Genomic DNA, 72,089 nt, shown 5'->3' with positions numbered 1-72,089 from the left:
CGAGTAGCTGACCTGTCACTGACCCTACGAACTCTATAGGTGATTGATACAGAGCGCTGCGGAGCACTCTGTCCGTATTTTCCACAAACTCCAAGGGGTGGAAATAGTCTTAAGTGCTGGCGAAGCACTTTGCTGGGAGATTCGAAAACCCAATCGGGGTTACTGGCGGATTCCGTGCAGAGAGGGGGTAACGCAGGCGTTCCATCCGAAGCTGCAGGGGTTGGTCGTGCCCTTTGATGAGCCCAGTCCTGACCCAAAACCTGAGGGGTATCCTGTCCTGACTGTCCTGAGCTGTACCTGCTCGCCTACTGGCATTTCCGAATACTTGAGGGTCCTTGTCCCCGTCTATTCCCAAACTGACCCGTGGCCAGGGTTAGTCCTCATTCTGTCCTAGGTAAATATATATGTGGGTGTCCATCTAAATTGTACTCTTACTTTTCCTTTTCTTAATAAAGCACTCTTGCCAGTGATAATTTCCTATCACCTTTCGACAGTGATTGTTATGAAATTGTGTTATTAGTGATGTTCCACTTTTCCCCCCTCCCTATAGGAGATTATTAAACTGATTGCATACTTAGCTTGTTCCATTTTCCCTTCCCTTTAGTATGGTTGCTGTGAATTTAGTAAAGATAGCATGAGGTTTAGGAATTAGTTTAAAGAGTATTAGTACACACATTAGGCCTGTCTCACGCCCCCTGCCTTAGCTTAAATTCGTACTGAATAACATGTTCTCAAATGCTCATACCCTATAGTATTTTCCTTAGTAATCTATGGTGCTTGCCTTAATCCATAGCTACATTTTTGTTATGATCTTTATCATTGATGTTCTAATTTGTATCTGCCTGTTACTTATGGCATACGCATTCTGAAAACTATCTTCATATATAAACTTTTAAACTCCATCAGGTGTCTGTGGTCATTATACTACATGAGGTATTATTAACTGTAATGAATGTGTAAGGTATTTCTACTCTGATAGGAAACTTGTCACCTGTCCACTGCTAGCTCCTGATCCATCAGGAGTAATGTGCCTGTGGTAAGTCAGGTACATAAATAGTAAGTGGTGAGAGGGAGTCACCCCCTGATTACTCATAGTAGCGTGTGGAAAATCACCCGGTTCACGCAAAACACTGTCAATTGAATGCACGCCAGGGCCCAGTGCGTGGAAATTGGTGAAAAGGTGACCCGGGTGAACTGCGCGCTCTATCAGTAATTTTCTGGTAGCAGAGTTATGGTTAGGTCTAGTTAAGATAGGTAGACAAGATAGTTAAATAAATAAACCGTGAAAATAAAAATGTGCTGCTAAGAATTTTATATTGATTGCATTACTTCAAATATTGCGCAAATGTTTTAAAGTTTTTATATATGTAAATGATTTTGCTTTGCTGCTATAAGTATAATATGTAATATTAACAAGATTGTCCGTGAGCGTTTTTGTGTAGTCCAAAATCCTCGGGGAAGTAAATAGCTAACGGTGAGCAGAATCCAGTTAGCTGATGAGGTCGCTTGTTGTGAGTTATTAGTGCATGGTTAGGAAGAACTGGAAGCGCTAATTAGGATTCTTTTTCTGAACATTGAATAAATGATAGTGACGAGACTGCTAATAGAAACTTTAGTCTGATATCACCTAGAAATGGTCACACTAAAGGAGTAATAGGGTCTCTGAAGCTTGATTGGTAAGCAAGGTAGTCCGCTGGTGAAAGTCTGACTTAGTATATATCCCGAAAAAAAAAAAGTGGATGAGTCAGGGAAGTAGCAGGTTCTATATTGCGCGTGTGGGAGGTTAGACAGAGAAGTCTACTCGAAGTGAATGAAAAGTAGACAGAAGTGGTTTACTTGTAGCGAAAGAAAAACTTTCTCTCTTTTTAGAACACTCAGACACAGCGGCGAACGTTACATGTTGTTGACTAAGTTTAGCACTTGCACTTTAAGGAAAATTCAAAGTTACCGTTACCTTGTGAAGGAGGGAGTCAGTCGGAAGGCTGCTCTGACGTCACTCCGTGCCGCGCTGGTATTGGTCAAAACAGCGGGCGTGTAGTGAAGCTGAAATTGTAAGGGAGGGGTGAGTGCCGGAGCGTGAGACCGCGTCTCGCGAAAGGTCGCGCACCCATTGGACAAGGGTTTTTGCAATCACTGTGTTGATTGGTTGTCGCGAAATAAAAGTCGCGCTAGCATTGGAAGTACAAAGGTAAACAAAATTAATCAAGCCGAGTTAGAAGCGAGTCTGGAAAGGTGTATGTGGTATCCTGAATTCTTGTCAAATCCTCAGAATCTAGGGTTTTATAAGGAGCAGATGCTAAGAGGTAGAACTTACAATATGTACGGAGGAAAGAGAAAATTGTCATTTGCCGAAAAGATTAAAAATTATTTCAAGAAAGACAAGCCCATACGAACCAGGGAGGGTGTGATCATTCCACCTCCAAATACTCCCGCTTCTTTCATGATGTTTGATAAAGGGTACCATACCTGTGTATGGTTGGAGAACTGGGTAAGATACACAGAAGACAATGGAGTCTTGGCATTTCCCATTAATGGTACTTTTAATGGTAGGATCCTGTTTAACTTAAGAACCCGAATGAATGAATTGCATCCCCGACCTAGACTAACTCAATATGAAGCATTAGAGGAGTGAGAAATTGAAGCTCTAGAACGAGACAGACCCCGAATGGATAAGGGAGTGAGTAAGTGTTATCCAAAGGTCCAAAAAGAAACTAAAGAGAAAAAGATGCAACAATGGAGACAGAACATGATGGTTGAGGGACTGTTTCCCATGTTTGGGGTACTCGAAGAGGGGAAAGGGAAGTGTACGGAAAAAAGCCGACACCTAATGGCTATGGGGGACTCAGAAGATGAGCACCTAGAGGATTTATTGATGAAAAACCCGCCTCCCTATGTTGCGGAATCCGAATCTTTTAATTCACAAAACCCGTTTTCTAAATATCCAAGATGTAGGAGGGCCAGTGAGACAGATGTAACGGGTACAGAAAGTAAAGCCAGTGATAGTGATGGGTTTTGCAGACCTAGTTCCGCAGTCCCAAATTATCGTCCTTTTGGAGAAGACCGACCAAGTTTGGTCCTTCCGACTGCCCCAAATATCTACCCCATATTGGTACCCCAAGTGATGCATGACAATTCATCAGAAAGGGTTTTGCGTGAATGAGAAAAGGAAGCCCTGAACCGACAGCGGATTGAGTTAATTCAGACCATAGCCCAGATAAATCCCAGTCCAGATTCATTGACTATCCCGGTAACGATTGGTCCTGCTATACCTCTTTATGGGGATAGACTGACTAGTTAAAGAACTCCTATTATAACTCCAATTGTACCCACTCCTATTATTCCTCCCCCCAGAAAAGAGCCACTCATAGTCGATGATCAAGAAAGTGAATGTGAGTCTGTGATTTCCTTAATGGATCTGCCCATAAGGGAACCGGGAACAAGTGTGCCAAGGGCAAGGAGTCAAGATAGGGCAAAGGAGGTCCTGATTGAAACCACTTCAGGGGTCAGGAGTGCCACTATAGTAACTCCAGAAGAATTGGATAGATGGACCAAAGAGTTAGAAAAAGACACACCCCAACCAAAACCCTTAGAAATCTATAAACTAAGGATAGAAATTGAGGAACTAATGGCCGGTAATATAGGATTGGACAGGTTAAACTCCTTTAATGAAGACGAATTACTGTTTATCAGCAAAAACCTTACCCGGAACACTAGATTGCTCCATGAGAGATTAATGGACACTGCCGCTGACATGAGAATTGATGTTAGTCGCTCCAAAGTTCTTCAGAAACCTTACAGAGCAGACTTTTCTGACAGGGACTTGGAGAACATGAACGTGTCAGGAAAACAAACCCAAATAAAGGAATTACTGAAAATCCTACAGAAATGGGGAGACGTGGAGAAATGGAAAACCCGGTGGGCAAAGAAAAGAGAGGATAATAAGGCTAAAACCCCGACCTCAGAATATGTATTAAAAGAAGTAGGTTCAGCAGAAAAATTGTGTCCCATGAGAGAGGTACCTGGGGGGAAATATGTCCATGTCCCTTGGTCCCGACAAGACATTGTGTCATTCACAAATGACTTTCCAAAACTACGGGAGAAACCAGTCGACTGGTACAGACAGGTCGAGCGTTTCATAAAGGTTCAGAAATGTCTTCTGAAAGACCTGGATGGGTTTTTCGACATTGTGGTACCTGTAGATTTGTGGACCGAATGCAAAATTGAAATTGATTGGCCCAATGACGAATATGCGAGAGACCCCAAAACCGGAGCTCCCTCACCCGAGGTAATGAGAAAGTATGATCAAGTCATACAATACCTGAAGAAAAAGGTGCCCGCAAAGGAAACTGATTGGACCCGGATAGATAGAACTACCCAAGAGCGAGATGAAACCGTCCACTCCTTTTATGAAAGGTTACTGCAGGTGTTCAAAACTTACAGTGGAATCGATAACGTGGACATGAAGGATATGACCCATTTCAGCTACCGATTCGTGTTAGGATTAAGGCCTGAGATATCCCAGTGGATTCGAGATAATAAAATCAGTTGGCAAGGTAAGCCCATAGATGATGTCCTAAAATATGCCAAGTATTGCGAAGATGAGATAGAGAACAAAAAGAAGGCCCTTAAAGAAAAGGTTATGTGGGCACAAGTGAAATTGGCAGAACAGCAAGAAAAACAGTTAAGTAAATTGAACACAAATAATGCACAAAGTCCCACTGCTGGGGGAGGAGGGAAAGGCTATGAAAGAATTTCCCTGTCACGGGTGCGGTCAGATAGGGCATTGGAGAGACGAGTGTCCGCATTTGCTGGCTGGTAATGCCCCCGTAAATGGTTTAAATCCACAGGTGCAGAAAGAGGGGACGCGGAAGAACCAACCACAGGTAAAGCAGCCTCCGTTGCCTCGCGCTCCTAGACAAAATTATAAGAATCAGGCTCAGCAGAATGAAAGGGCCGAGGTTTGGGAAGGAGAGAATGAAAGGAGTGCAGCCGCTTCACAGTTTTTGTTAAACGATTCCTTCCTTTGTGATGATCAATGCTGACGGGGCCTGAGGGGGGAGGACAAGGAGTGCGGACTTGGCGCCTCCTTACCGGTAGACCAGACAGGACCATACATTGAAGGAAAGGTTGAGGGAAAAGATGTCACTTTTCTGTTGGACACTGGTGCTACCCGTTCCACTGTGAGAACTGTGGATGTTCCTAACCTACCCCTCTCGGGAGAAGCCATCCAAGTAGTGGGTGTTTCAAATCAAATAATTAGTACTCCCGTAACTGAACCCATGGAGATTTCCATTGGAAATTTCAAGGAAATGCACAGTTTTGTGGTCTGTGACTCCAGTCCTGTGAATCTACTAGGACGAGATTTGTTGTGCAAAATGAACTGCACCATCTTTTGCACACCAAACGGTGTCGAAATTCAGAACCCAGATGAAGACAGCCTGTACAAATTGATGTTACTAAAACCAGACACAGAAATTAACCTCCTGTCCATTAAAGACTTACCTGAAGAACTACAGCTAAAAGTGGTTCCTGAAGTGTGGGATTTCACTGGGAAAGATGTAGGTTTAATGGCAAATGTAGACCCAGTTAAAATAGCAATAAAAACAAATGCTGTTTATCCCAGAACCAGACAGTACAAAATGAGTGCAGACGTAAAAGCTGGAGTTGCGATTGAAATAAACAGGTTGCTTGAAGCAAACATCATACAGGAAGTAATGAGCAGTCCCTGTAATTCGCCCATAATTGGAATCAAAAAGCCTAGTGGAAAGTACCGGGTAGTGCAGGACCTGCGCAAGGTAAACCAAACTGTTGTACCTTGCTGTCCCATTGTGCCCAACCCCGCAGTGATACTATATCAGATTCCCTGGGATGCGGAATGGTTCACTGTCATTGACTTGTGTCATGCATTCTTTTCCATCCCATTGCATCCCGAAAGCAAGTTCCTTTTTAGTTTTGAATTTGACAGCCATATCTAGGTCTGGAATCGTGTCCCCCAGGGGTACACTGAAAGTCCTTCGATTTTCAACCAGATTCTAAAGAAATGCCTTGAATCTCTAGTACTGCCAAAGGAGTCTGTTTTGGTACAGTACATAGATGACCTTCTGGTGGCGTCCGAAAGTCAAACCGACTGTGCCATTGATACCATTGCCTTATTGAATCACCTAGGCAAGGGTAGACATAAAGTGTCGCCAGACAAATTACAATTCTGTAAAAATTCCGTGAAATATCTGGGGCACCAGATAGAAAAAGGGATCCGGAAGGTTACTACAGAGAGGATCAAAATAATTAGAGCAATGGATCTACCCAGAACCCAGAAAGAAGTAAGAATGTTCCTATGAGTTGTAGGGTACTGCAGGCAATGGATTGTAGGATTCGCAGCTCTAGCCAAACCCTTGATAAAAATGACCAAGAAGGGGGTGGAAGATCCAGTTAGTTGGGATGATGAAAGCATGAACGCCTGGGTAAAATTGCGAAATTGCCTATGCTCCGCCCCTGCCTTGGGAATGCCTGACTATTCCAAAAACTTTGAACTGTTCTGTGATACAAGAGACAATTGTGCACTCTCAGTCCTGACACAGGAGCATGGACTGAATAGGCGTCCAGTGGCCTACTTTTCGGCCACTCTGGATCCAGTGGCTGCTGGATTACCCGGATGCCTGAAAGCAGTAGCTGCTACTTGTGCAAGTCTAGAACAGAGTGAAAACATTGTTATGGGACATCCTGTCACTGTATATGTTCCACATTCTGTTGTGATTTTACTGACCAGAACCAAGACCCAGTATCTCACCCCTAGTCGGCTGACTGAGTATGAGAGAATTCTTATAGGTGCTGAAAATGTAATCATCTCCAGGTGTAATACATTGAACCCCGCAACACTGTTGCCCATCCCCCTAGATATCGAAGAAGATGAAGTTGAGCATAACTGCATGGACCTAACTGAATTTAGCACCAAGCCACGTCCTGATATCAAAGAAATAGCCTTACTTGATGAAGATCTAATGGTGTTTGTAGATGGCTCATGTTTAAGACATGAGGATGGAGGTCTGAGTGCTGCCTATGCTGTAGTTACGTTAGAGACAATCCTGGAAGCATCTTACCTGTGCGATGTAAAGTCTGCCCAAGTAGCCGAATTGATCGCATTAACAAGCGCTTGTAAACTAGGAAAAGGCAAAAGGATAACTGTTTATACTGACAGTCAGTACTGTTATGGGGTTGTTCATGACTTCGGCCAACTATGGTTACAAAGAGAATTCATGACTTCCGCAGGTACCCCTATCAGAAATGGAAAGGTGGTACAGAACTTACTGGAAGCGATCCAATTACCCCAAGAATTGGCTGTGGTCAAGTGTGCTGCTCACAGGTCTGGAAGTGATGATGTGACAGCCGGAAACCGATACGCTGACCAAATTGCCCAATACTGCTCCCGATACAAAATGTCCCTAAAAATCAAATTGTGGGGAGGTGGAAACAGCTGCCAACTTATGATGTTTGAAGGTGTGTCTACCTGGGAAGAATTGAGAGACATACAACAGGCAACAGACCAAAAGGAGAAAGACAGGTGGGAGAAGGATGAATGTACGCCGAGAGATGAGGATGGTGTCATGATTTACAAAACAGGTGTGCCTGTATTACCAGACAGTTTGGTAGCCCCAATGGCTAGGATCATACATGAGGACACACACATTGGGAGAGATGCAATGTGCCGTATGTTTGACAAGGTATTCCGTAACACAAAATTCAGGGGCACTGCGGAAAAGCTTTGCAGAGGTGCTTAGTGTGTCAGCAATTCAACGCAGGAAAGAAGACAGTAGTGGAGCAAAGTACGATTGGGAAGGCAGAAGGTCCCTTTATCAGGATGCAGGCGGACTTTATCCAATTGCCCATGTGCAAAGGGTACAGATACATACTGGTCATAGTTTGCCTATTTTCTAGATGGGTGGAGGCCTACCCAGCAAAGAAAAATGATGCCATAACTGTAGCCAAACTGTTACTTAGAGAATTGATACCTAGATTTGGAATTCCAGAAACGATCGAAACAGACCAAGGTGGGCATTTTTCTAACGATATCCTCAAAGAACTCTGTACAGCATTTAAAATGAAGCAAAGGTTGCACTGTGCATATCATCCAGAGGCTTCTGGAATAGTTGAGCAAGTGAATGGCACCATCAAGTCCAGACTGCGAAAGTGTGTGACTCCACCAAAATGAACTGGATAGAAGCTTTGCCCCTTGTGCTGATGAGTATGAGAAGTGTTCCAAACCGAAAAACTGGCCTAAGTCCCCATGAGGTGCTAATGGGAAGAGTGATGCGACAGGCATGGGTACCTGGACACAAACTGCTAAGTATTTCTGATGATTTAGTACTAGAATACTGCAGGCAGCTGGGTGACCAAGTGCGTTCTATCTCTCACCAGATTGGAGAGACTGCTGTCGAATGGCCTACATCTCCAGCACATAACTTGAGGCCTGGTGATTGGGTGGTGTTAAAGAAACACACCCGGAAGAGTTGCCTTGGACCAAAGTGGGGAAAGCCAAGACAAGTGATCCTTGTCACCACCACTGCTGTGAAGTGTGCGGGTGTGCCGAAGTGGATCCATGCCAGCCATACGAAGCCAGTGACAGGAGAAAACGCGACTGAAGCTGAAGGTAGCGCGGCTGAGGAGACTCCAGAAGAGAGTCCAGATCTCGCTGACATCGAACTACCGAGCTCAAGTCAGGACGTTGAGTGGTTCTCTGCCGACGAACAAGTTCTTGACCCAATAAGAACCCAAAAATATTCTTACCTAGATAGTGAGTGGGATAGTGAAGGTGAGACAGAATTAGAGGACGAAGGTCAGGTCATCGAAACTCACAACAAACTTGATCAGGAAATAGGCCAAGTAGGGACAGACCAAGTCATCGACACTCCTCCTGAAACTTCAGAAACTGGAAAGGGACAGATAGTGGTTAAAGCGGAAGTTCATGCGGAAGAAAATCAAGAGATCGAAGTGCATGAACAGGAACAGATAGAAATAGACGAACGTGTTCAGGAAGCAGAGTCCAGATCACCTGAAACTAAAGATCAAATACAAAGTAGACCTGAACCAGGCCAGTCTAGAGACCAGGCAGAAGAAACTGATGAAAGACCTGGAACTAGTCAGACAGGAAGGGAAATAGACACTGCCAAAACAAGAGTACCACAACGAAGCGAAAACAAGAGAGCCCACGAGGAAGGTCAAGTTTCCTCGACCACTAAAAGCCTCAAGAAAAAGAATGAACCCCGATACATAAAAAGACTGAGACTGAGAATCAAAACAGTTGAAGAAAAACTAGAAGACCGAAAAAGGGCTGCCAGTGAAAGAAAAGAAGCCCGAGTCCAGACTAACCGACGAAGCCCACGAGTAAAGAAACAAAACAAACTGTATCGGAGCCCTGAATGGACTTACTTGGTACTGGAAGAAATTGATGAGCCAAACCACAGTGGCAATAGTGACGAAGAGTCCATTACTGATCGGAGTTCTGACGAAGACCCTCCTTGAGAAAACCTAAGAGAACCATTGGTAAAGAGAAATAAAGAGGGATTGGAAAACCACCTGTAAGCCAAAATGTCTGATTCGAGTGTAAATGGAAGATCCAAATTTAGCTGTTGTAAAACCTGCTGTAAAATCTGTTTTTGTAGCTTAGCCGTACTGATAATAATATGGATAGGACTAACAGTTTTTATACCTTTTATGATAAGTAAGGACCCTAACTTGTACCCCACTAACCCGGAGACTCTAGACACAGAAACTGTACAGACTGAAGAAACACCACGAAGTGTAGAAAGACGTGACAACACTGCTGTACTGACACAAAAACGAACCGACTCAGATGCATCAGGTGAGGGTGGACTACATTTTCACAAAATGAAAAACAGAACTCAGTTAAATGTCTTCGCTAATCTTTTAGTGCACTATGTAGAAGCTATGGAAATAGAAGATTGTTACGTATGTATGAAGCTACCTACTTCTGTAGCTGAAAGCGTGACATATCACCATTTACCCCTGACCTATGGAATCTCCTGTAGTATATTAGCAAGCTTATTCTATAGAAGCACTTTACAGTACTACTACTCAAACACTGACGTAATCTTTTCAGAAATTCCTGTTCGAGGAAATCTAAACATTGTACATATTAGAAGCGAGGTAACCCGGTATATGGGAGAATATTTCCTGACCATAGGTGACATAGACTTAGACGAAGCTAGGGAAAATAATCTGACCTGTTCCCTACAGGAGCAGGAAAAGATGTTTTTGAAAATGGCAGAAAGGAGGAGAGAGAAGTTTCAGAAAAAGGCGACTGACGAGAAGGATAGAATCCCTAGATGGGCAGAGAATATGGAAAGCACCTCAGAAGGCGAAGCTAGTCCTGCATTGTTGCTGGATTTTGAACGGAAAGGGAAACTCTGTCTTCATAGAGAAAAGACTAGTTATTATAACAATGTATTCATCGGTTCCAGCGAGTGTGAACATAATTACAAGGTAATTGGAGGTTGGGGTTTCAAAAATGGGTCAGAACCTGTGTTTCCCGGAATTTATTATATATGTGGAAACAAGGCTTATTTCAAATTGCCGGATCACTGGTATGGAAGCTGCTATTTTGGCATTGTTTTCCCGAAAATATACCATGTGAACAATGCTGCTGGAAGCAATGAAGATACTAATGGCTTAGTGCGTAGTAAGCGTGAAAGTGTAGGAGAAATTATAGGTGATATATTTAGTGCACTGATACCTGGAATGGGGGTAGTTCTGAATACTCACCGTATCTGCAAATTGTCTACAGTAGTGGATCGGTTATCAACTGACACTGCTGCTGGATTCCTGCTGGTCAATACTGAAATGGTTGCGATCAGATCAATGGTTTTACAGAATCGCCTTGCTCTTGACACCCTATTGGCAAAAGAGGGCGGAGTCTGCAGGATGCTGAAGGCGCAACATTGTTGCACTTACATTCCTGATAAAAGCATTGAAATAAAGAAATATGTAAGAAACATAACTAATCTGGAAAAAGAACTCAAACCATTGGAGGTTGATAGTGCCTGGACGAGACTGACTGATGGTCTCTCCTCTGTAGGTAGTTGGTTTTCTAACTTGGGTAAAAACCTTCTATGGAAAATACTGATGCCAATCGCTGGAATAGGTGTGGTTGTACTGATTATCTTTATCTGCTGCAAATGTCAAAAATGCAGAAAGCGATATACAGTGAACAAAAGAGGAGTGAAGAGAAATGTTGATGAGCTAGAATTAGAAGAATTGAAGAACGAAATTTATAAGAGAGCTAAAAACTCTCACCCTAATAAGGATGCAGGGAGAAAGCTCAACAACAGGTTTGTGGAGATAGAGATGAATGATATGCAAGAATGAGGTTGGCATCTGTTTCCATTTGTAGTGATGATAGTAAATATCATCAAAGAGGGGATTGATGGAGCAAGGATTCGCACGTGAAGCGACTTACTCTCATTCATGAACCTCGTCTAACCTTTAATAAGCATTAACCAATCCTGTCCATCTTAATCTTCACTTTTCAGTACACGCGGGTGCCCGGGAGAAGCTCGCATCTATGTTTATTAATTGTAATGATGCTTGCACTACTGAATGGCCGCTTCGCAGAAATCCAGTCTGCGCATGCGTCGGTCATACCCACGTGATGTGACGCACTCGCAATCTGGAGGGATATTGTTGCTCATGCGCATTGTCGCTAAAAATGGCCGCTTGACTTTAACCATGCTCTCTGCTAGCTCATGCCGCTTTTGCATATCTGTCTTTCCGCATTAACCCTAAATGCTATAGATATTACACAGTAAGGGGTGCAGTGAAGCTTATTCATGGTAGACAGTGTATACAATTTTTCTGTGTTTCTAATTTGTTTTCGCTTACTTTTCATGTACCGCGTATTTGGGGCCTGGGAGTGGGGAGCGACGCCATATTTGAATCCACCCACAACCCTGTCACATGATGAGGGAAAAGCCGAATCGCGCAGAAGCAAACCCAAGCCAACTGGCTCCTGAAGATGAGATGCGCCTGAGAACATCTTCCATGCTCTGGGAAGAGAATTCGGCTGTACCAAATTTTGCTACAAATGTATAAGTCTTCTGTGTGTTCTATTGTCTTACACCTTTCTCATACCCTGGGAACTGGAATGCTAGGGGTGGGTACTGAAAATTGAATATTAATTATGGGAACATAGAATTTGGGAGGTGAAAATGACCTAACCACCTCTCTTGACCAATTGAAAGATGGGACCTTGTCGCTTGCAACATTTGTGGGTGGTCTAGGGGTTCCAAAACAGTATAACTAGTCTAGTTTAGCTTAGAGAAATTGTCCGACTTGTCCGAGTAGCTGACCTGTCACTGACCCTACGAACTCTATAGGTGATTGATACAGAGCGCTGCGGAGCACTCTGTCCGTATTTTCCACAAACTCCAAGGGGTGGAAATAGTCTTAAGTGCTGGCGAAGCACTTTGCTGGGAGATTCGAAAACCCAATCGGGGTTACTGGCGGATTGCGTGCAGAGAGGGGGTAACGCAGGCGTTCCATCCGAAGCTGCAGGGGTTGGTCGTGCCCTTTGATGAGCCCAGTCCTGACCCAAAACCTGAGGGGTATCCTGTCCTGACTGTCCTGAGCTGTACCTGCTCGCCTACTGGCATTTCCGAATACTTGAGGGTCCTTGTCCCCGTCTATTCCCAAACTGACCCGTGGCCAGGGTTAGTCCTCATTCTGTCCTAGGTAAATATATATGTGGGTGTCCGTCTAAACTGTACTCTTACTTTTCCTTTTCTTAATAAAGCACTCTTGCCAGTGATAATTTCCTATCACCTTTCGACAGTGATTGTTATGAAATTGTGTTATTAGTGATGTTCCACTTTTCCCCCCTCCCTATAGGAGATTATTAAACTGATTGCATACTTAGCTTGTTCCATTTTCCCTTCCCTTTAGTATGGTTGCTGTGAATTTAGTAAAGATAGCATGAGGTTTAGGAATTAGTTTAAAGAGTATTAGTACACACATTAGGCCTGTCTCACGCCCCCTGCCTTAGCTTAAATTCGTACTGAATAACATGTTCTCAAATGCTCATACCCTATAGTATTTTCCTTAGTAATCTATGGTGCTTGCCTTAATCCATAGCTACATTTTTGTTATGATCTTTATCATTGATGTTCTAATTTTTATCTGCCTGTTACTTATGGCATACGCATTCTGAAAACTATCTTCATATATAAACTTTTAAACTCCATCAGGTGTCTGTGGTCATTATACTACATGAGGTATTATTAACTGTAATGAATGTGTAAGGTATTTCTACTCTGATAGGAAACTTGTCACCTGTCCACTGCTAGCTCCTGATCCATCAGGAGTAATGTGCCTGTGGTAAGTCAGGTACATAAATAGTAAGTGGTGAGAGCAAAACACTGTCAATTGAATGCACGCCAGGGCCCAGTGCGTGGAAATTGGTGAAAAGGTGACCCAGGTGAACTGCGCGCTCTATCACTTCTACTTGTTCTTCACCATTCTCACCTCTTTGCATTGTTTCAGGTTTCTACTGCCTTTAGCGTTTCTTTATGTTCACCTGCTTCTGCTCACAGCGTTGTCTTGTACCTGGCTGTCACAGCTTGCTGCACTTTCTGTACCTGGTTGTCACTGCATTTAGTGTTTCTTGCTGGTAGAAATGTCTCTGCTTTTAGAGCTTTCTCGCACGCAGCTAGCACAGCCTCTAGCACTTCACTGTACCTGGTTGTCTTCCCCCTTTAGCGTTATCATACTTTATGAATGACAATTCAGTGTTGTTTTGTGGCGCAGTACCTCTTGTCTCAAATTTATCATCAACTTTCTCTAAGATCTTCCCTTTTTTCACAGGCCTGGCACTGGCTGCATTGTCGGTTTGACTCCACATTTGCCAACGATTTTCACTTTGACTGAGGCACAGATGGCATGCACAAGCAGTTTGCTGGACCACGGCAAACTCTCCAGGACAGCAATCTTGGTTCTTCGGGTCACCCAGGCCCTTGTCACCAGCCGACTGGACTACGGGAACGCCCTTTACGCAGGAACCACAGCCCAATTTCAGAAACGACTCCAGCGCATACAGAACGCCTCTACACGACTCATCCTCGACATCCCTCACCACAGCCACATATCTGCCCACCTGACAAACCTACACTGGCTCCCCGTCAGCAAGAGGATCACGTTCAGGCTCCTCACCCACACTCACAAAGCACTCTACAACATGGGCCCCAAATACCTCAACAACCGCATCTCGTTCTGCACTCCTGCCCGCCAGCTCCGCTCCGCCAGCCCCACCGTCCCACGGATTTGCAGAACAACCATCGGAGGAAGATCGTTCTCCTACCTGGCCGCCAAGACATGGAACTCCCTCCCTGCACACCTACGACTGACCCAGGACCATCTCACCTTCAGGAAACACCTCAAGATCTGGCTATTCGAGCAGTAGCGACCCCCCCTCCCCTCCCTTCAGCACCTTGAGACCCTCGCGGGCGAGTAGTGCGCTCTATAAATGTATTGATTGATTGATTGACATAATCCACTATCTGGTTGTCAGTTGTAGCATCCATTGATCACATCACACACAGAACTCTGTATTACACATCTTTATTCATAAGCATCTAACTGTGAACTGAACATTCTATATCATGAATTCTGTGACCTACACACACTGTTCTATGGAGTCCATCAGGAACCAAAAGGGACCTGTCATCTCTAACTCACAAGACACTAAATTGTTGAATTAGACAGATTTGCTCCTGTCCACTTATGAAGGCATAGACTCATATGCCTCTATTGCGAACCCATGCATATCCTATTCCTGCCCAATGATTTAATCTCTCAAGCAAACACATATTGTCCTTCCTTTTATTGGAAAGATCATTTGGTTCTGCCTTAGAGGCTTCTTTTTGCTGACATCTGCTGCTTAAACAGCCGCAAATTCACTCAAAAAATCTTAGCTTAGTACCAAGAAGTTTCCCTTTAGAGGAACTGAATCTTTCATGATTTGCCTACAATAATCCTCAATTAATTTGGCTTTGTATTTACTGTTCTGACTTGCTCGCATTATATTGATTTATGCTGTAACTACATGATTACTAATTTATGACTAATTTGACTGATTTGCGGTTTTGATTTTATATTCGTTAATAAATGTTCATGGTTTTCAAATCTTCTTGTCTCTGTCATTCTTCTGGGGCAAAATGTGCTTCACACATACATGCCAACAGACCTGATTAAGGCAGGACACTCATGCTTTTTTAAGCCCAAAAGGGTTTTATTTTAGCTGTTACACCTACAATCTCCTCCTCTTCAATGTAAGTCAATGGGGAAAATAAATTCCCCCAATGTTTTCTTCCAAACCTCCCATGTTCAGCTCTGCCAAATACAGCACATAAGGGGTTAAATAACGCATTTTTGTGTAGGTGTGCGCATCAGTGCGCATCAGCGCTCTAGAATGCATGTTACGCTTTTAAGACACTGTGGGGATAATAAGCTCTTTAAGGAAAGAAGCCTGGGCAAGCTTTGGCACTTGTGTGGTGCTGCCCTGCCTGCCCCACGAAATTGTTAGATTTTTAGCCTGCTGGCCCAGGCCCACTTGTTGCAATGGTGACTGAGACTCTTCTTCAACCTTGATGATAATACATTGTTTCTGGGAGGGAAAAAATGAATCTCTTCTCTGGCAGCCTCTCATCCTAGGAGACAGGTGTAGCTCTGGCAGCATTCAATGAGAGAGGGTGTGGGCTTAACATAAACAACACCAAGTAACGGGCCCCAGCTCATGAGGATCTGTCGCTGTTGGTTGTTTTTCGGGCACTCTTTTGAAAGTCACTGGTCAAGTCTGCCGCTGACTGTGTCAACTGTCGAGCCACCCGCTGCGGTAAGATCATTGGCAAGACACCTTACTCATGCACATTACTCACTGGTCAGAGCGGGCAAAAGGAAATGGTGGGCACGTTGCAGGATGTCTATAGACACCAGGGGGAGCAGTCATTGGCTTTCCTGCTCTTTGCTCTTCTGGCTCCCCAGAATTCCCCAGCCAAATGGAAATTGTTGACGCTTAAACCAACAACATTTACCCGTAACAGCATATATTCTGCCTGGTTGCAGGAGGAAAGAGGTGTTTCACTTTCTTCTCTGGTCTTGCTGGTGCCGGTGTCTGGGTGAGCCAAGCACACAGAATTTACCAAAGAAATTGGAAGACACATTCTCAAGGAAAGTGCGCAGCCTGGCAGACACACTCCTTAGGCACTTCTGGACTGCAAGTCTAGTTGGGTGAATCATACACACACACCCACTCTCCCCCCTGCTGAAGTTCTCTTATCTGATCTCTGTAGAAAGTGTATTAACACTGGCAACCAGAGGCATGTTTTTCCTTTAATTTATATTTCAGATGCACAAAAAGGTTTTCGACAGAGAATTAATGTGTGGTGCACACAGCCAAATTGCCAGGCGCAACTAGAAAGCTCCTGGTTTCATAAATGTAAAAAAAGAAAAAAGAAAAAAAAATCAGAAATGCCTTATGAAAACAGAAACACAATTTAGGGACCAGGTACTGTTTTAGAATGTTGGCATGTAGGTTCACTGTTATAGCTATACTATTGAACTGTTGATGCAGTTAAGCCTAAATCTGAGTAAAACATCCATCCACTTGGGTACAGCTGAGATTTGAAATTTGCACCAACTCTTTGCACGGTGCAAACCCCCCTTTCTTTCCTTCTCTACACATTCATTTTTCAGGCAAGGGGTGAATAAGTGATTGCCACCTCAAGCCACATAGCAGAGACGTTTTAAAGCCATCCATAACTCAGTTATATATTAGGTTTCATCTAATTTACATAAAATGTTGACATAAACAGGCGATCGTTACATAGGCGCATGCGCATAAAATTGTTTGCGCATGCGTAATGGAGGCAGAAGCACCATCTGACTGAAAGGTTATGTATCGGAACAGCGACTCGGAGATCACGCTCAGCCTGTGACCTGCCGTGCGTGTCACGTGACGGTGCGTGGTTGCTAGGGACGCCTAAGAGATACGTTTCTCTAATGGGAATCGAGGGCTATCCTATCCGGTTTACCTCCCCTCGCCTATGTATTGTCAAGGGCTTTTACAGGAGACGTACCGTAAAGTCCAAATTCGGAATATTTCCTTGTGATTCGGGAGTTGGCGGGGGCGATTTGGCATGTAAGGAATAGAGAGAAAAGACTTTCGAGACCCAGTTAATAGAGATAGCCAAGTCTTGAGGTACAGCGAGTTGACCATGGATTTGGCTAAAAGCCGTCGCAGAGGTAAACACGAAAGAAGCGTCTGAGGCTAGGCCAAAGCGAAAAAGGTAGGAACGCTCGAAGTGAAGAGGTATGTGTGACTAATACAAAGAGTGGTTCAGATATGGTTGTACTCAGAGACTGAATTGAAGAGAACGGAGGATGACGTAAAGACGAGGACAATAACGAAGGCGAAGAGGGGCCCGGCGCGGGTAATGAGTGGGCAGGACTAAGTTGAGCAGTGGCTGAGGTAAAGATGAGGGAGATTCTTGCATCGTAGATAATGAGACACTCTGCTCTTCCGCTGCACTCACCTCCATAAGTTGCACAGCTTGATAAAGTGTTTAGCATACATGCCAACATTTCAGGAGAGCAAAGTGGGAGATTTAAAAAAAAATCGGGAGAATGGGGCTTTGAATCTGGCTACTGGCATGCATGTATGGGCTTTGGAAGTGTGCTGCTGTAGGATCGGACATTTGAAACGCAAATGCACGTTTTTTTCTTACCTTTCAGAAGCATTGAGCATAGTGGCAGGCAGAGAGGGTGATGAAAGTGTTGGGCACTGGCCTGGCAGGTCGTTGGCAGTACATGCACCCGCCACCCCCCTGTGGCGGCCCGGGCTGAAACAGACCCCCCCCCCCTACTTCGCAGGTCTTTAAAAGACGATTCCCTTGTTAATGACGCTTTGTTGGTTTTCACCCCTTCGAGAGCCCCTGCATCTCAACTCTTAGCTGGAAGAATTAGCACTTTACACAATACCAAGCCCTGTCAGCTGAAACCCCCGAGGAATCGGGTTATTGCTTGTAGGAATCGGGAGGCGGGAGACTAGCCTTCAAATCGGTAGTCTCACGCCTGAATCGGGAGGGTTGGCTTGTCTGGTTTAGGGAATGGCATCCCTTTTTGTCCATCTCATTTATAGACACACTCCGATTCTGGGTTCACAGCATTTTAGATTGCTTCCACCCTCAGGAACAGTACAGAGCACTCTACGTTTAAATGGCGTCTAACAATAAAGCATGTTCATTTCATTTCAAAGGGTTTTAGGCACGCATTTTAAAGTAATAGTTCAACAGCTTTTTGCCCATACCCCTACGGTAGACCACACTTAGTGCCAGTCTAGATAGCATTTCTGATGCACTTGCTGTGCTCACTGTGCAACTGAAACCAAGCTACTCCTGACGGACGAACCCCTGTGAGGGTGAAACCGGTCTTGGGTTGCTTGTGTTCCACTTCAGGGAGGAACTGGGCTAGCAGTTCGGGTTGGACTGTTCCTATTGAAGCATGTTCAATGCTAATTTTCATATAGCAGGGTCCAAAAGAACAATTGTCTGTGGTTAGACAAATTCTCCCTTTTGTGTGTTTAACGTACTGCTCTAAGTGGCAAAGACTTGTCCAGACTTGGGTCCTGAGCTCGCTGAGCCACTGAAACCAAGCTACAACTGAATGACGAGCACCAATCAAGGTGAAACCAATCTTGGGTTGCTTGTATTCCATGTCAAGGAAGAACTGGACGTAGCAGATCGGGCTAAACTAATCTGTTTGAGCAGAATCACAACTGATTTGCATATGGCTCAAGCAAAACTTAGGTGGCATTGTGGGCAAAAGAATGATGGGTTGGAATGCTAACTGGAGTGTATTGCCAGTGATTAGACATATTGCAAGCAGGAATAAAAATAAACTTGTTTTCAAGGTTGCATGAAATTTTGTCTAGGAATTGGAGCAGTTCTGGTACGTAGTTTTTTCATCTTTTAGGAGTTTCTTAGCTGAGTTGACTGAAGTTGTTTGACACATTTTGTTTATTCTGGCAGTTGATTTTAAACTGCTTTAAACAGTGATCAGTCTAGTCAGTAATATCAGTAGTAAGGTTTATTTTTAATATTGTGATGTAGGTGATGATCAGCTCTGTATATGGCCTTTGGGTGTGATGTTTATGATTTGAGGTAGTGATTTAGGGGCATATTAACAACAGCCAGCAATAATTATCGCTGGCTGTTGTGCCCTGCAAAAGGGCGATAACCTTGCTGATATGACCCACAGGGTCGTATCAACATAATCCACCCCCAATGTTAGGGATGGCTAAGTCAGGATTTTAGCAGACGTTAAGTTTTGGCGAAAACTGCAGTTTTCGTCAAAATCTAATGTGTTCTAAAATCATGTGTGCTGCTTTGTAAATTTTGCGATGTGAACATCAGCGATATTTGCAAGGTAGTCAGTCCATCTTGGGTAAGCCCAATAACTCCCACTTTGCATCTCATTGGAGATGCAAAGTGAGGCGAACATGCGATTATGCATGTTAGCACCCTCTTGTAAATAGTGCACTGGTTTTATCTCTGCTTTTGTAGCTTTATAAGCCAAAAAAGCAGCGATAAAGCCCTTGTAAATATGCCCCTTAATATTCTGAACCTGCTCATATTTTGGCACTGCTCCTGATTAGTATTCGTGTAAGAGTGGTCTTCAGAGTCCTTAACTCTAATCAGAGTTAAGGACTCTGAAGACGCTGTTTGGTGGTGTATACTTTCATTTTATCACTAACATTTTGTTTTATTGCTTAATTAGTGTTTACAGGCTTTGGTTGTAACTTTATTATGCAGGAGGTGGGTGCCTGCTGTGCTTTTAGTCAATGGTTGTAGGCAATGCAGACACCAGTACCTATTTTATTGGGCTTTTTGATGTTTAGAATTGAATGCATTTTCAAGAGAAGCAGATTGATCACTAGTGTAGTAAACAGATTTTTTTTACCATGGTGAGAATATTAACCTTTTGCGTCTTCTGTTTGTAGCTTTTCCTATGCAGTATGCTGTATATCTGACTTTCAGTAGAGTGTTCGCTAGGATTCTGGCTTGTGTTTGGATGTCGGTGATTTAATGGTTTAAGTGAGTGGTGAACCGATGATTAGCTGTGTGTAGCAAAAGCCTCTTGTTGACCATTCCAAAAGCTCACAGTGGGTTACAGCCCACCCATTGCTTACCATTGTTTGGATTTTTTTATCACTCTCATTGGCATGCTTCTTATTCAACAGCTTGCCTTTCTCTTCTTGTGTTTGTCCCTCCCTTGGAGCATATCCTCTTTGCCATACTTTTGATTGGTAACAATATGAATATGTATAGTAGCAAGAAGAACCATTTTGTTCGTCAGCAAAGGTTATTAGTGTAGCACAACAAGAGGAATAATCCATGATTTACAGAATCACAGTAAATCGCCACAAGGTGCCCAAACTTAAACATCCACCATAAACCCATGAAAAGGGACACCATTATTAGTACCTGGGTGAAGACCTACAGATCAATATGAGTATCCCGTCTGCCCCCCCAACATTGTTAACATTGCAGGCAGTACTCTATTTCAGTACAAGTCGTTCAGTTTAACACATGCTGTCTATTGCCATGGCTTGTCTCAGTCCAGCCTTTCCCAAACCTTGACATGGATCTTGGATGTAATGCTGAAGGACATTGACCAGTAGGTAATGTCCTGCACTGTCCCACAGACGGTGAGCTTAGTGAGTTATGCCATTGCTGGTTTCCGTAAGTGTAAATCTACCAGATCTGCAAATTTTAGCACACCTGAATGCACAGATGTCTTGTGATTTGACCTTTGCATATCATTATTGGGCCTCTGATTGCACTCATGATATAATGATCTTAAGAAATAACAAAATACTACCTATCTTGGCAGTTTTACCCATGCAGGACCCGGATCCTAGTTGCTCATGGCACCACAGTGCTGGACAAATATTTAGCCAGAAGCGATATGGCCTTGGTCTGGATAGCCCTCACTTAAAACAATTTGGTCTCATCTCTGATTTATTTAAAGTGTCATTCATGTGTGATGTGTGTGCCTTATCCATTTCAATAAGTGCATTCCTTCTTCAGAGGCCATACATAATGTGTAAGACACTAAAATGAGCAACACAAAGTATTTTTTAGTCAGTCTTGTCTAATATCAATCTTGTTGCATTAAACACCCAGCTTTCCATTTTAATTGATCTCTGTTTACAAATAGAAACCAAAAGTAGCCTTTTTAGGCCGAGCCTAGCGTTGCAGCACACATGCACTGCTCGCTCTTCGAGGCATGCTGTAGTAGGGTATGTTGTCAAAGTGCTGTGGAAGACTTGCCCACTCTCCGCCAATATTTGTAATTGGCTGGTGTCAATGTCCCTGGTAAACTCTGGCTTCCAATACATTATAAAGCTTGTTAGTCCCGCCTTGGTACCGCCCTGTCTCCATTTGTTGCCACCCATAAGGACTGGACCTTTTACTTCGCTCCTAACACATAATGGTTTATCCAGTTGGTGAGCACTATTTACTTTATGGACAATGGAGGCTGTCCTACTCCAGGCACAATGTGCTTTGGTGCCTTCTTTACTCCCACCCCCCTCCCGTTGTTCGTGCCTTCCATCCCCCCTCCAGTTGTCCTTGCGTTCAAATAACCCCCCGCCTTCCCTCCAGTTGTCGTCATGCCTACCGTGCCTTCGCACTCGCGTTGTCCGTGCTACCCCCCCCCCCTCCGCCCCCCCACCCCACTTGTCCGTGATCACTACCATTTTCAAAGCAATAGGTCTCGCGTAAATGCGAGTCCTATTGCTTGGAAAATGCTTGTGACCATGGGGCTTAGACGAAAGGCAGACACAGACTTGGAAACCATCTTTAAGAATGAACCGGGATTCGCCTTTCCTCCAGCAGATCCTAATTAGTTATCTTTCAGCGTGCTGAGCACCTGGCCCCACAGATAACAGGGGAATGGGCAGGTGCCGAGGCCAGTAAAGAGGCTGGAGGTCCGAATTAGTACAAACCTTGCTGTTCCCCAATGCTGTGCTGCAGGTGTACATCGCGGATGGCTACTCATGCGGTCTGATTGCAGCCCCGCTTAATTCAGTCTTCACTGCAGCTCATTACGGGTTCATTAGTGCATGGGCCGGCTGCTGAATTACAAATAGGCCGGATACAAACCTGGCCGCCTAGTATCTTTGCCAATGGGACAATATTGTACACACAATGAATGGCTGACCTTAAGAGCCCATGGGCAGACTTGGGGCACTGCATGGGGTAACCCAGCACCACACACCGCAGTGCTGGCCTCTGATGGCGGCCCTTCAGCAGAGCAGTTTGTTCAGGCACAAGGAAGGACAGAGCTCTCCGTTTAAAAAAAAAAACGGTAACATAAAAAACAAGCATTTGCAATGCAATAGGTCTCGCATTAGGAAAGTTTGAGCTATTGGTCTTGTAAATGACAATTATTTTATTTATGTGTTGGTTTTTAAAATAGCTAAATTGATAGCTTTGTCATTTACCATAGTTATAACGTTTGCGAATGTGACACCTATAGCATTTGTAATGCAACATGTTTTGTATTTACGTGACTTAGATGTATTGATATCACAAATAACAATGGCTTTTAATTTTTTTAAATAATTAGTACTTAAATAAAAGTGATTGTAATTTATAATGGCAATAGCTTAAACTTTTGAAAATAACGTTTGTGTATTTTATTGTGATGAAAATCCAAGAACAGAAGTGATTTTTTTTTTTTATTTCAAGTCGTTTTTATTGAAATAGAAAAACAAAAAGGAAAAACAGTACAATAATTCTTCCAGTACACAAAATGTTCGATTCATCTATTGATAAGCACATACAGAAAATGAAATTAATATAAAATAAATCAGCTCTTGCTTGCATTATCATAAAACACATACCGACATAACTCTCAGTGCGTAGGTGTGGTGGTATAGGCTCTAGTGGATGACAACAAATGTACTCACAGGTGACATAGGCCGTTGTAACAGGTTCGCATGTATTGCATCAAGGCGGATCATAATGAAATGAGGATGCATCTAGTGATTTCCACAGCTTTCTATTGGATGGTTTCCATGAAGCTGCTTGTAACGCTGGATTATTAGCACCTCTCAGAAATGATAACCACTCCTGTCAAATTTTAAAGTTTACCTCTTTCGCACTTTTCCATTTGCATAGAACTACTTTGCACGCCAGTGCCAGCATTAAGTCCAAATGCAGGCGGTCTTGGTCATTTGATAACTGTGGGTCAAGCGCCCCTAGAATTACATATACAAAGTCCTGTACAGGCCGTATCTTGAATACGTGTTGAATGCAGTCAAATATTTTCCCCCAGTATATACGTAGAGAAGGACAATTGAAAAGCATGTGCGCAAGGTCGCCTGAGCCTGACTGGCAGTTCCAGCAGGTAGGCGAATCCCTTAATTTACATTTGAAGAGCTTATCTGGAGTCCAAAATGCCCTGTTTATTTGCATGTACTTTGTTTGAAATAGAATAGGTGAGACTTTATGGGTAAGGGCCGTCTTATGAATCACCTCCCAGTCAAATTCTATGCCTGTTAAATTTGGCTCAGCTTCCCATTTCAATTCGACCTTTCTGTGAGTTTTCCTGGGCAAGGGCAGTAAAAGTTTATACACCTTAGAGACGAAGTGACCTGCATGTACAAGACGTGGAAGATGAGTTACTAACCATGGTGTGTATGGAGAGAAGTTACGTGCCGTTAATATCGCTTTGATTTTCAAGAAGTCATAAAAATCCATCGGAGTGAGATCATGCTTCCGTTGCAGAGTCGAGAATGGGAGTGGATCTTTCACATCGTATAAGTCCCTTGCCATGTTAATGCCCTTCTCGGACCATGAATTCCAGAATAGTCTACCACCATTATACTTTAAATATGGGTTTCTCCAAAGTGATATAAAAGAGGATTTAGCGAATGTTAGCTTAGTGTTGTGTGTCTGATCAAGTCTAAGCAGACCCGTCTAGTGTTTAGCAGTATGTATTTGGAGTGTGGTAAATGCGATAGGTCCATAGTGAGAAGGGTTTCAAGTGGGGCATGGTTCACTAGTGATTCCTCAATATTGATCCATATGGGTGTGTAGTTTGGTGATTTAATTAACCATTGGGCTCCCTGTTTGCAGAGAAAGGCTGTTTGATAGTTCCTGAACGAAGGCAGACCCAGGCCTCCTTTGTCTTTGGCCAATTGCAATTTCTTTAGTGATACCCTGGCTTTCTTCCCACGCCACAGGAAATTACCAAACAGCTGGTCTACCTTGGTGATAAAGTTGTTCGAGAATGTCATAGGAAGCATGCTAGCCAGGTAGTTAACCAACGGAGTAGACATAATTTTAAGCGTCTCCGCTCTACCCAACCAAGAGAGAAATTTTGGAGACCAGCCTTCGAGCAGTGTGGATATCTTCTTTAGAGTCAGTTCTTCGTTTATTTTCAGGGTGGAGATCAAATCTTTGTCAAAGTCTAACCCCAGGTATTTGAAACACTTAGGCTGCCAAGTAAGACCAGAGTCCCCAATGATTCCCTTATCACCAATATTGTTCAGAAGTTTAACCTCTGTCTTGTCTTTATTGAGTTTGTACCCAGAGACCCTGGAAAAGTCAAGTCAAGTCAAGTCAAATAATTTATATAGCGCACTACATACCCAGAGGGTCTCAAGGCGCTTGAGGAGGGGTGGGGAATTACTTGTCGAATATCCACGTTTTAAGTTGCTTTCTGAATGCTAGATGGTTCTGAGTGAGGCGAAGGTGAGTGGGAAGTGAGTTCCAGGTTTTAGCTGCCAGGTAGGAGAAGGATCTTCCTCCCAGATTAGTCTTGTTGATCCGAGGTACAGTGGCAAGGGCTTGGTTGGAGGAGCGTAGCTGGCGGGAGGGGGTGTAGAAGGAAAGTCGAGTGTTGAGGCATTCGGGTCCAAGTTCGTAAAGTGCTTTGTGTGCGTGGGTTAGGAGGCGGAATGTTATCCTCTTATTGACTGGGAGCCAGTGGAGGTTTTTCAGGTGGCTCGAGATGTGGTCTTTACGCGGGATGTCTAGTATGAGTCTGGCTGATGCGTTCTGGATGCGTTGGAGTTTTTTCTGAAGTTTTGCGGTTGTGCCGGCGTATAGGGTGTTCCCGTAGTCTAGGCGGCTTGTGACCAGTGCGTGGGTGACCGTTTTTCTGGTTTCGGTGGGGATCCAGCGAAATGTTTTTTTGAGCATGCGAAGAATGTTGAAGCAGGATGATGAAACGGCGTTGACTTGTCTGTTCATCGAGAGAGAGGAGTCCAGGATGACGCCTAGGTTCCGTGTGTGGTCCGTCGGAATGGATGCTTTTCCAAGGGCCTCTGGCCACCAAGAGTCGTCCCAGGCGGGGGGAGAGGTACCTAAGATAAGGACTTCTGTTTTGTCTGAGTTCAGTTTCAGACGGCTGTGCTTCATCCACTCGGCAACTTCTTTCATTACTTCATGTAGGTTGGTTTTGGCGGTGGTCGGGTCTTTGGTGAGTGAGAGGATCAGTTGAGTGTCATCAGCGTAGGAGATGATGTTGAGGTTGTGTTGGCATGCGATGGTCGCGAGGGGGCTCATGTATACGTTGAAGAGGGTGGGGCTGAGTGAGGATCCTTGTGGAATGCCTCAAATGACTTCAGTGGCCTCTGACTTGAATGGTGGGAGGCGGACTCTTTGAGTTCTTCCGGCAAGGAACGAGGAGATCCATTCCAGTGCTTTTCCTTGGATTCCGATGTTTCTGAGGCGTTGTAGGAGGGTGCTATGACAGACTGTGTCGAAGGCTGCGGAGAGGTCAAGGAGGATGAGGGCGACTGTGTCTCCATTGTCCAGTAGAGTTCGAATGTCGTCTGTTGCTGCGATGAGGGCGGTCTCAGTGCTGTGTTTGGCTCGGAAGCCGGACTGTGAGGAGTCGAGGGATTTGTTGGTTTCGAGGAAGGTGGCGAGCTGGTTGTTGACAGCTTTCTCGATGACTTTGGCCGGGAAGGGTAGGAGCGAGATGGGGCGGTAGTTTTTGAGTTCGGTGGGGTCGGCTGTGGGTTTTTTCAGAAGGGCGCTGAGTTCGGCGTGTTTCCAGCTTTCCGGGAAGGTGGCGGAGTTGAAGGAGCAGTTGATGACGTCCCGGAGGTGAGGTGCTATGATGAAGTCTGCTTTGTTGAAGATGTGGTGAGGGCATGGGTCTGTAGGGGAACCAGAGTGAACGGTGTTCATCAGGCGGATGGTGTCCTCGGTGGAGATAGGGTTCCAGTCGTTGAGGGTGTTCGAGGGGGGTGAGGGTACGGCGGAGGGTTGTGAGGGTTGGTCTCTGGGTTGGTTGTCGAAGCTGTTGTGGATGTCTGCCATTTTGTCGTGGAAGAACGAGGCTAGGGAGTCGCAAAGGGTTTGAGAGGGAGTGATGTCGTTGGAGTTGGCAGAGGGGTTGGTAAATTCTTTGATGATGTTGAATAATTCCTTGCTGTTGTGGGCGTTGTTGTCTAGTCGGTCTTTAAGTGCAGCTTTCTAGGCAGTCCGGATCAGTTGGTGGTGTGTGCAGGTGGCGTTTTTGAAGGCGTCCATGGTGCTGGTGTTCGGGTCTTTTTTCCAGGCCTTCTCGAGGGAGCGACAGAGTTTCTTGGATTTCTTAAGATCATCGTTGAACCAGGGAGCGTTTTTGCAGCCTAGTTTGTTTTGACGTTTTTTCAAAGGTGCTAGGTTGTCGGCGCTGTTGGTTAGCCATTGAGTGAAGTTAATGGCTGCTTGGTTGGGGTTCGAAGAGTGGGCAGGGGGGTTTTGAAGAAGCGATGAGGAGATCTGGTCGATGGTGATTTTGTTCCAGTTTCTTCGTAGAGTGGGTTGAGGATGGTTGTGGTCTTTTTGTAGACAAAGTGAACGCAGCTGTGGTCCGTCCAATGGAGAACTGTGGTGTGACTGAAGGAGATATGTTTGCTGGAGGTGAAGATGGGGTCGAGTGTGTGGCCTGCGTAGTGAGTGGGGGTGTTAACAAGTTGTTTGAGTCCAAGGTTGGCGAGGTTGTCCAGTAAGGTGGTGGCGTTGCTGTCGTTGCTCTTTTCCAGATGAAAATTGAGGTCTCCCAGTAGAATGTAGTCCTCGGAGGGGAGGGCGTGTGGGGTGATAAAGTCAGTGATCTCTTCACTGAATTGTGCACGGGGTCCTGGTGGCCTGTAGAGGAGGGTGCCTCTGAGAGTGGTCTTGGGGTCGGTGTGGATCTGGAAGTGAAGGTGTTCGGCGCTAGTGAGGTTGACGTCTGAGCTGGTTGAGATGCGGATGGAATTCTTATGGACGATGGCGATGCCTCCTCCTGTTTGCTTGGTGCGGTCCTTACGAATAATCTTGTATCCTTCCGGGATGGCAATGGTGATGTCTGGGGCTGAGGAGGCGTTCATCCATGTTTCTGTTAGGAAGGCGACGTCCGGAGAAATGGTGTCTAGTAGATTCCAAAGGTCGATGGCGTGTCTGTGGACCGAGCGGGTGTTGAGCAGGATGCATTTTAGGTGGTTGGTGTCAGATCTCTGTTTGGTGTTCGTGGATGTGGAGTTGGTCTTGGTGCCGTCATATTTGCAGGAGTTGCATGTGAAGGGTCCATGGGTGTGTCCAGGAGCGGCTTGGGCGCAGGTGGGGAGACGGCCGGGATTAAGGGCTAAGAGGGTGGAGGCGTCGTATGTAATGCGGGTGGGGTGGGTAGGACGGGGGCCAGGGGGTCTGGCGCTGGGCGCGGGCTTGGCGCGGACGGGCGTAGACGGGCTTACCTGTGGCGCACCTTCGGCGCAACTGGCTGCGCGTAAAAGCATCTGTCATATATGGATAGTGGGGGGGGGGAGGGGCGAGGGAGGAGCAGCCGGGAGGCGGGTGCGGGGCTGGTAGGCGAGGCTAAACAACAACAACAACAATAAGCACAAAATGGCAGTGATACAAACAGCGCAGGACGAGATGGGGTACGGCGCTACAGTAAATAAATAAATAAACAGTGAAACCAAGTATGCTAAGAGGCGCTGCAGATAGCGGAGCGTGCACAGCAAGGTGAAAACGATACCAGCAGACAAGAGCGCAGGTATTGCCTCATCGGCTTTCTCGGGCAGAACAAGCACATCATCTGCATATGCCGTTAATTTAACCGTGCAGTCCCCAAAAGGGATGCCTACAATGTTAAGGTTGTTTCTTATATGGTATAAGAACGGCTCGATCGCTAATAACAACAATGATGGAGACAGGGGACATCCCTGTCTCGTGCCCTGCTTTAGACAAAAGGCGGAAGAAAAGGATCCGCCGGCTCTCACTCTCGCTGACGGACAGCAGTTTAGGGACATCACTAGTCTAGTAAATGTTTCCTCTAAGTTAAACTTATGAAGAACTGCTTCAAGGAAGGACCAATCAACCTTGTAAAAGGCTTTTTCAGCATCCAGTGTTATTGCTGCTGTGGATGTACCTAGCAATTTCGCCTTTTCTAAAACATGAGCCAGAATCCTTGTATTATCATTGGACAACCTATTTTTAAGGAAGCCTGCTTGAGATGGGTGGACTAACTGGGGAAGAACCTTCTGGAGGCAGGCGGACAGTATCATAACCAGGATCTTGCAGTCTATATTGATCAGTGAGATAGGTCTATAGTTTTTCGGGAGCGACGGGTCTTTCCCATCTTTAGGAATCACTGTAATTATTGCTTCTGCCATTGTGCCTCTGACCTCGCCTGTGTCATTTATTTCTTGAAATAGATGCTTTAGGGGCTTTATTAGGAGGGAGGGGAAAGTTTTGTCAAATTTAGCCGTGAAGCCGTCCGGGCCTGGTGCTTTCCCTGATTTCAGACTTTTAATTGCATTCCCTATTTCTAGAGCACTAATCGGGCCATTAAGACTAGTCTGGTCCTCAGCAGAAAGTCGTGGAAGATCACATTCATCTAGGTAACACTTAATCTTGTCTTCCTCCACCGTTTTATTCTTAGCATAAAGGTCTTCATAGAATACCCTAAACACCTCTGTTATTTTGTCTGGGTCCGAATGTGAGGAGCCTACGGTATCTTTAATGACACTGATCGAATTCTTTTGGATTTTAAACTTCAAATATGAGGCTAGGCTTTTACCAGCTTTATTAGAATCGCAGATCTTGAACCTCCTTCTGTTATCAAGCCAAACTCCCGCTCTCTCGCTGACTATTTTATTGTATTCGTATTTTTTATTCGCCAGGGCATGAAGAGACATATCATCTCTGTCTTTCAAATGTTTACTCTCTAGGTTTACAATTTCACTCTCTAGGGACTCCAGCTTTGTGTTATAATTTTTGTTGATTGCTGATCTGATTTTGATACAGACCCCCCTTATGGTGCTTTTCAAGGCCTCCCATCTAATGAGATCAGAAGTATCCCCTTCTTTGTTGACCTGCAGATAAGAGGAAATCTCCTCTTGTATTGTGGCCCGATGTTGTTCATTACTTAGAATTTCGTCATTTAGACGCCAAGACGTCTGACGAGATGAGGGTTTGACATTTGCTATGGATAAGGAGATGCAAGAGTGATCAGACATTACTCTGGGTTCTATGGTAGTGGACTCAATTCTAGGGACACCGTTCTGTGATATGAGGATATAATCGATTCGGGAGTACGAATCATGTGGTGCGGAGTAAAAAGTGTAATCCCTCCCTGTGGGATTTTGAAGCCTCCACGCATCCACTAAGTGAAAACGTTGACATAAATTGATAAAGGCTTTATGTGATTTATTTGATTTGAAGGGACAGTGGGAGTCTCTATCTAACGTTGCATCCATAGGGAGATTGAAGTCTCCGGCCAGTATGTGAACAGCATTATCCGGGATGTTTTCAATATGCTTGTTAAGAGCCTCCCAAAAATTAAGATCGCTAGTGTTAGAAGCATAAATGTTTGTGACGTAAAACTCTGTGTTGTCCTTACTCAACTTGGCCGTGACCCATCTCCCATCATCACTCGCTTCAGAGGACAGAAGCTCAATCTTAGATTTCCTGGCCACAAGAATCAAGACACCATTCTTTTTGTGCACAGCTTCTGCACCCACAACCTCATTATAAAACTTGTTCCTCATATGGCAGAACTGTTTAGACTCAAGTTTCGTCTCTTGTAGCTAGACAATATCACCTCTCAATCTCCGTATGTAGTCTAAGATCTTTTGTCTCTAAACAGGTTGGTTCATTCCTTTAACATTAAGAGATAATATCTTCAGTTTATCTACATTACATGCCCCTAACGGAGTACTAACAATTCTATGTGACATCAGTAGAATGCACCATCATAGTAGAATCATATATCACACAAGGCATCAGCAGTAGCATGTCAAAGAGACAAAATTCCTCGAGATCAATAAGGCCCATATACGTGATAGTACGATAGCAGAGCCCACAACCTCCCCCACCACCAAGTATTAAGACAGTAATCAATATGCAAGCACAAAGAAACAAAATAAAAAAACATAGAACATACATCCCAACCCAGAAACCCCACATCCCCCCACCCTCCCCACCCCACCTGTACGTAGTATGCATGGTGACTGGAGAGAGATTGCAGTGCATCCTCCCCGTGCGTGTACATATTTGAACAAGTTTGGAACAAATCAATTCCCACATCATACCTGCAGATTGCCGCTAACTAGGTTAACCTGGGTAAACCACGGTCTAGGGACCCACAACTAGGGCCTTCTTGAGAAGAGGCGTGTATATCATAGCTCCTGTTGATCTTAAGGCAACTGAAGAAAACAACAACAATATCAGCTGACATAGCCCCTCGGAGCACAGATGGTAATCGTACCAGCTTGCGGACAGATATCCAGTACCTGATGATCATTATACTAACAGGCAACGATAGAGCATTCTCCTTAACCAATGGAACAAAATCAATTGCAAACCTTACAGTCGTTATTATACCAGCAGGCATTGTAGAACTTTCTCCTTATCCACTAAATCAATAACAATTGCAACCATCGCAAAAGCCACTAAAGTGTAATATAACATAGTAAAAGTTTAGAGGTTCAGAGCTCCTCCATGTTGAGGAAAAGGGACACATATGAAAATTGCATGGAAAACGTGGATGAAGATCATTCACTTGTAACCTGAGGCCGAAGGCTGGCCTGCTGAGTCCTCAATGTTGCTCGTTTCCATGTCTAGGTCCTCAGGTCCGTCTAACATGTGTTTCAGTTTCAATGGATCTGAAAAGATGTGCGGAAAACCTTGGATAATCACCCAATATTTTGCTGGGCCCACGAAGCCATACTGGAAACCTCTCTTCTTCAACATCGGTCGGAGTGCCAAGAACGCTTTCCTAACATCAACTGTCTCCTTGCTAAAATCCTGTGATATGTAGATTTTAGATGACTTCCACAGGATATGGTTGTTTTTCCGCATAAAGCTGAGAATTTGCTCTACATGTTGGTAGCGTAATGGTTTACACACAATGGCTCTAGGGCATTTTTGAGTCTTACTTATCCTGCCCGGCACTCTATGCGCTCTGTCAAATTCTAACGGATGGACAAAGGTCATGTTAGTAGCTTGGGTAAACCATGATTCTAGGAAGTGAAGTATTAAAAAAAATTTGTGACATTTGTAATAAATCTTGAAACATTGAGAGAACATATTTGAACCAGTGATGCTGTGGTGGTGCTGAGTGATGCTTTGGTTGCACTGAGTGATGCTGTGGTTACACTGAGTGATGCTGTGGTTGCACTGAGTGATGCTGTGGTGGTGCTGAGTGGTGCTGTGATGGTGCTGAGTGGTGCTGTGGTGGTGCTGAGTGGTGCTGTGGTGGTGCTGAGTGGTGCTGTGGTGGTGCTGAGTGGTGATGTGGTGGTGCTGAGTGATGCTGTGGTGGTGCTTGGTGGTGCTGCGGTGGTGCTGTGGTGGTGCTGCGGTGGTGCTGAGTGATGCTGTGGTGGTACTGCTGAGTGGTGCTGTGGTGGTGTTGCTGAGTGATGTTGTGGTGGTGCTGTGGTGCTGAGTGGTGCTGAGTGATAATGTGGTGGTGCTGAGTGATAATGTGGTGGTGCTGAGTGTGGTTCCCCTGAGTGATGCTGTGGTGCTGCAATAGATAGAGTGAGGGCGATAGATAGCTAGAGGGAGGGCAATAGATAGATAGAGTGAGGGCGATAGATTGATAGCGTGAGGGCGATAGCGTGAGGGCGAGAGATAGCGTGAGGGCGAGAGATAGCGTGAGGGCGAGAGATAGCGTGAGGGCGATAGATAGAGTGAGGGCGATAGATAGATAGAGTGAGGGCGATAGATAGATAGAGTGAGGGAGATAGATAGATAGAGTGAGGGCGATAGATAGATAGAGTGAGGGCGATAGATAGATAGACTGAGGGCGATAGATAGACTGAGGGCGATAGATAGATAGAGTGAGGGCGATAGAGTGAGGGCAATAGATAGATAGATGGAGGGCGATAGATAGAATGAGGGCGGTAGATAGATAGAGTGAGGGCAATAGATAGAGTGAGGGCGATAGATGTGTGTGTGTGGTTGTTTGTGTGGTTGTATGTGTGTGGCTGTATGTGTGTGGCTGTATGTGTGTGGTTGTATGTGTGTGTGGTTGTATGTGTGTGTGATTGGGAGTAGTTGTGTGTGTGGTTGGGTGTGTGTATGGCTGTGTGTATGGCTGTGTGTGTGGCTGTGTGTGTGGCTGTGTGTGTGGTTGTATGTGTGGCTGTGTGTGGTTGTGTGTGTATGAGAAGGAGGTGGGTGGAATAGAGGGAGGGCGATAGATAGAGGGAGGGCGGTAGAGTGAGTGAGGGCGGGTGAGTGAGGGCGGTCGAGTGAGTGAGGGGGCGAGAGGGTGTGTGAGGGGGTGTGAGGGTGGGTGGGGTGTGATGGTGTGTGAGGTTGAGGGGGTGTGAGGGTGAGGGTGTGTGAGAGTGGGGTGTGTGAGGGTGTGAGGGTGAGGGTGTGAGGGTGAGTGAAGGTGTGTGGGTGGGTGAGGAGGGTGAGGGTGAGTGAGGGTGTGTGAGGGGGTGAGAGGGTGTGTGAGGGTGAGAGGGTGTGTGAGGGTGAGAGGGTGTGTGAGGGTGAGAGGGTGTGTGAGGGTGAGGGGGTACGTGAGGATGAGAGGGTGGTTGAGGGTCAGGGGTGCGAGGGTGTGTGAGGGTGCGGGGGTGTGTGAGGGTGAGAGGGGGTGTGAGGGTGAGAGGGGGTGTGATGGTGAGAGGGGGTGAGAGTTTAAGTGAGGGTGAGAGAGGGTGAGTGAGGGTGAGGGGTTGTGAGGGTAAGGGTGAGGGGGTGTGTTAGGGGGTGTGGGGGTGTGAGGGTGAAGGTATGTGAGGGTGAGGGTATGTGAGGGTGAGGGGGTGTGAGGGTGAGGGGGTGTGAGGTTTAGCGGGTGTGAGGGTGTGTGAGATTGGGGTGGGTGAGGGTGAGTGAGGGTGTGAGGGTGAGTGAGGGTTGTGCATAGAGGAGACGAGTAGGGTGAAAAACTGAGCCATTGCTGGGACTTTTCTGGTAAAATACTTGATGAGAACCCAGGCCAATATAATGCTGTCTTCTGCGTGCAAGTCTGCCAAGTCATGGCGTATTCGGCAGTGGTGCGAGTACGGTGAAAAACGGAGCCATTGCTGGGACTTTTCTGCTCGTAACTATATAAAAAAAAAAGAATGCTGTCTTCTGCTTGCAAGTCTGTCAAGTCATGCCGTATTCGGCAGTGGTGCGAGTACGGTGAAAAACGGAGCCATTGCTGGGACTTTTCTGCTCGTAACTATAAAACATTTTTTTTTTAAATGCTGCCTTCTGCTTGCAAGTCTGTCAAGTCATGGCGTATTAGGCAGTGGTGCGAGTACGGTAAAAAACTGAGCCATTGCTGGGACTTTTCTGCTGACGAAGACGGAAAGAGGAGGTGAAAAGGGAGGGTCCGGCTGGGATCAGGGAAAGAGGCTAAAAGGGCTGAAAGGGAGGGGAGAATGCACAGAGCGCATTCCAATGAAGTCTGGTGCGAGGCGTGGGGGGTTCCATATAGTAGCAGTTGGCCAACTGTTGGTGTGGGTTATTTCCCCAGGATAGCTCGCTGGAATCAGCATATGATGCAGAGAAGTGTGCATCCTGCAGGTCTCAGGTTCAAGATACTTGCAGGGCCGACGCTACCTTTCATTCTTCTGAGATGGGTAAAATGAGTGCCGCCAGCTTCGTACTAATAAAAACACTTTGGATTGATTAGGCTAAGAAACCTAGCGCCTACAGCAGGCTAGCGCTATGCCGACACTAACTACATGGTTCATCATTACCACTGATTTCCAGTTATCAGGAAGAGAAGGAGCGATGATTTGAAGCTGTCACCGGAAACAAATCAATTAACTGCTTACAACAAATCCCTGCTGCATGTGGAGCGGGAAAGCTGCCAGGAAATCATTTATTCGAAGCAACGAACGCCAGACAGGCACCATGAGCGTGCCTATAACTACTTTCAAACCTGTTTCCGCATCTCAGACGCTTAGGGGGAAAAAAAGAATCTGCTTGCACAAGTCCACTGTATAAAATAAAGTTACTAAAATTAACTCATAATGTAGGGCCGACGCTGCCTTTCATTCTTCTGAAATGGGTAAATTGATTGCTGCCAGCTTTGTAATAATAAAAACACTTGGGATTAATTAGGCTAAGGAACCTAGCGCCTACAGCAGGCTAGCGCTATACCGACACAACATGGTTCATCATTATCACTGATTTCCAGTTATCAGGAAGACAAGCAGCGATGATTTGAAGCTGTCACCGGAAACAAATCAATTAACTGCTCACAACAGATCCCTGCTGCAATAGGAGCGGGAAAGCTGCCAGGAAATCATTTATTCGAAGCAACGAATGCCAGACTGTCACCAAGAGCGTGCGAATCACGATTTTCAAACCTGTCGGCTTTCCTCGCCCTCACTAAACATTCTGCGCAGACAAAAAATACACACGTGTTTCCCCATCTCCGACGCTTAGGGAAAAAATGATTTGCTTGCACAAGTCTACTGCATAAAATAAAGTTACTGAAATGAACTCACTGAAGCTATAATATTTACAAAATCATAAATGTTGGAATAATCGCCAAAAGCAACGCAATTTGTAGTAAAAATGTTGACAAAAATTAAAGCATTTTGCAGCAAAATAAACAAGCATTTCAGACAAAAGCACAGCGGCGCGTTAAGATCATATTAACCTAATACAGGATAAGGAATTGTAAGGTAATATTTGTTAAAAGCATGGGGCATTGGAAAATATGATGGTTGTGTTGAATTATCAGGAAGGTGAATTAAAAGCGAACCCCCAAAATATTTATTCTAATGTTAAATTAGAAATACTTGGTAGCAAGAGCAGAGCAGGGAATGACACACTTGGAAAGCAGCCTGGCGCAAGGATGGCATGGTTACTTAACGTGTCAGTATTCCGTATGTACATTTGAGGGTAAAAACACGATGGACATTAACGTAAATGAAAGTTTCATTCTGTGAGGTGAATTCACATACAGTTTACTTTTGACACAGTCCTGCTGCAGCTTCGAACCCTTCCCGTCCCATAGTAGGGCTGAGCAGAACCCTGCTGTCCGCCGTGTTTACCAAAGATAAATCAAATTTCTGGAGTGCGGGCAAATTTGGAATTGGACGTAAGGAAAATGTCCACGTACATTTCAAGATGCCCACAAGGCAAACTCTAAACTGAAAAGGTTACTGGGCAGATATTTTCCATTTACCGTGACGAAAACATGAGTCAGTTAAAGAGAATACAAAACAACAAGCTCTCGGCATTGCTGGGGGGGTGGGGGGGGGGGCGGACGGGGAGCAGCAACCTTGGATGTCTGTAAGATAGACAAATGCTGGCGCGCGTAAGAAAGAGAAGTGGAAACGCGAGACACGGCCGCCAGGCCATTAAAGTGAAAGTACGGCCGCCCGGTGGGCTGTGAATAAATTAGGGGAGGAGAAATGCCTGAGGCAGAGCGCACGCTGGGGAAGCTTGTGGGAGGGAGGCTGATGGCTTTGATGTGCATTGTGCACACTCTTTTTTTTCACAGGCACAGCATCAAATCGCCGCCAATGGTTAAGCTCTGGTTAAGCCCCACTATCTCTCGCAAGCTCAATGCGCAAGCGCATTGACAGGCTCGACCTAAAAAATATATGCATGTCAACACTGCTGTTCATTGAATAAACGTACTTTGTCAGATTTCATCCTGTGGTGCAGTTGTCTCCTAGTCAGGCATCTTCTTGATGGTATATATATATATTTTTTTTTTCACTGAAAAAACCATAAGTTTCAGGCACGTTATAGTTAGAAATTAGCATTTAAAAAACCTTAGAAATTCACTGAAAAAAACCATATGTTTCAGGGACGTCATAGTTAGTTGGACATTTCTCTTGTACAAAACCATAGAAATTTCACTGTTATAGTTAGTTCAGCCAACTATAACTCGCGTCCCCGCAATGCACTGCTGATGACGTCACATATTACATCATTCATGACCTGGTCAGTGACATCACTGTTGACATCTCTAATGACATCACTGATGTCATAAATGATTACATCAACCAGTGACTGTGTTTCTTTAAAGGTTAAATATTTATTATATATATGCCAAGGTTTATTGAAGATGAGTGGGTGTATAAGTGTCTGGATGGAGGATTTAGTAGGTGTGTGACTGAATGTTTAAGTGAGTTATTACATGTGTCTTACTGAATGCATGGGTTAGTGACTAAACTGTATGAATGTCTGTATCAGTCTGTCTGTTGATGTATAAGCTGCTGCATGGGTTGGTCAGTAGCTACATGAGTGTCTATATGGGTTATTGATTGGTTGCCTGAGCATTTGTATGGGTGCCTGAGTGTGACTGTGTGTGTGGGTGGGTGGGAGGGAGGTGTGTGACTCTGTGGATAGGTGTTTGAGTGGTTGTTTCACTGGGTGTATGGGTTCAAAGTGCATGTGGAAAAAGCTGTATGGGTGGGTGAGTGTGCGTATGGGTGTGTTGGTGAGTGAATGGATGTCTCAGTTGTACATGTCCAAGTAACTGTATATGTAAAAGGCAGTGTATGTGAGAGTTGGAGTATATACATGACTATACGTTAGATTCAGTGATTACGAGAGGGGCTGTATGGATGGGTGTGTACTTGTATCAGTGATTGTATAAGAGAGTAAGTATGCGTTTGTTTCTGTTTGAATAAGTGATGTGGTGTGTGTAAAACTGTATAGGTCACTAAATGGAAGTGTGCTTTATTCTTTGCATGACTGACTTGGTGTGTGAGTAACTCTGGATGAGTGGTGGTGTGTGAGTGTCTATATAGGTGTAAGAGTGCATATGATAGAGTTGTATTGATGAGTGACTACATGTATGAGTGATTGTATGGGTGAAGGAGTGGATTTGTGTGTAGACCTAGGAATCAGTGAAGGCATATGTAGTAACTGGTATTGGTGTGCCTATGGTTTTGAAAATGGTAGTCTGTATTTTACAGTGTGTGTATCAAAGGTTATATTGGAGTGTAAGGAGGTGCATCAGATTTCCACGTGGATGATGTCATCAGTGATGTCACTGGCCATGTCATGAATGATGTAATATGTGACGTCATCAGCAGTGCATTGCGGGGGCGTGAGTTATAGTTACCTGAACTAACTATAATGACGGAATTTCAATGGTTGAGTGAAAAGTCCCACTAACTATAACGTCCCTGAAACCTATGTTTTTTTTCAGTGAATTTTTAAGGTTTTTAAATGCTTATTTCTAACTATAACATAGTAGACTCGTTTTCAGAGTGGTGGAGAAAGGCGAGCGTGGCCTCCAAACACCTTTTGGCAATCCCACTGTGTGGGATTTACTGAAGGTAGCAGGAGGGGTAATTAGCCCCCAACGTCAATCTTGGGGGCAAACTACCCCTTTTATTACCTCCAGTAAGTCCCACACAGCAAGATTGCTAATTTGTTATATCCGGCCCGACCCCTCCCTTCACCACTGTGCAAACGAGCCCCCTGGTGCATTTTAAATTAGGGGATTAAGTCCCCTTGAATCCTGAGGGTCCCAGGGGGCCAAGTAGCCCACCAGGTACCTCCATTAGGCGCCACAGAGCTTTGTTGTAGAGAGTTGTTTCAAGGCCACGCCCCTTTTTACACCACGCTGCAAACAAGGCTTCGATTCAGAAAAGGGGGTGGTGATGAACAGAGTGTCTGAATTAAGCAGACCACTCTTACCCAGTCCAAAGATCAGGGCTTGATCCATCACCGTTATTTATCTCACTGCACCATCCCAGCTCAGAACCTGGCTATATGCAAATCAGTCTGTCCCTGGCCCAGTGCATCATGGGAACAGGGCAGACTAAACTACCAAGCCAATTCTTCACCAGAAAGGAGACAAGCTACCGGGGACCGGTTTCTGGCATTTCAGCCGTCTTCGGCCCGGCTTGCATGAATCCTGATGGTGCAGTGAGAAAGGGACTCATGTCTGAGTATACCCTGCCACACCTATAGTGGCCAAAAATGATTCAGAAAAGGGGGTGGTGATGAACAGAGTGTCTGAATTAAGCAGACCACTCTTACCCAGTCCAAAGATCAGGGCTTGATCCATCACCGTTACATATCTCACTGCACCATCCCAGCTCAGAACCTGGCTATATGCAAATCAGTCTGTCCCTGGCCCAGTGCATCATGGGAACAGGGCAGACTAAACTACCAAGCCAATTCTTCACCAGAAAGGAGACAAGCTACCGGGGACCGGTTTCTGGCAAACAAGGCTTCTGGCACACTGCTGCACGGAGGATGAAGTCCACTTGTGTCCTGAGGTCCTCAGGACACAAGAGGCCCTAAACCCTCCCTGCACCACTGTGGAAACACGCCCCCTGGCACGTCATAAGTTGGGGGATTAAGTCCCCTTGAATACCTCCAGTAAGCCTCACATATTTTCCAAGAACTAAGTGTTCCTACGTAGTTCGCAAGTCGCAGCATGCCTACATCCACAACTGATTAAGAGGACTACAATGATGAAGCATGCCACCTAGGGGTAACCCTGGTGAATGAGAGGACTCTGGAAATAATATTTCTCTTTCTGGAAAGAGGGTTTTTCCACACATGTTTAGTGGAATCCCTGTTCTTCCTTTGGTTAGGTTTCTGATTCCAGAGTTTTTCTATCTTCACCGCTGCCGCCGCAGACAACCCTGAACTCGCCGAAGGGGAGCTTCCCTGCCCACGTTCCTCATGTCTTCCCCCTTACTACTAGCTTCCAGCGTTCTCTTCTCCAGCGATGCCATGCCCCTTAATTCCAGCGGCACCATCTACCAACCACGCATCGTCTCGAATGACTAGTGAGTTACCTTTAGCTACAAAAGGCCTGACCTTGTCGGCCTTGTTGGAATTCCCGGCGGCAGAACATGACTCTACGCTACACTGTGACTTGTTGGTCATATCCCCAAGTTCCTGTTATGTTCACTTCATCACAGTTTTAACAGGTGCCCTGTTTTTACTATATAAATAAATCCACAAGGGCATGTTGCACTGTGCACAAAGTATTTTGAGTCGCAAATTGCAAAGGTCTGTGTTGGCTCTTTGCCCGTGTCTGACTGATATATACTGTGTAAGAAATTGGGCTATTAGTTGCAAATGCATTAATTATAGATAAAAGCATTCCAGTGTTAATCAGTAATACTGTCAATAAAGCCTTTCAGTTTGAAAACAGGTGTGTCAGATTCTTTCTTCACTCACTATAGGCCACATAATGCAGCCCTAGGACCAACCACAAGGGGTCCCTACACTTCAGAACTCAAGAGCAGAAGTGCTTCCAAACAACAAAAACCTTTCCTGGGGTCATAGTTGGAGGGCCCAAGTAGACAGGGTTAGTTTTTGTAAATATATTATGGGGTTCAGGTGGCTCCTGAACTTCTGCAGCCCCCATATACAGTCCTTAACCTTTGTTGGTGGTGCCTTTGCCATCGTTGGGCCACATCAAGAAAATATTTATGCCCATGTGGGATAATATAGTGCACCCATAGGTTAACCCTCCAACTTCCCTCAGGAGGTAATTTCCCTCAACTGGTCCTCAGGAGGCATAAGGGGGCCTGTGCCCCTGGCAATGGAGAGACCCTTCCTGGTCCTGGAAATCTTCTGGGTTTGAAGTCCTTAGTCCATCCTTGCAGGGCATCAGATAGCTTCTTTGTCCAGCTGGTTTACTTTTTGCCATTGTCCTCTCCATTTCCAGAATATTCTGATCTATTTCTTCCTTGTACAAGGCAATTTGTGTGGGGGGGCCGAATGTTCTGGGTGACCGGCATCCTGGCCTTTCTTCGGATGAAACACCATCCCCCAACCCTCTTGTACAGCAATTTAGGACAATCCAAGATGGTGACTTGAAATTTTCTCTGTTATGAGCTCCTCTGAGGGCCACCGCTTTTCCCCTAATTGACACTGCTGCCTGATCCCTTCACACCAAAACTTCAAAGACTAGCCCCTGCTGTGTTGGCTCCAGAGGTCTAGGCTGTCTCCTTTGTTCCCATGAGCCTTGGCTGTCCCAGCCCAGGTGCAATGTGACAAGTTTATTATCAGTAGCAGGTTTCCTCCGGATCCCTTCCCTTTCCCAGGAGCTGAGTCAATCACTGTTGATTCCTCTTTTGTGTGGGGAAGCATTTGATCCCACTGCTGGGAAGCAGTGTAATTAACTTCTTCTAGTAGGAGGGTCAAAGGCCTGAAATCTGCTTACGAGCTGAACCAGAAAAATATAATAAACCTTGAATTCCCTTAAGGTGTGTATATGGATTAATGGGGACTGCAAATTCAAACTTGGGTGTTGGAAATTTGCTCTTTGCGGGTCATCCCAGATTTTTGCCTTCTATTGCTGAACCCATAGGACTCTATGCATTTTACCTCTGTCAATAAGTGGTAATGTGATTGTGTTCTTTCTTTTAAACATAGTAGAAATGGCATACATAATTTATTATACGTCCCTTGTATATGGTCCTTGGGCCTGTAAATTGCATGCTACAAGTGAGCTGCAGCACTCATTGTGCCACCCACTAAAGTAGAACTATGAAAAATGTCTCCAGGCCTGCCCCTTGAGCCATTGTGTGCAGTTTTGTACTGCCATTTCGACCTGGCAAAAGACACCTTTCTGGTACTTATACGTCACCCCTAAGATAGGCCCCAAATCCCAATAGGGCAAGGTTCACTGTATTTAAAAGGTAGGACATATACATGTAATGTTTTACATGTCCTGGCAGTGAAATACCCCAAGGTTATTTTTGACTGAAGCAAGGCTGACTCTCACATAGGAAAACACTGGGTTACATTATTGAAAATGATAATACTTAATTACATTTAGGGAGCAGCTACAAAAATGATTCACGGGCTCATTATATTAGTAAATTAAAACCCAACTCATTGATGAAGTTGGATTTTATATTACTTTTTTGAAAATGACACTTTTAGAAAGTTGTCATTTTCCTGCCATATGGAAATGTGCCTTCCCGCCAGTGTCCAGTATCACCTGACTGTTGAATGGCTTCCCTCTTGTGAGTTGTGGATTGCTTCAGAAAGTGGAGAAAGGATGGTAGTGTGGAGAGGTGTTTTTCTTCCTTTAGCAGAATGGCCTGGAGAGTTGTGTACAAGCCCCTTCCTGAGATTCAAAGGATTCCTACCCTTTCACTGGCATATGTGGCTCACACCTAGGCCTGCCTCCGTTTGTCTTTCTAATCAGCTTGGCTCCAAACCCAGTGGAAGGGAGGAACTGACCCAGAACTGGTCTGGAGTGACCACAGGGGAGGGTTTGCCTATTGCCATACCACACCTATGGGTGAGCGCAGGGAGCTCTGAGCATGGGAAGAAGTGTTCTTCTATGTTGGATTTAGGTAGAAAAGGGCTCTGTGGGATAATTTACATTAAAACACACATGAAGTGCTGCAAAAGTAGGTAGTGTCACCCCTGGAAACCTTTACTGCATTGTTTATAGAGTGGCCGGGGGTTTTCCCCACCCACAGACTGGCACTGGTGTAACTGTGGCACCCCAGGTACCCTCCTGAGAACATTCTTGGATATGTGAAGAAATGATAGACTTCCCTGCTAGCTGGAGAACCTGAAGTAAGAGTTGAACTACTTTCCTCGAACACAGGGCCCTAGAATTGACTCAAAGTGTCATTTGGCTGAACTCCTGTTTGAGCAATAGGGACGTAAGTTTCCAGAGGCCTTTCCTCAATTGTACAGCTGACCACTTACAACTGAACCTGTCCTGGACCCTTTTGCTGGACTCTGCTGAAGTGAATCTTGACTCCCAAGTGCTGTCCCCAAGGTCCTGGACCATTGGCTGGTATCAAAGTGTACACTTCCTAAAGTTTCCTGAAACCTGGGACTTAGAAATGCTTTGCAGCTTTTTCCTCTGATCACAGCGAGGGTCCGGGGCCAGCTTGCCAAGCTGATCCAACAAAGGTGCATTGCCGCTGGGCCAAAGATTCAGGTTGCTCCTGCTCCATTCTTCTCTGCAGCAAATCTGATCCAATGGGACTTCACAGAGAATGTGCCCCTGCTTTTTGGAGCCCTCTTTGTCTACACCCTGCAACCTTGCCAACTGGGGGAACCTGAGGTCCCAAAAAGGGACTAAGTCTGAAGGTAGAAAACTTCACTGAACGAAGGTGTGAAAAATTTCCAGCCAGTGAGGGACCTTGTCTGGGCATGGAATTCAAATGTCTCCTGCTCAGCGCTTCCCCGTCAAAAGTCACAACTTCAGTCAGACCTCGTCCAGTGGCTATATGACAAAAAGGAGACCTCTTCTGCCACTGCCGGTTGCCTTACACTGCTGAAGATTATTGACTTTCATTTCAGAGTGTCTGAAGGTATAACTGTTCATCGGGACAAACCTGATCTCCATAGCTGTCCCACGCTCCATCGTGGTTTGCCTTATATTTTTACTTTTTTCAAGTCAAGCTCAACCAGATGACTGCTGTTGTCGCTCAACACTTCTTGGTGCTATTTTGAACCTTAAACTTAAAAAATTGATAACTGCGGTTCTACTTATTAGACTATAGCATTCTGGTGCATTTTTTTAAATTAAAATTTACTCAATTTTTCTAAATTGGTTTGGGATTTTTCTTGTGTTATGTTTTCACTTTATTACTGTTTTGACTACAGCATCAATAATTTACCCATTGCCTCTAAGTTAAGCCTGACTGCTTTTGAGCTAAGCTTCTAGGGGGTTAGGCACACACTTATTTTGTGACTTATTTTGGTTCACCCTGACAAGGACTGTGATTCATATTTGAGGTGGGTTCTCAACCCCTCAACTAATACTTCAATTTCTTAAATTTCATGTTTCTTGCTCTATTGATACTTTGCTGGACCATATAGGCCTAAGTGGAGCTAGACTGTACTTTAGGCAGATTTCACCCATCATATAAATAATTCAGTGAATCACCACTGGCATATGCTATTAGTGCCTACGTATTCGATAAGCCTTACCCCAGGTCAGTACCAATCCTCACAGTCCCTTCTGCGACAGGCTAACTGTAGGCAGATACTGGGCTGACCACAGCAATAGTCTCAGAGCAAGCACAGCCAGAGGGCAGGGGAACAAGCACAGCCAGGGGGCAGGAAAGCAAGCACAGCCAGGGGGCAGGGAAGCAAGCACAGCCAGGGGGCAGGGGAGCAAGCAGAGCCAGGGGGCAGGGGAGCAAGCAGAGCCAGGGGGCAGGGGAGCAAGCAGAGCCAGGGGGCAGGGGAGCAAGCATAGCCAGGGGAGCGGGGAGCAGGCACAGCCAGGGGAGCGGGGAGCAAGCACAGCTATTGGAGCGGGGAGCAAGCACAGCCAGGGGAGCAGGGGAGCAAGGACAGCCAGGGGGGGGGGAGTAATCACAGCTAGGGGAGCGGGGAGCAAGCACATCCAGGGGAGCAGGGAGCAAGCACCGCCAGGAGAGCAGGGAGCAAGCACAGCCAGGGGGCAGGGAAGCAAGCACAGCCAGGGTGCAGGGAAGCAAGCACAGCCAGGGTGCACAGAAGCAGGCACAGCCAGGGTGCACGGAAGCAAGCACAGCCAGGGTGCAGGGAAGCAAGCACAGCCAGGGTGCAGGGAAGCAAGCACAGCCAGGGTGCAGGGAAGCAAGCACAGCCAGGGGGCAGGGAAGCAAGCACAGCCAGGGGGCAGGGGAACCAGGGGGCAGGGGAACAAGCACAGCCAGGGGGCAGGGAAGCAAGCACAGCCAGGGGGCAGGAGAGCAAGAACAGCCAGGGGTCAGGGGAGAAAGCACAGCTAGGGGAGCGGGGAGCAAGCACAACCAGGGGAGCAGGGAGCAAGCACAGCTAGAGCGGGACGAAGGAGAGCTGCGGGCGGAGGGAAGGGGGGGCGAGAGCAGGATGGAGGAGGGCTTTGGGCACAGAGGCAAGATAAACGGCACAATAAGGGGGGCAGGGGCACGAAAAACGGTACAAATAGGGTGGCAGAGGCAAGACAAGGGATAGTTACCTCATGTCCTCGGTAGACGCTGCTCTCCTGGTTTTACCGAGTAGCATAATGGCGGCCGCAAAGCTCCGAAATTTCGGAATCGGGGGCGTTTTTTTGGCGTTCTGAGTGACGGATGACGTCACAGGTAGAAAGAACGCAAAAAACACGCCCCCGAATCCGAAAGAGACGGGGCTTGAACAGAGTGACGCCCCTCTTTTCCAATGGCTGGCCTCCGTTTAGGAAGCCAGCCAATGGAATAGAGAGGCAGGTTCAACCCCCATACTAGAAACCATTAAATCTCTCACCAAAGACTGCAAATTGCTGTCTTGCCGATCAGACTGTAACCCAAATGCAGTACCAGGTTGGCGACCCCATATGCCAGGTGGGGCCATTGTGAATATTGCTGACATACCGACGGAGCCATAGCCCATGTGCTTTACCAAATCGGTGACCCCCTATGCCGCTGTGAAGATTGCTGCTGTGGCGACTGGTCTGTAGCTCATGCACAGAGGAGGAATGATAACCCTGTATGCCAGCCAGAGCGAGCCACCAGGACTAGGCAAGGAGCTGGTCGCGACCGTCGACAGAGGGAGGAGGCCACCTTGGTGACCTGCACTTCTGTTATTCCACCTAACAAGATGTGTCTCACAAATAAGGGCGGGAAAACCTGCATGAATGGCATGACAATGTTTTGTTCATAAGCATGACTACACACATAGGGCCCGATGTAGGTCGGTCGGTAACGGCCGAAAATCGGTATTTTCGGCCGTTACCGACCGGTATACAAGGATTGGCATGTAGGGACACAATTTTACAGAATCGGTAAATTTACCGATTCGGTAAATTTACCGATTCTGTAAAATACCGAATCGGTATTTTTACCGATTCGGTAAATCTCAGATGTAGTTGGGCTCTTCTGAGTCCCAAAGCCCTGCAAAATCGGTATTTTACCACACAATCCTATTGTGTGGTAAAATACCGATTTCAGGTGTGCATGCACATGTGTGCATGCACACCTAGCCATGTGACAGACAGACATGCCCTTAGGGCATGTCTGTGTGCCACATGGCACACATGCCTATTTGTGGGGTGCCAGAGGGTGTCAAAGTGACACCCCCTGCATCCTTGCAAAATTCGGTATTTACCGATTCTGTAAATACAGAATCGGTATTTCCCATTGATTCCTATGGGCTTCAAAGCCCATAGGAATCAATAGGAAATACCGATTCTGTATTTACAGAATCGGTAAATACCGATTGTTACAGATTCGGTATTTCCACATCTGGAAATACCTACATATCCACCCTTTAGATTTACCGATTTTTAATAACCGAATCGGTAAAATTCGGTAATTAAAAGTCGGTAAATCTAATTTACCTACATCTGGCCCATAATGACAATCTATTATCCATATGCATGAAAATATTACTAATAGTGTGAACAATCTTATTAACTCAAGTAGATTAACATCACATGAACCCTGCACAATCTCGAATTACTACAGACACGCATATCAATTCTTTAAATATCAACCTTCAGGAATATCAACTTTATACCTCCATCCACCGCCTGTCCTCATAACCCCTCGAATCTTCTGCCCTGGGGGGCAGCAACGCTCTCCACCTCAGGCTAGCCATGTACCAACCCTTGAGCTTCCAACTCAGCTTTCTGAAAGCAACACTCTATCACTGGGTCCCTCGAAGGATGGATGGTGATGAGAACCTCTGAGAGGTCCCAAGCCCTCGCCTCGGACACTACCACCACAACTACCCTCCTCTGGTGCAGGCAGAAGTCACGTCCAACCCCTCGGGCAACGCACTACAAAACTGGAAGCGAACACTTCTCTAATACAGATTAGTAAAAATGTATTTCCCGTTAAAGATTTCCGCACCTGGCCAAAATCAGAAAACAGATTGAGGAGCCATTTCTAGACAGAGACTTTACTTGGCTCATAATTCAATTCACAAGTGGCTGAGGGATTTCAACAAACTATCATAAGCCAAAGCACAGTCAATGCTTTAAAACAAACAGTAAACTCCTTTTTCAATCGTTTCCTACTTGTGCATTAAAAGCAATAAAGATACTTGCGTTAAGTATGATTTATCTTGTGCATTAAAAAAGTAAAGAAAATGTATTTCATATAAATATCATTATGTGAACACAACCAATAATTATGCCATGTGCGCCTCGGTTCAAATACTGTTGCTTCATTTCAGAAGGCAAATTAATGTGCCTCCTTTTGTAACCAGTGAAGATTGTAGTAATATTTGAACCATTAATTTGTCGCATTACCTTACACGAGGACAACGTAATTTTTTAGGCACAAGGAGGTTAGGTGATTTGCCCAGAGTCACAGGATGGTGAGCAGGCGCCAAGACTCTACCGGTTCTCCAGTTCAAAAGTGTGCACCAATGGCCGTACCGACACATCCTCTCCCTTGGCAGTGTTTACACCTCGAAATCTCTTGTGCGTTACCAGTGCTCCGAGAAAGTTGCTTCCTTGCAGAGTGCAGGGCAGGGTGAGCTGGCCCATGGCTGTCCTACTTTTCTTAGCTGGAGGGGGGGCGGGAGGAAGCTCCCGGTGGGGGTCGGGGTGCTTGAAGATGTCTCTCTTGCGTGAGAACTCCCCTACCCCTCCCCAACCACTAATTGCAGACATCTGAGTAATGGGGACCCCCTTCCTAGACAGTAATCAATAAATATATGAGACAATCTTGTGGGCCCGTTCCAGACAGAGCATGAATAATAAAACAGTGAAAACTCTGAAGCACGCGCAGGTGGAGGAAGTTTACAGGCTTATAGGGGCAGAGACATGGGGGCGAGACAGACGAGGCCATAAGGGGCGCGGGCAAGGAGTATGAGTGACTCTCGCGACTGGCTGAAAGGTCGGGTTCGGTGGGACGTAGGAGGGGCTGCAGAGGTCACATACATAACAATATGTTCTTGGGCAGAGAGGACAGTATATGGCAGTGGCGTAAGACAAAACGATGCCCCCCCCCAAAACAAAATGTGACGAGGCCAGGCTCCGAGCTTCCGTTACCTCATAGATGGATATTATATTCATACGCCTTGGGCTGAATACCGCCCCCCCCCCACCCCCCAAAAAAAAGAAAAACCTACGTTACGACCCAGGAACTTTGGGTGAGCAGGACAGAGCCCGTGGAGTCTGGAGGCGGATGGCCACACATTATTGGGGGAGTGCTGGACGGGAAGTGTCTGGAGAAATGAGGACACGGGTAATAAATAAACTACAAAATCCACTCGTACCTAGAGATGATGTAATGGAATGCTAGAAAGTAGTGTGAGCAGGAGGGGCTGGGGCCGGAGAAACAGCGTTGAAGAGCAGCGGGAAGAGTGCGGGCATGGAGCTGGAGAAATGCGGGGGCGGGGGAGTGGATTCCTCTGATGTTGAGGCTCACAGGCTGCCCCATGGTGTGCGATGTGCGTCACCCGCACGCATGCACTGTAGGCAATCCACCTGGAAAAGTCATTGGGAGCAGTTTTCAAAGTCCCTACTTAATATCTCGCCAAAGCATCGCTAACGCGATGGCTTAGACGAGACCTAAAAACCAGCAGCATCAGCCCAAAAGTGTGGGGGTGAACATGCAAAAAGAGGCATTTCATTACAGAAATGGTAAAGGTCATTTAGGAGGATATACTGACTCTATGAAAGGCCTCTGTTTAAATTCATAAATGAATATGGTTAAAGGTAATTAATTAAAAAATATATTAAAATGATCAACTTTTAAATCAGATATAACAGTTACACAACCATTTTAAAACATTCAGATTCTACTACATAATTTTGACAGACTGGGAAAACTTTAAATATATTGTACACATACATGGAAAGGAATGTTTTGAGTACTCTTCCATTTTAGGAGACAGTAGCAGGAGAGATGAAAAACATTTTCATGTACATCCTTATGAAAAGAATAGTGAATGATTCAAAGCAGTTTTCTCCAGCAGCATGCGTCCGAGGGCAGACATAGCTAGGTGAACACTAGTTCTTTATTAGCACTCAGTGACCTTCATAGGCAATTGTTCGAGATGAAGATATAGTGACATTTCGAGTTGATATGTTACTGGGGCTTTTCTCAAATATAAGCTATGAATCTCCTGGATGGATATTGACTGGCTAGGAGCAAACCATAATGCAGCTGTTTGGTAGTATACAGCTGTCTAGTTTACAATTTGTGTTGTTTGGTATGTAAGAAGTACTATCCTTGATGTAACCACCAAACACTCAAGTAATGTACAAGTATGTGTCCAGTTTTTAATAACTAAACATTCACTTTTTATAGTTGCATCAAGGAGCTATGGTCCCTCAATGACAAAGCATAGAGATAGAATTCATATTTGTGCTCAAATAATTACATGTGGACCTCAAGTTTCATGGGTTACACTGAGCCAGGTCCTTGACCCATGAGTCATACCTAGGGGAATATCTCCTCTTTGGAGTCAGCCTAAGCCCTGTAAATCGCCTGCAAACCACAAGATTCTGGGGTTGGAGGCCAAAGAGTATAGATTTAGGGCTCCTATCCAACCCAACTGCTTTTGATTACATACTGTCATCCAAGACCCTGGGCCGAAAGTGTTCCATAACTGGACAATGACAAATCAAGTGAATGAAATCAGCTTCTCAAGTCCTATCTCTCCAAAAAACATGCATTTTGGAACAAAAAGGGGACTTTCTTCAGAATTCAGTATTAACTTGTACACCTTGTGAGCTGCAAGCAGTTCACAGCAAATTTGTGATACTCTAACGTGTGTTTGTCTTCAGTTTCATAATTTTTTTTTATTAAGTGGCTGATACTATTTTCTGAACTGATCTATAATGCAACATACAACTGCTCTTCTATTTTCTTTCCCACACAAACTGTTTGCAATACAAGCTTTTTACTTGCAGCTCTTACTGCCACAGTATTGTGGCTCCAAAGATTTAGTTACTGTATTGTATCAATTGTATAGGGCTTCATACCATTAAAGAGGCCCCAAAGTGCTTCCCAGATTGTCAGGTTAAGTGACTAGTTAATTTGTTGGGATTAGTTGCTGGAACATGAATTTAGAGGTATAGTATGTGTTGAATGTTGGGTGTCATGTTTGACATTTGGAGGTGTGCCCCACGCTCTTATATCAGAAGGTGGTATGAAAAAAGAGAGCAGATGAATATACATACCATTCCACCTAATAAGCTGATCTTCAAGGTTCATATGTTGAGTAAGACCCAAGTTTTTGTTGCTTTCCAGTACTGACGATGGTTGTTGATTATGCAGCATGAGAGTTCCTGATATTAGTATGGGAACTTAACTTCCACTAATGTAAGATTTCTGAATAAAGAGATGATAAGTGCATTGCCATTTTGGAACACAGGGCCTTCCTTTAAAGGTAGATCTGTAGATGAGACTGAAGCACAATCAGTCTAGAGCAGTGTGTCACCCAGTTTGCAAAACACCTATTGTTGATAGAAGAATGACTTGCAATTTAAAGGCACAGAAAGGTTTGATGGGTGGTAATGGAAATCTCTTCCTCCGCGAGTCCGACAAAGATTACTCTTCCCCATGGTCTGTATTCCACATACCTTAACTATGTTGCACGACTATCTTGTTGAATTACCTATTCAAATTGTAAAGCGCTCTGATACCCACCTGGGTCAGGTTCGGGCTATATAAAACTTTCAAAATGATGTGAGTGCAGGTCATGGCTTTGTCTGTTCACTGCATTTTATTTTAGATGACAGAATAGATATTGAGAGGCTCTGGTGTAGAAGCCATTAGCGTAATCAAAGCATTAAAGCACTATTGCAATGATGCACAGCAAAAACATGCATGTCATCTCCATAGGTGTGGCAGTTCAGGTTAATAAATGAGTTGCTAATATCTGGAACAGGGGTGAGATATGCATTGAAGTAGGAGCATAACCAAGACTTTCCATTCACCTTTACGAGAGTTGAAAGGTGTAGAATAGAAATGGGGAAAACTCTAAATTGTGCTCTACTAAAGGTGATCCATTCGATTAGAGTCAATTGAAATCTGGTGTCTATTATTATCTAAAGTAATATTTGGTTAGTCAACACGTCAAAGACTGAATATCTATGTCAAGGGAGGGAAGGTGTGAACTGTTAGTATTAATAGTATTCTTGAGATCATGCCAGATAGCATTTAGGTAGACTCTGTGCAACTGTAAGGGAGGTATTCTGGATGACTGTTGAAGAGGCAGTTGTTTTGGTCCAGGAAGGCTAAAACATTAATTTGTCAGAATATTAATGGAATGGAACAGCACTTTATATTGCACAATCTCCCATGTCTTACGTTGTGCCTAATCTCATGAAATTTGTTTTAACACTGACCGGCTTTTCAGAAGTTTTTGGGTTGGGTACACCAAAGTATGTTGTCACTGTTTTCGACAAAAAAAAATGTATGACAATGTCAATGTTTCAAAACTGCAGTGACTCTGAACTGGCGCTTCATGACTAAGTGTTGGTTGGCTCTGGCCATTCCTGACAGTGAACAACTCCTAAAGTGGTTTTCACTGTAGCAAGGCCATCTCTCCCGTTGACTAACACTGGGTTAACTCAGTACACTTAATAATGATATCTTCAGTTTGGGAACAGATGGAGAAATGCCGGTGTTCAGTGTAACATTGCTGCAAATGGTTCACCTGTGGCGTGGTGTATTATGTGTTTCTTCCAGACATGGGGACAAATGGAGCCAGGGTGTAGACATGGTTGCAAATGGCTTACCTGTGGCGTGGTATGTTGTGTATTCCATACATGGGGACAAAGGGAGCTCGGGAGGAGCTGTACCCTGCACTGTTGAAATTTCAAAGGGTCCCTGCCTGCAACACACACACACAGGAATGTGATACCGTGTTAACCCTTGCCTTTGTCAACCTAGACAGTTTGAATCAATCTCAGTCGAATGGGAAGAACTGACGAGAACCACTTTGGAAGTAGTACCCCATACAAACACTGGCACTAGATGTATATGCGGTCTCTTCAGACCCCCTCATCAGAATACTCCTGATCCTGTTGAAGATTCAGAAGAAGCACTGTCTTTTGATCTGCAGAAGGAAAATTGGACCTGCTTGCATTGAACCCAGGATCTCCAGAAGTGACTCCAAGGGTCAGTTGGTTGACCTCCTATTTGAACTACAGAGAGACAACAAGCTTATGGACGTCTTCTCTTCAACTGCCGAGCTGATCAGCACCAACTGGATCTGCCTGAACCCTGCTGCTGGCTTCTGCTGGAGTGAGTCCTCTTTCCCAAGAGGTGTCCTCTACGTCATACAAACCTTGGCTGGCATCAGAGTCCACTTCTCCTACTTCGAACCTGCAGAATCTGAACTCCAAGTGGAAAAAAACAAGTTGAGGGCTCTTTATGACTGAGAATGGGATCCTTGCGTCAACAACTGAAGCAATGCAAAGTTCTGACGGACACCTGCTTTTTGAGCCAAACAGGGACCTCTCGCATCTCCCATCAACGGGAAGATCCAGAACCAACTGCTTCTTTCACTGACATTGACCTCCTTGCAGCCCCCTCCAATGCTAAGCTCCTCCAAGCATTCGAGTTGAACTTTGAGAAGGTAAAATCTTCTTCATCTGCACAAACTTAGTCCCTGTGTACGACCCGCACTCCATTGCGGTCACCCTGAACTTGTAACAAAGAACCAGTCCAGCATGACAAGGTACCTGCGTTTTGTCGTTGTGGTATCATTTTATTTATTACATTTGACTCTATCCTTCTAAATTGATTTGGGATTTTTCTTGTATTGTGTTTTCACTTTATTACTTTGTGTTTGAGTGCTGCATAAATACTTTACATGTTGTCTCTAAGTTAAGCCTGACTGCTTTTGTGCCAAGCTACTAGAGGGTTAAGAAAAAGTTTATTTAGTGACTTTTGTGGTTTACCCTGACAATAATTGTGTTTATTACTTTAGTGAGACTCTCATCCATATAAACTAAAAACTCAGTTTCCTACAGTGTTGTTTGTTTGTTCCTCAAGGGGAAAACGGGAACATTTATTTAATTGTGAAGTATTCCAAGTAAAGCATATAATTGAGATTAGATTATATGAAAAAATACTTAATCAAGATGTCACTTTTTACTACTTTAGTTCATTATACAATATCCAAAACAAATTGTCGATCTGAGCATTTATAAGTCCACAGTTGTGTATATTATATTTGCTGATATTATATCATCAGTGTTAATAATATTCACTATTAAAGATTTTTTAAATAAAAAGTGGTTATAACAGCTGCACTATATTTTGGTGTTCTAGAATACTTTTATAATGCCTTCCACTGATAAAAAAAAATCTTCTGACATTTGGTTTAAGGCTCCTTTTTTAATAAGCGTATCCTCGAACAGTCTATGGATAGTGGCCCGTAATAGCTGCCTCACCTGTGTCAAGCCTTTGCTGCTATAGGATAGCCATGAATTGGGAGGTTGTGGGGTGGTTTGGAAACTCCCATGAGGATTGCTCAATTTTGACGGCAACAGCAGATGTGAGATTTGTGAATTTGGCGGGCACATGTTTGTTGTTGTGCTGGCATTATTACCTGCCTTGAAAGCGGGCAGTAGAATTTGTCTCTAGGCTATGAATCTGTATAAGTAGGATACATTTCACAACCGGGAACCACTTTGACTGGGCAATTTCGCCAGGAACTGGGATTCAAGATTATTTTGTTTTTTTGATGGAGTGGTCAAACAGGGATTCATGGAGTTCCTGGGTGTGGTTGATGCCAGATAAAAAGCAGTTAGGATTATGGAATTAGTTTGTGACTTTGAACATTTTTATTGGTTTTACATTTTGCTTCAAAGATTGGGGTGATGGGGTTTGTGTGTGTAGGAGGGGAGGTGCTGGCATTTATTTGCTCTTTCTGATGGTATCTGTGTAAGTTCTATAGTGGTTTTGGAAGGGGTGCCTTTCAAAGCAGTTGTGTGCCTTTTTTGTACCACATTTCCAGAATTGAACATTCAGTTTTTAATATGTTGAGATTCATGGTTACCCTGCTCGCTTTGTAGCAGATGAGGTGTGGAGGAGACACCAGTGTTCTAGGGGAGAACTTTTTGAATGTCATCCTGACGTTTATGGATCAAGATGTGGAAAATTCATATCGAAAGTGGGCAGGGTCTGATTTCTTACAGTCCATAGAGTGTTCTGTTATTCTGGGACTCATAAGCAACACTGGAAGCTTGATGTTGAAGTAGAGAATCTAGTAGTCGCTCTATTTAATAAGTACCTTTCCTGTGACTGTGAAAAGTCCTAGTGAAGAGAAGATTAATTAAGAGTATGTCCAGTATGTGGTGCCATTTGTCAGTGGGCGTAGAGTAATTTGAGATTTGCAAGACAGCCTGAGGAGTGGTGAAGTTCTTGCCTGTTGAAGTAAGTGTTGCAGTCTCCTTGAGCGCATACATTAGGGTAATTGTGAACACTTTTTATAATGTTAACTGCCAAGTCAAGGAGAACACGTGGGAAAGCTGGATTATGTTAAAGGGTTTAGTGGATAAATAGGAATGAGTTTAAGGTAGGTGAAGGTGACGAGCAAAGATTATTCTACGGGGGCTAATTATTCATGGAGGCTTGATGTGGTAAAGGAGTTCTTGACTCCCACAGCTAATCCACCTCTGGCCTTCTTACTCAACAGGTTCTGATGAGTTAGATGGACTGAAGGCATTTCTTCAAGTAATATAGGGGATGGATAATCTCTTAGCCAAGTTTCAGTGATGAAAAGAGCATCTGGGCTGCAGTCAATTGTAAGGTGATAGGTGTGGAAATTGTTCTTGTTTAGGTATCTAGTGTTACACAGGATAAGGATAAAGACTAGCTGGTTGCAGAATGATTAGTCTAATTGGGATGATAGGAGAGGATTTTAAGTTTAAAGAGCAATTGTAGAGGTGGATGCTTGCTCTCAGCAGGAGGGGAGGAGAATATGTGTGTAGAATTCACTTGAAGGATCCTAGAACTGTGCCAGATGGCGTAGGTGTGACTTGATGGTGTTGTGAGTATTGGCGGTAAGGCAGATGGTACATGTTAGACCTGTCAGCCCTTTGGGTGGTCCTTCCTTTTATTTATTAATTTTTGTCCCCTTTTTGCCCCTCAATCCTTTCATTTTTTTTGTCCACTGGGAATTTTAGGTGTTGACCGGGGGGGTTAGGTGCTCCTTGACCCCATGATTCCTTATAGGCCTAGAAATCCCTCCTTTTCTGAAGGCAAGCTTAGTTTCCCAAAATGGTGGCCAGTAACTACCATAACGGTTACTTCAAGGAAGGGACCCATAGGTTAACATAGGGAATCTAGAACCTTCTGGCCTGTTCTGGACACTTGAGGCTGGGGGTATAAAAGGCCAACTGTAGGGTGGCCATTTTGTCATGCAGAGAGAGAGTCAGCTGGATTGCAGGCTGTGGCATTAGGTGGGGGTAGGATATTCAGAGGGTTGACCTCCCACTCAGGGTTGCCTCCTTACTGCTTTCACCACCCTCTCCCCTCTTGTCTACAGACCTGGCCCTGCCACGTTGTGTTCCTGATGACCCTGGACACAAGCCCCTCCCAAAAGCCTGGAAATTGACCCCTAGCCGGGGGAAGGGAATGGGCGTGATCTTGGGGGACTGAACTGAGAGATCGTTCTGCCCTGTGGTCCAGTGGGTGAGCTTATTAGAAACCCTGAGGGCATTACCCCGAAAGAAGAGAGAATCGCGCTGTGGATTTGAACCCTCCCGTCCCTCCTTGTTCTCCTTTGGTTTATGGCCATAGGTGCTCCACGCTCTCCCCTTCTGACCCCCTCTCACCTGAGCTAGAGACTGTCAATGCGGGAATAGTACTTCTCACGAGTGAGATCAGCTGGGAGCTAGTGAGCCTGGTGAAGGGGACAGGGGCAGTGTCTTCCAGTAGCGTGGCCGTGAGGAGAGATAGCCGCCGCGGAATTGCGCATGCCTGGTGAGGGGAACGTTGGACCCTGTGAGGGGAGGGCGCAGTTGAGAGGAACCGTGCCACCGCGGAATCGCGCAGGCTCAGTGAAGCGAACGCTAGTCCCAGAGTGGGGGCGGAGCGGCAACAGGAGGCTTGCCGCTACCAAGCAGGTTCAGTGGAAGAGACACTGGTTGCTGGCGCTTGCTCAGTGGTGCCGCTTTCCCGGAGGACGGCAGAGGAGGCGCACTGTGAGGTAGAGAGAGAGGCGCGGTCGCCGCTTCCCTTCAGCCCGCGCAGCTTTTCCCCAGTGTCAGCTCCGTGAGCTTGTGGATTGACCTGTGGGTGAGGCACAGTTGGGAGTGGACCGAGGCCTGCTGGAACTGCTGGCCTCACTCAGCTGCTCGAGACATTGGAAATAGATGCCCAACGATTGAAGTAAGGAGCGATCTGGGGGTAACGAGTGAACCGGGACCTACCAACAGAAGGTCCCGGAGGTTATGTTCTTCCTCTCTTTCCTGACTGAGAGTATCGAGTTGGCAGGTCAGGGAGAATTGAACTCCAGGAAGCCACTGAGTCTCTTACAAGTGGGGAAGGTGGAGAACGATCATCAAGTGGAGAGAAAGGCCTCTGAGCTTATTTGAAGGCCATTACTGTCTGTGTTATTGCTTAAACCTTTCATTACAGGGGTGGAGGGGAAAGCTTGCTGCAAATTCGCTGTGGTAAATATCTGATGTCCTTTAGCGAAGCAGGTTGTGGAACTTATTTTTCTTCCCCCTGGAATGACACAGTGAATCCTTGTACCTTTGTAGATGACAGACTCTGTTCCGTATTGTGCCAAAACCATTTTTATCAAGGATGTCAACTGTTCTAAACCTGAATATCATTCTGTCTGAAAAGTCAAAGAGCTTTTGAGTGTAACGTGCATTCTGACTACTCCCTCGGGAGACACCACTCTTGCCGCTGTTTAATTTAAACTGTGAAGTGAATGTTTAGTTCTTATCAATTGGGAAAATAAGTATATCACCAAGTAAAAGGAACTGTTGAGTTTCAATTGGTGCAAAGAAATTGTTAGAGAAATACTTGAACAGCAAAAAAACTATCAGAGGAGATAAATAAGAGAGAACAGAATTATTTTTATAAAACAGCCCATATTTTCCTAAAAACTTGGTGTAGTGTCGTTTTTGAATGGATGGATGCTGAGTTACTGTGAGGGCGTGACGCAAGCTTAACCTTGATGCTTTTGGATTAGACCTTCCTGCTCTGGGCCAGGCTACCCAATGTGAACTGGAACACCCCAGGTCCAACAGTACAGTATTGGAGAGATGAGTGAGGTGTGTGTGATTAATAATGATTTTCCTGGACAGAAGAGGGCACCTTGTGATGAGTATGAAGGTAGTGGAGGAAGAACAAAGAGAAGTGAAAGACAGGTTTGGGTAGCTGAAAGAAGAGGAAGGCTGGGGAGCCAGGATTTGTCCTAGTATTGACTGCCAGGGTTCCCAGATTTTTGTTTGAATATCGCCTTTGGAAGGTGAGGGATAGAGACTTCACTAATGAGAGTTAATGATGGTTTTGGATTGATAAGTGGGTGTAGTGAGTGAACGTGGATTGAGATATGGGGCTGGAAGATTAATGCAAGATTTGTATGGCAGGAAGGAGTAGATGAGGAGGGGTCATTAGGTAGGGTCGGTAAGGGTAGAATGGGATAATCTAGATGTAATAATAATAATATAATAATCCACATTTGTAAAGCGCACAATCACCCGTAAGGGTCGCTAGGCGCTGGGGGCCGTCGGGAAGATTAAGCAAGCAATTGCCCAGAGTCACATGGTGCTGGGCTAACCTGCCGCCGGCGCCGGGGATCGAACCATGATCCCCAGATTCCAGCGTCAGTCGCCCTGGCCGCGGCGTGATGGACCTAAGTGTAGGGGAGGGGAAGAGAGAAAAAGAAGGTAGTAAAAGTAAACCCAGTGTTAGTGCTATAACTGATTACAAAGAGGTGGCAGTGGTTTAATCACGGACACTCATAAATACATACCGATCCCAGTGATATTGCATAACACAACAAAACGCCAAAGATTTCTGTTAAATTCAGGTTGTTAGACTTTGAAGAACCCATGCCACATAAGAATTCATTCAGATTACTATTGCAGTGCACTACATGGGAATACTGACCTCCACAAAAGTTAACACGTATATTTTCTAAATAAATAGGATATCACACCACTCAGTTTGTTATGTACATGCAGCAAAAACAGTTTTAAAATATTTGGTACCGTTTCTGTTTATAACCAGTGCAACATAGTTGTTCTGCATATCATGTAGGCATTGCATGCCTTGTTACACAGGCTCTGCTAAGACACAGTAAGCATGTCTGATGTTCAACAGTTCACATGTAATGCGTCTCTTAGGCAAACAAGTCCTTCAACTCCACAAGTTTATTGAAGCCATTAGATGGATGAGAAGTATCGCGGTAAGAATATCTAGCAAAAACAGTCAATATGTGTTTTGGTCTTCCCTGAAATTTCAGAAGGTTATGAAGGAAAGGAATAAAATTCAGGGTGGTGTGGGCTCACGAGCATGAAAAGATTCGAAGATGTACTGTAATTATCTCTCTTTTTAGTGCATATCCTATTACTCCCGTCTCTTTTGTGTTACTAATTTATTTGTCGTGAGCATTTATTTTGTGACTTTTTATGACCTAAATAGGTCGAATAAAGATTTGATTGATTCGACTGGTATGTCATAGTTAACACAGGTCTTGAAAGAGGAACGAAGTCTCTAGTTAGGTCCCTCTTATTAAATATTGCTCCCTTTAGTACAATGGAGGATACGAAAAGACTGTGGGGCATATGTACAAGTCCCTATCGCCATCACAACGTCACTTTCAGTCGTCAGTGAACGACTGAAAGACGATAAGTGCCTCACCTTATTTACAAGGCAGTGTTAAGTGGCTTAACACTGCCTGGTAAATAAGGCCCCTTTTCACGCTATGCTTAGCGTTAAAGGGGTGGGCAGTGGGTGTTGTGGTGGGCGTTTCACCTCGACACCCATTGTTTTTTACGCTGCCCCCCATTTACAAGGGCAGCGTAAATAGGAGGCACCGCCAAAATTAAGACCAGGGAAAACCTGGTCTTTAGTTGGTGAAATGAGGAGAAATGCTTTTTTTCTCCTCTTTTTTTCTTTTTCCATGTGCGCTGCTTTGTGCAGCACACATGGAAAAAGCAAAAAGCCTTGGATTGTTTGTGTAGGAAGGTCCCCCTTCCTGCACATAAACAATCTAAAAAAAAATACATTTTGTGACTTCCATGTGTGCAGCATTATGCAGCACACATAGAAGTGATAAAATGCCATTTAAAGATTGTTTATGTGCAGGAAGGGGGAACTTCCTACACATTAACAATCTTCCCCTGCATGCAGACACCCTTGCACTATGCTGCAAGGGTGTGCTTGCATTGGCGCTACACTGCTAAGTGTAGCGCCAGCGCAGGGGGGAACGCAAGGCTGCACCATTTCCTTGTAAATATGGTGCAGCCTTGCATTTCTTAAGTGGCGGTGTGAGGCGTTAAGCCATGATGGCTAACCCCTCACTCAGCCACTTCCTTGTACATATACCCCCGTATGTGCGGAGATATAGATATCTGTGTGGGCTGCTAATTGAAAAGGTGATTTGGTGAAGATTAAGAAAGTAATGTGAGAAGGCAGATATAACCCAGTTATGCACTGCCTATATGGTGCTTAATTGCGCCCTGATTTAGTTAGTAGCAGTGGATAAAATATGAAAACAAATAACGGGAAACGACTAATGAAACAACAAAGTGAAAATAATTTGAAGAAATTGTGAAAAAGATAATCCTCAGCCACACAAGGTGTCCTCTGGACTCAAAACCTGTTTACTAAAAAGACCCAAGCACTGAGCAATATGTGAAAGTTGAAACCTTGCAGGAAGTTATTAAAGGAATCGATATAGTCATCAACGCAGTTCTTTCACCTTACTTTCACCTTGTTTCATTTGTTGAAGTATTAGAGTGTGCAGACTTTGCGGTAGTCTTGGGTTTTCACCCTGTTCTTCCATGTCTTTCTCTTAGCTGGCTCTGCTTTACCAAGGTATCTGAGAGATAAAATGTCATACATAATATTGTTTACTTTAGTTCCTTTCATTTATTTCTGAAGTACACACAGCTACATAAGATATCATTTGGCATTGTTTGCACACATTCATTCTCGTAGTACTGTCTGAGCGAGCATGTATGCCGATCTTTTTCCAGCGTGTTCATGCGTGACTTCGTATTTGTGTATTCCGTGTGTTCCTATGGTGTTGTCTTCATGGCCTGTAACAAAGCGAGGCCTATTCACTTTGTTAATGTTTGTTAAACTTTCAGGAGAATCTACACTGTTCAACTTCATAGAGTCTTAGGCAATATGCTGCTGGTGCGTAGTATGTGCCGCTCTACTGCGTCATAGATGTACACACTCTTTATGGAGGAGTGTTGTTTACAAATGTAATAATTATGTGTATATATATTCTGCTCCCTAAATTGCATCATGAAGATGCTACATTGCAAATAAGAAGAAACCCTAGCAACTATAATGCCTGGGAGGATGGAACCATGTTTAAAGAATCTTAACCACTGTGCTTTACAGGAAGAATCCTATGTCTTGTTTGGATAAGGAAATTCGAAGCAGCTATATTGCACAGGAAGAATAATAGACTCTACTCTCCATTGGAAGAACCCAAACCTCTGCATAAGGAGAGTTCAAGCTATTGTACTGCCTAAGGATAACCATTGCCAACATAATCCATAAGGCAATTTCTCATTGCCAAATTGTATATGGTGATTCTTATCAGCTCTGCTTCATTAAAAGCATTAGCGCTGGGACGCTTACGGGCAGTCATGCGCTCTATAAATCAGTAATAAAATGAAATAAATAGCATCTCTTCTGAGTTAGGAAAATTCTAGTTTCTTTAATGCCAAATTCAAAGAAGGGGCGGGGGCACAATTCAAGAGTATGATTCAAACGTTTTCTACTTTAGCCTATTTTACTCTAACTTCCTGGCTTTTTTTTACATGGTCTTTTTCAAATATATAGTGCTGTGGAGAGATTGAATGTGCTGTATAACATTTCTAAGTAAATAAAGAGATACTAAACAGTAAAGTTGCAACTAAATTGCTCAAGAAGAATATCCACCATCATCCTGATAATGAGAATCCTAGCTGCTATACCTCATAAAGAGAATGTTAGCCTTTATTCTCAATAGAGGCATACAACTTGTTGTATTGCATACCAGGAGTCATACTATACACTCTGTAACGTGTAATTAAATTCTAGATGTTTCACAGCATGAGGAGAATTCTGGCTGCTAGGCTGCCTAGGTGGTAACTAGTCAATGTACAGACGCCACTGTGTGTTCTCATTCCTGATTACTTTTGTAACGGTGACCCATTGGGGCCAGAATCATCATATAAACCCTCCTCTCTGGTACACCAAGATACCTGACTCAGAAACCATTCTTTACAGGGGGACAGCACTATTAGACTGCCTACTTTGTAAAATACTATGATTCAAAAAGGCGAAGAGACTGAAACAGTTCTTCTCAGGCTTTTGCACCCATGGTCCCACTAAACACCAGGACAAAATCTTCCTGACATCTTCAGGAAAAGAATTTAAAAGTCTGCTTCAGGGCTACTTCTGTTTATCAAAGGTGTGTGCATGGGACAGTCTAGACAGAAACTAAAGATTCCCTCATTGTAAAGAATACCAATAATCCGGTGAATATTGTTGGAATTGGGCCTATTGTTAATCGCCCCAACATTATTATGAAATATATTCCTGTTCCCCCATAGGATTGCATTTGCTGTTGGTCTGTTGCGTCATGTATCATACTACATATTCTTATAAGGTTTAGTGGTCATCAATTTAATTTTGAATGTGTATATCAATTGCAAGATTCTGCTTTCCTTTTCTATAGATGTTGTTTGCAACTGTCAATATTGTAATATCAGAACTGATGTGAAAAACACTCTGTCTCTCTTGAGGCCTTGACTGCACTATTAAAAACAATTATTAAATAAAAGTTACCGTACTGCATAAGAAGGATCAAGTGTTCTATGCAGCGTGGGGAGAATCTTAACTTCTGTACCCCATAACAAGACTCATTCTCTAAACAATTGTAATGATATTCATAGCTGCGAGAAATTGTGATGTTGGTTGAATGAGGAGTGTCCCCAGTTCAAGTAACATTCAAAATCGCTGTCAGGGTGAACCACAAAGGTCACAAAATTAACCTGTGCGTAAACCTTGCTAGCTTGGCACAAACATTCAGTTATGCTTAACTTAGAGTCAATGTGTAAAGTATTGATGCAGCAAACAAACAGTAATAAAGTGAAAACACAACACAAGAGAAATCCCACAACAATTTAGGGACCTTATATGTATTTAGCTATGCAGCACATAAGCCTGGGTGCTAAAACATCTACTGTTCTTTAACATGGAGGGAAAGTAAGCACCAAACTGTGTGACACGCCAGGTATGGGAACACATGGAGAGAAATATTGACTTTCAGCGGGAAATGGTATAGTCCAAAGCTCTGTTTTTAATATGAAATCAAGGCCTTCGGTGGTAATATCAATGAAAATACAAGATTTGCGAAAAAAATAATTGTCTACTTGTGCTCGTGGAAGACAATTTCTATGGACTGGAATCTAGAGAGTGCTAATGTGATTCTGGTATTTTACTGATCTCGCTGGTCATTTTCTATCAAGAAAGTTAAATAGAGGCAGTTGCCCAAAAAATAAAAAGTCCCTGAGTGGAAGCAGACAAGTCCTAGGGCTGATCTCCAGAGCCCACAAACTACATACACGTATAAGTATATACTAAAGTATACAAGAGGTCTTGAATGCTCAACCTAAAAAGGGTGTAAAATGTAAGACATTTCTTGACACCAAAACAAAAATCCAATCAGTTGAACTTGAGTTATGATTTTTTTTTTCCATAAACTCTAGCGCCTAAAAGCTCAAAGCGCCAAACCCGCACATCTAGTCACGCAAGAACGGGTCAAAGTCGAAAAACATGGCGGACCGCGATGGAATGAGGGTTGCATACAAGAAGTGTATTGGCCCCGGTCAGCTCGTACATTCAGACTTAAACTAAATTTTAAAGCAAAGTTTCTGAGAAGGTAGAGCTAAGCAAGGTAAGTCTGCAGGTAGTGTTTCAGGAGGATGCGTCGTAGTCGGGGAACCGCTGAATGGAGTTGCGATGAAAATTTCTATGTTCGAATTTAGGGCCTGATTTAGATTTCAGTAGATAGGATATCCATCACGTTGTGACAGAGTAACCCGTCTGTTGAAATCTAAATCAGGCTCTCAGTCTCTTTTTTGGAAGGCGACCATCCCCAGCGGATGTTCACTTTTATGGCATTGATTTGTCGAATAAAGTATCTTTGACTTGACTTGACTTGAGTCAGGGGGCTGAGCCAAGAGTTCCAGGACGTCGGATACCCCTTTGGTGAAGGACCACTGAAAAGAATTTGCTGCTGCAGAAACAAACGTAGCGAGAGCTACCGCAAAGTCAGGTCAAAAGGTGATGCACTTTGGGCAGATAGATGAGCAGACCACAATAATCAGTCCCCTAGGAGTTCTTTCGCAGGTTCAGAAAGTGAACTGAAGAGTGGGTCTAATGGTCCCTTTGTATACCTTGTGCCTTCTTGAATGTAGGAGAAGTTTCAAGAAGTTGTCCTTCGAAGTGTTTAGAATTTCCTGATTCCCCTGCCCTGGCACCAAACTGGCTTCAGGGACAATGCTGTGGTGGCAAGTCGTTTGTGTGAAGGCAGAGCATGACCTTTTAAGTTGCAGGTGGGGCTGTGCCCAGCTCCGCCTGCCCATCCTGCCATCCCTCCATTGTGTAACTTTCTGGAAAGAATTAACAAATTCCAACTGCCAACCACACCCAGTCATGTGACGTAGGACAAGCTGCAGGTACCAAATAGCAAAGGGCAGAAAAAAACAACTTTTTAAAAGTGGAATTTTAAAATTGCAATTTTAATCTGACTTTACCATTAATGAGCATTTTTAATCACGATTTCATAGATACCAAACACAAAATGCTTAGCTGTTCCCAAGTAAAATCACTTATTAAGTGTAATAAGGTAACCCAACGTTATCCTATAGGACAGGTAGGCCTCTCAGTAGTAAAAAATGAATGTAGGATTTTTTCATGACCACAACATTTAAAACTTAATAGTACAAGTCCAATCCTATATTTACAATGTACCCTGCCCAATGAGCTACCTAGGGCCTATCGTAGGGGTGATGTATATGCAAATAAAGGGGAGTTTCAGCCTTGGCAAGGGGGTTATATTGCCAAGTCGAATTGGCAGTTTAAAACTGCCTTCAGGCTACAATGGCAGCTCTAGGGCATGTTTTAAGGGGTTACTTAAGTGGGTGGAACAGTAAATGCTACAGGCCCAGTAATAGCCTGGTTATTTGGTATAACACTTTACAAGCGACTTGTATGTAAATTAGGTATAAGCCAATTTTACCATCTTTAGGAGAATGAGTGCAAGTACTTTAGCAGTGGTTATCGGTGGTAAAGGGCATAGAGTTCTAAGGCCGAATATCAGCAAACAGATGGAGGGAAGAGGCAAAACGTTTGGGAGAAGACCACCCTAAGGCTGACCGGTCTAATAATAGTTGCTTCATTGTGTCATGAGAATTCTAACTGCTCTTCTCTATGAAGAGAATTAGATGATCTCTACTTCTTAAAGACAATTCGAGCAGCAATAATGTAGAAGGAGCATCCAGGCCCTTGTAGAGAAAAAGGGAAATGTGTGCTATTGTGCATCAATTGGTAAACTCTGGCCTCTATAGGGCATTAAAGAATAATGAGGCAATCCTAAATAGATTACTATGTCAGGAGAACACTATCCATTGTACAACATGAGAAAAAATGAGGCCAAATGTGTGTGAATGTTGCCTTAATAAATCTGAAAATGTATATAGACCTCATCGAATAAAGGAACATTCTGGATTGCCTGTTGGTGATTGTTCGATATACTGGACTAGGTAAAGATCATTGCATTTTAATCTGCACTCCGTGGTCCCCTTTAATTTATCAAAGAGGCTCCTTATACTATTAATTTGACTTCTTATGTGGTTATGGACCCATTGTAAATTTTATATGGTGAATCTTTGAAGCAACTAGACATGAGGCCCCGTTTGAATGGATCACTATACAACAATAGGCATTACATGTTTAATTTATTGTACTGGTAAAATACTTTTGTGACAATTACTTTCATGTACTTTTATATTTTCTTACTTAGGAATGGTGCTGACAAGCCCTTAACTGAAAGTGTACGGCGACTTTTGCTCTGAAGCACCTCAAAATGCAAAGCCCAAAGAGCACCTTCTCTCCACACAACAAGGTAAGAGTTTCTCCAGCCTTTTCTGGCGGGATAGTTATTATTTTTCGATCTTCTGTTTTTTTACCGATGACAAGAGGTGGTGCAAGCGGTCCTTAGCTGCTTTTGTGTGGAGATCTTTATAGTAGCCTTAGAGAATAAGGAAGACATATGCTGGTTAAATGCTTCCTGGTCCAGGACTGCCTCCCAGTTAATGAGTTTTGGGCAACATAAGTGCAACATTTCCCTGTGACTTTATTGTTTCAACATCCCTGTCCATCCTGTCATCTTCTTTTGTATACTATTGTCTGTGCTAGGATTATATGCTTGTGTGCGTTTATGTGTTGTTTTTGTGTGTTTTGTTCTTGCACTGTAGTATTCGCATTAGTATATTTAAAGGTCCTTCCTTAGAGACTGAATAGACTGGCTGGTGAAGTGACTTGGTCAAGCGTGCGAACCTCATAATAAGGAGGTTGAATACTATTGTGTGTATGCCTCTGTGTCCCGGCTTAGCTGGCAGTGCCAAGTAAAGTGACTTGGTCAACCTATACGAAACTCATAATAAGGAGGTTGAATACTATTGTGTGTATGCTTCTGTGTCTCGGCTTAGCTGGCAGTGCCAAGGGAAGTGACTTGGCCAACCATGCGAAACTCATAATAAGGAGGTTTAATGCTATTGTGTGTATGCTCCTGTGTGTCGGCTTAGCTGGCAGTGCCCATATGTCATGGAAGGGGTGGGATACCTTTTAGTGTTCCCTAGAAAAAGCAATAGGAGGACAGATTCCCGCAGTGCATGGCTACTATTGTACGGAAAGTAGCTGTGTGATAGATGAAGTGGATGGAGGGGCTTTCCAGACGTCTTCCTTTACCTGTCTGTTTTGTGATAAGGAGTTAGTTGGAAAGAACATCACTGTAGTGTGTAGATGCCTCTGCATGGAAGCTGAGTGACTGGGACATAGCCTGGGGGCAGCGTAAGTCTACAGCTTGTGGCACTATGCCTGTCCTGAGCCTCTGGATGTTGTTGCCTCGGAACAGGTGGATCCCCTTCCAACACCTGCCTCCAAAATCTCCGAGTTACACCATGACCCAGAATTGGATGGCAGCACAACATTTTGAAGTCTAAGAAGTAAGTGACAAGTACGCAGGCATGCAGGTACATTGCAGAGGACGATTAAACTAATGGGTGGTACTGCATACCTGAAAATCCCATACCTATGTTCTGGCTCAGCTCTAGCCCCTACCTCGATTGTCTGAAAAATGATTTCGTGGGGAAAAGATATTGGTTTAGTAATCCTTAAAACACTTTCCTTTTCCCTGAAGTAGGGATTTGAATGGTGGACCTTCCGTTTAAACCTTCAGGCCTAGCAATGTCCATCCCTAATAATACTCCTCAGTACCTACAACTAGTGGAGAGTATTCTAGCGCAGGGATGCTGCAGGTACCAGGTTTGGGGAGCCTGGCATTAGTAAAATCCTAGTGAATCCGGTTTCGTCCTGATCCCACTACTCTATCTCCTTAGTAAACGAGTAGGTGCAAATAGGGAGCAATATGATTAAGACCAAATATGAGAGTGTATATAGTATCACTTAAACTAGGTTTAGAAGGTCTGGGTGTACCTCACCTCGTCAATTAAATGAATCCCTAAATATTTTGTGCACCATGTGAGAGCTGACCTCGAGTTTGTAACTCCCACAAAAATGTACATGATACGTTACTTCTTGTGTCTTCTTCATTAAGTGGACTATGATTTTGTATGCAGTTACGGACATTCCTAATTTGATGTGGAAGTCCTGTGTAGATGGGGTTATTGGGAAACATGGCACATGGAGTACTCAGAATAGCACCCCATCCCTACTCTTTGGCCTGATCAGTCAATTTACATTCACCAGTGGAGGTTCAGTCTAAGGCAGTGGATGTTAACCTGTGGTCCGGGGCCACTGGGGTCCGCAAAGCCTACTCTGGAGGTTTGTGAAGCCTACTCGGGGTTTCCTCAACTGCCTAAAAATTAAATAATATTAGCAGATTGATCAAGTGTGTTTAAATGAAAAAGCAATATGTAAAATCCCAAATTTTAAAATGCTCAGTAAACATGAAGAAATTTGAGGCTAGAAAATTAAGTTAGTATCCCCACATTAATTTGTGGTGCAAGTGTATCAAACAAAATGTAGTATGGACTATGAGGCTAGCAGTTTTGCTGGACCGTATCAGCAACTCTTTGTGGTGGGAGATATAGTCAAGAAACATTGATTAGTTTTGTCTCATAGCGGAGACGTTTATGCATGCACAACTCGAACACTCATTGGAGGTGCAACTGCATGGCTGTGCAATAGCAACTTGATTCTTTCTCCTTTCACCATGAATCCCATGTATGCCTCCAGTGTCATACAGGCTTCAATGTCCAAACACTTGCAGAAATTGGTGCGAGAACAGTTCTTCCTTAAGCTTGAGAAAGTGCAGTCTGATGTCCATAGACAGCCAGAGAGACCTCCAGTGTGTTGTTTGGAATGTAAAGCCTTCAACTGCAAAAGAGAGGCAATGTTGCATCATACCTTCAGGTTGATATCAACAGCGGCAAATTTTCACTTATCTGCTGTGAGATCTATTGGTTAGCATTGCAATAATTCCGTACACAGTAGATCCCTCGTTCCTGTAGCAGTGAAAAGTATATTTTAGGGGCCACAAATGTTAAGCACTTCGGGTCAGATGTACGACCAGTGTAAATTAGGACTCGCAATTTGCGGTCTATTGCGACTCGCAATTTACAATGTACAACAGTGTCAGAAACACTGATTGCGATTCCCAATGGGGTCGCAAAAGGCGAGCCTCACGAATATTAATGAGGCACTCGCAAAAAACTATTTAAAGTGTTAGTACATGGCCCAGAGGAATATTGCATGCGCAAACTGGTAACAAACCTGTTTGTGCATGCAATATTTCATTGTACATCTGCCAATTCATGTCCTTGGCAATTTCTAAATACAACACGACTAGAACAAGAATGTAGTCCTTCTCCTATATGACCCCTGTAGATTGGAATAACGTCTTGCATACCTTGAAAACGACCCGATCTTTACTGAGCTTCAAGTAATTATAAAAAAAAAACTTGACGGTTTGGTTCTTGTATCTATTTGAAGTCTAGCTGTTATACTTGGTTCTGTATTTATATTTCATAATTTTTGCTGCTCTGATATGCTATTAAAAAAAAATTGTCAGTTGCTCTTTTGCCTTCAGAGTGTTTCTATGCGCAGTGATTTGGATGTGTTTTCACCTCGGCTGAGGAGTTGGCATTCTGTCAGCATAACGGTGGTTTTGTGACTCAGGATATGGGTGTACCTGTATTCTGAGATTTTTAAAGTTGTACGTCTTTCAGAGAAGGCTGTTATGGTAACACCAAAATGTTGGTATCTGCGGATCTCTAATAATTTAAACCATGCTAGATATAAACTTTTGATGCAGACATAGACTTCAGGTCCAGTTAATCAAACTAGCACTACTTACAGGAGTATTCTTTGAGGTTTTTAATTGCCTTCTTGCTTTCTGGCCTCCCACTGCATTATAGACATTGTAGTTATATTATTTCTTGTTTATCTTTAACAGCACATTTCCATATACCCACCCATATTGCATTTTGGTCACTGTAGTAATCAATGCAGTAATAAGTTTCCTCATGAAGTATTTAGTGCAACACGGATATCAGTTTTACTCGTCTTGGAACTTTTTATAGTATTGTAACAATACCAGTTTGAAGTCAGTTACATTTTCATACCCTAATGCCACTTGTCCCTATGAAGCACCATGAGATATCCAAACTCCATCAAACCAACCCTAATACATTTTAGGCGTGGTTCTTGGCTTTAGTAGACTTTTCTATTCTTTGCTGGTGTCCTATTGCCTTGTGGTCTGTGTAGTTATTCCTTTTGCAGTTAATTTGCCATATCACTTTTGCATGAAAAAGTGTTAAAGAACGGACTATATTTTCATAACCACCCAAAAGTGAGGGTGTTTGGTTTTACTCATGATAGAAAAAATAAAGATGGAAGGTGAATAGTCAAGGTTCTAAGTTACAAAGAGGCAGCACAATAAACCCTTCAAAGAAGGGCATACAGGGAAAGGAGTAAACTGTGCTAGTATGACAATAAAAAGCAGCAGAGGTAACTTAAAAAAACTGAATTACAGAAACGATATTGTTGTCGAATCGGAAGGAAACAAGCACAGAAGTCCTGCTCGTGAATGAATGAAGGATTCTTTTTGAGATGTGCCTCTAACCTCTCAAAGTTAAATCTTCCTTCTGCTGATGTAAGAAAACTATGAGATAGTCAAGTGAACTTCTCCGCAATTCCGCAGAGGAAGCAGGGATGTACTGTGCATGGAGCGAGTTGGTGCTGTTGAAAGAGCAGTAGAAAGTTGCAGAGCAATCTTATACAGGAAACCAGAAAAGTGAACCAAAGAAATGTTGTGATCTCATGTTTTCTTTTTTTTCTTTTAGGCTTCCTGAGGAGCAATGGCCATAGCACCACCTGAATTTTTCAATAGTTCAGGAAGAACTGAAGTTTTCACGTGGCAGCCAAGCATAGTCACCATGCACGTGACACGGCCCAAGTCTGCGAAAGGACGCACCAGAGCCAGTGTGAGCCTCTCTCAGAATGTGGAGCCCTTGTCTTTGCCAGTGCCAATTCCATCTCCGGCTTTTGTTTCTAATGAAGTGCCACACAGCCAGCGAAACTCTGCTTCTGCCACCAGCAAGAAACTGTCTAATGTCCGGATGAGTCAGGAAGAGATCCCTGAGCTCCTGCAGCAGATGCCATCTAGACCTTCTTCTTCCTTGAACAAGTACACAGTTTTGCCTTGCATCAGAAGAAAGGGGACAGGAGACAGTGCTGAGAGCAATGTGTCTGAGCAAACAAGCAAGCTCCATTTGAAAGAGAGACTGCAGGAAATACCGGGAAAGCCGTTCTATAGAGGCGACAGACCAGCTAAAAGTAAGGCTAGAGCACAAAGCTCGAAAGAACCTGTGGCAACACCATCCACTATTTCAGAGAAGCTGCAAGATACTGCAAACGAGAAAAGTTCTTCTTCATATCTGGACCTAGAGGAACCACAGGAGGAGCCAAGATTACTTCTCGCTGTGAGATCTCCATCAGGCCGTAGATATGAGCGCTATTTTCGGCCCACTGATACTCTTCAAACCATAATAGCTGTGACAGAAAAGAGGGCATCTGTTCGTTATAAGAAATGTAGCATTGAAACAATGGAAGTCCCACGCAGGAGCTTCTCTGACCTGAACAAGTCACTGGAAGATTGTGGGATTCCCAACAAGTCTGTACTCTGCATCTTACAAAAAGAGCAAGACTGATCAGGTGTGGTACTTTAAACACTTTTGGTCCTGAAAAATGAGTAACATGGCACAGATTCCTGGCTTTGCTCTACAGAAGCCAACTAACTCCTCACCCTTTTGCCCTCAATACCACAGATTATGGAAGAGCCTGATTTTGGGGCTTGGCGATCTTCCAGTGGGACAGTCCTACAGGAAAAAATATTGTTTAAAAAGTGTGTTTTAATAATTAAAAATCAACGAGTGAATTTGTATGCCCCCACACACTAAGTGACCACTAATCCAAACACTGAGTTCACCTTCTGAAACAATTACCTATTTTGCATGCACCCTTCATAATCAGAAGTCACCTTTTGGGTGACTAGCCCAAGTTATGCAAGACCAGCTCCTTTGTCTCTATTTTCTTGACTTGCAGTAGGGGAAGCTGTGAATGCTGCCAAGAGAATGCAGATTTCATTGATAGAAGAGAGGATTGATGCATGATGAGTGAGCAGAACCTAATATTCAGCTGTGGGTTTGAAAGCTACTCCTCGGTAATGAAACTTGCTTTTGTCATTACAACCATATAAGTTCTTTACACAGGTCTATTTTTAAGATTGATGTACACCTCGAGGGTTCTAAAAGGCACCTGAAAATGCCCACACCCCAGAGTGTACTTATATTAGCCCATTATGAACTTTTCCTTTCATCCCAGATATCACAAAATAATCTTTGTGATTCGCCCTTTAGCACCCCTTCATTCATCTCTAAAGTTTCAATACTTGTCACGTACAATGTATTTTGGTGCAAAGACTTAGTTTTGCGAGGTATGTCTTGACTACAATCTTATGAATGCCAAACCACATTTTGCTGGAGGTTGTACATTTTTAAGGCATGGGGGTTAGTCTAGATGGTAAGATGGGCAGTTCTATGTATGAACATCTCGAAGTAACACTTCTTCGAGGGTAGTTTGGTAAGACTCTGTGAACTTTGGAAGGTGGCATCAGATGGCTAGTTCAGTGTGAAAAAGCCTTATCGTTTTCATTTTATTATGACACTGAACAGTCCACTACATGGAAATGTAGCATACCCCAGGACAGAAAAGACTAAACAAGCTTTGTTAAAGGACCCATTACAGCTGAAACCATTCTGCATGTTTTTCAGGAAGTTACCCGAAAACATCATCATGTCTGTCTTGGAGGGGGATGTTGAGAGTGGACTGAATAGTACTGGAGAGATGGAAATAATGTCTGGCCAGATCTGTATGTGAAGTGGGTGGGCAGCGCAGGCCAGCCTAGGTCTGCAGGTAATGTGGAGCTTGATCATACCTACATGCAGAGGGGAAAGGAGAGCATGCGGTTGCATACATTCAATGAATGTATGCAATATGGAATATAGAGTCGGCAATTGTCATGGTCCATATGTTAGAAGGAAAATGTGGTCAGAGCCTCACTAGGTCTGCATGCGAGAGGCGGTAAATGTGATTGTTCCAGGCAGTTCCTTAGGAGAGGACTTCAGAAGTAATGACCAGTGATTAAGGAGCCTGTCTTGTTTTGTGGGAGATGGAGTCAAAGCCTGATGAAATCTAGCTGCAATATGGAAGATGGTTCTAAGTACTGAATAGGTCTGCAATTTGAAGAAGGAAAGGGAGAGATCAGTTCTGCATGCAATCATGAGTTAGAGCCAAGCCTGCATAATATAAGCATGAAGCTAACCCTGTATATGTTTGGCCTGTGATTTGCGAGATGGATCTACAGCCTTGCAAGCCATGGATAGGGTGTGGGGTAAGGTGGAGACTGGGGAAGTATGCATGTGATGTTGGAGATTGAGCTTGTCACTGGTCACCTTTGCAGGTGCATTGCTTTCAATGTCCAGCTCAACTGTTATTATCCTTCCCGTTTCACTTTATTTCTGACATTTACTGAATCACAAAAGAAACTGCACTTAATGTTGAGGTTGAATTTATAAACTTCAAAATGAAAACTCGAACATTGGCTCTGTTTTTCTCAAAATACTTTACATAGTGAACTCTTTAAAAACGTGACCCTTACTTGGAGATTTGA

At 44.3% G+C, this 72,089-nt stretch overlaps 1 protein-coding gene across 1 annotated transcript; it reads left to right on the top strand.

The window, feature by feature from the left end:
• Positions 1-17,022: 17,022 nt before the first annotated feature.
• UBXN10 (UBX domain protein 10) lies at positions 17,023-70,295 on the top strand. Its single transcript, XM_086922191.1, has 3 exons — positions 17,023-17,348; positions 64,638-64,739; positions 69,202-70,295. The coding sequence occupies exon 3, from the start codon at positions 69,217-69,219 to the stop codon at positions 70,066-70,068; it is 852 nt and encodes a 283-aa protein (XP_086778317.1). The 5' UTR covers positions 17,023-17,348; positions 64,638-64,739; positions 69,202-69,216; the 3' UTR covers positions 70,069-70,295.
• The last annotated feature ends 1,794 nt before the right edge of the window (positions 70,296-72,089 follow it).

The sequence above is a fragment of the Lissotriton vulgaris genome, chromosome 5, assembly GCF_964263255.1.
Source record: "Lissotriton vulgaris chromosome 5, aLisVul1.2, whole genome shotgun sequence".
Classification (NCBI taxonomy): domain Eukaryota; kingdom Metazoa; phylum Chordata; class Amphibia; order Caudata; family Salamandridae; genus Lissotriton; species Lissotriton vulgaris.
Note: the sequence above shows the minus strand (reverse complement) of the source record. Positions and strands in the feature narration are given on the sequence as shown.

Coding starts and splice junctions, on each gene's coding strand:
- UBXN10 (XM_086922191.1), top strand. CDS start 69,217: ATGGCCATAGCACCACCTGAATTTTTCAATAGTTCAGGAAGAACTGAA.